We start from the raw sequence: 72,089 nt of genomic DNA, 5'->3' as shown, positions 1-72,089 counted from the left end.
TACAAGTCCATATAATTATGTTTAAAAAAATTTAAAATTATAATAATATTCTTTTTAAAATAATTTTTTTTTCTTTTTAACCCATTCATTAATAGCACTACACATGCAGTTCCTCTTTCAAGATTGTAAATAAAATTTCTCTTAAATTAAACTAGAAACCTTAAGTAGAAAGCATCTCAATGACAAAAAGAATGACGTTGGACGTCCAACACAACACTTTCTCGACAAGCAAATGGGGAGTGGAAGCATTTATGAGTACTGGAAGGAGATAGCTAGAGTAGAGGTGGCTGATGCTCTTTTATCTCTCTCTCTTTCATAGCATTTGTAGTAGTGTAGGAAAAAGGTATGGGAAGGCAAAATGGCCTAGCATTAGATCTTTTTCCAGCAATATAATACTTCAAACATTGAAAAATATTTTGCCTTCCCAACCCATTATCTTAACTCCATAAAAATAGTAAGAAATCTCCGTCTAAAATAATCAATAAAACTCTTTATATAAAATAATAAATAAAGCTCTCCGCATAAAATGATAAATAAATATCTTATAAATTAATAGCCTCAAATAAATAGTAATATCAAACTCACTAAAGTTCGAGTTTTTGAAAAAATATCTCAATCCTAAAATCTTTAAAAATGGAATACTAGAATGATCCTGGGCCTATGAGTAATGGGCCCATATCTCGAATGTGTTATTCTAAGGATGGGTTTAGATGTTAAAGTGAGTTGAGTTGAGTTAAATTGAGATGATAAAATATTATTAGAATATTATTATTTATTATTATTATTATTATTTTAGAATTTGAAAAAGTTAAATTATTTATTATATTTTATGTTGAGATTTGAAAAAATTGTAATGATGAGTTGAGATGAGCTCAACTTCCAAACGAAGCCTAAATATGCTTGTCTAGCATTCACGTCTAGTCCATTAACAAGTACCTCAATTATAAGCATAAGAACATCAATTAAACTTCTAGATCAAGCCTCAAAATCTCATGACATTCTCTAATTATGCTGACCTAATCATTATTCCTATAATACGTATGTCTAAGGTATACTCGTACTTAAATAAATCTTCTTCTACTTGTAGATTTAGATACATGAATTTTTCTAAAATCCTTTATTTCCACTAATCGTCACTTAATACTAAACCCCATATGTAAATTTATGTCATAATTTTGAACTTAATACATTCCTAATTTCCTCAAATAGAAACTCCATAAAACGCATTACACTCCCTGACAAGTGACATGTTTATACTCAGAAATTCCATGAAATGCATTCCTCATAACTTCAAACTTAATACGAAGCCCCTTCTACTTTTCCTTCCCGCTTTTATATACTCAACCCATTACACCGTTTGTTTTACAAGAGTATTAAATGCATCGTTTTAAATTGTTTATGAATAATAATGAATATTTACGTTAAGATATTTTATTAAATTTTGAGAAATGAGAAAGAAAAAGTTGAATAAAAATATTTTAAAATTAAAATGGTGTTTGAATATATTTTTTTTAATATAATTTTTACGCACTTCATCTTATCTCATCTTAACGTCAAAATATCATTTAAACACAAATATTTTTAATTTTCAAATTTTCAAATTTTTAAAATTTTAACTTTTATCTAATCATTATAATTTTTCTTAAACTTCTAAACAAAATACAATATTCGAATATCAAAACAAAAGTAATATTAAAAATTATATTCTAACCTTCTTTTAACTTTATAATTTTTAGTCAACTTTTTTTCTTTCATTTTCCAAAACCCCATCAACTATCTAATTCAAATTATTTCATTAGTATTCATAAATTATCTCATTACTATTTATAAATTTCTTATCTCATCTCATCTATATAATCAAGTAAGGTTTCATTCTTTCTTTGTTTCTACTACATCATTCTCGAATTCCATACTTTACTTGCCTTCCTCGTGCCTCCCTTAATAGTAGGGGTGTAACCGGTCCAGTCCGGTCCAGTTTTAGATAAAATCTAGGACTGAACCAGTATGTACCGGTTTTATATTTTTCAAAACCGATTACGCACCGGTTACCCTCCTAAACCGGTACTTCCGGTTTTACCGGTTTCCGGTCCAGTCCAGTCCGATTTTCCAGTTTTTTAAAAATATAAATTTCACAATTTGTCATTAAAAATTTGTTTATAAAAAAAAAAAAAATTGATTTAAAAAAATTGTTTTATACTTTTATTAATATATTAGACTATATAATAGTATTAATATTAGACTATTGGTATAGTTATAAGTTATATATTAGTATTAATTATAAACTTTTAGTGATTTAGTATTAACATTTTATGTAATAATTTATAAATTATAATAAGAAATTATTTCATATATGAATATATATGTTATACATAAAATTTCACATAAAAATTTATAATTATACATTATATATAAAACTTATATATATATTAATATTTAATATATAAAAAATATTTTGTATAAAACTTATATATAAAAATATTATTTTTTATTTTTTTTAATCAACTGGTCCGGTTTGGTTCGGTCCGGTCCAAAAAATCCCGGAACCGGACCCGGACCAGAACCGGCAGATTTTTACGTTTTAAAAACCGGTTTCGGACCGGACCGATTCAAAATCGGTAAAACTGGTCCGGTTCGGTCTGGTCTGGTCCGGTCCGGTTTTTCAGTTTTTCGATTTGAGTTTACACCCCTACTTAATAGTCGAATGAATCATTGCTTGGGACTTGGATGAAACACAAAAGAGACTACAGTGAGGGTAAGCAGAATGGAGTGAGATGTCGCCCCGATTTGAATTAGAAACTCATTTCAACTCAATCTCATTTCATCATTATAATTTTTTTAAATTTCTACACAAAATATAATAAACAATTCAACTTTTTTCAAATATTAAAACAATAATAATATTAAAAAATAATAATATTTTATTCAACTCATTTAAAATTATCTCAATTCATCTCTGAATCTAAACAGGGCCGAAGAGGAAGAGGGGTTTAGATGAATTTGCTACAGTGAAGATGTAAATATGTTGAACCATTCTTACATAGACTAGTGTAGCGAAGAACTAAAATATTTTGGACATGGCCAATGTGATGTAGGCTACTTCTTGCTCAAATTAGCCATTCATGCCAAAGCCTTAATACGGACTAAAACCGAACTGAAGTAGGCATGCCATTTATTTTTTGAATTTTAGAAACGGTAGTTTAACAAATGAAATATTTTTTTATTAGTTACTATTTATTATTTCACACCTCACATCTTATAAAAAATATCTTCACATTTTATAAAAAATAAAATAAATTATAAATATAAATGTGAAAATAAATAATAACTGGTGAATATAATTTTCTTTAACAAATATGTAACGGTAGAGTTAGTTAGCTGTTTCCTTCTTTTAGTATTATTTTCTCTTTATTCGTGATAAGATTTTTCTCAAACATCTCTTTCCTTTATACGCGCTACATAGAACCTCATCTCCATACTTTCTCTCTCTCTACGCTATTCTCAATGAGAATTTCTCATTATCTCTAATTTAAAAGTTACTAAAAACTTGAAAAATAAGTTATTGTAAGATGAGGTTATATATCACTATTTTCAATTGGATAAGAATAATAAAAAAATTAAAAAAATATTATTTTATTAGGAGATGCTCTTTTATCTCCACCCAATTAGGCCTGAATATAGCGAATAAGGTCCAAACAGGAGGCCCGACAAATTAGAGGGTTGCGGGCTCACCATACGTCATACGCTTGATACCTTGAGATCACATTGTCTAATGAGATTAATATGGTAACTATCGTCAATAAAAAATATCTATTCCTAAGAAAAGAACGAGATATTTGCGATATTCTTAAAAAATATCTATTCTTAAAAAATATCAAATTGCCAGAAATTTGATAATAGAGTTTTTGAGACTCAGGGAAATGATTGAACTATCCTTATCAACAATAATCTACATCTATATAAAGGGCCAATGTTAGTAGTCTAAGGTAAATTTTTGATCCCTCATTGCAAGGCAATACATATAGATCTCTAACTTAAGCATCAGAGGTGTTCCAGATATACCAAACCACCATATTTTCTTGTCATAGGTTGGCGATCGAGATTAGTTGGTGGCAAAACACATCTTAAACATTATTATTATAGATAGATAAATAAGTCAAGATAAATTAAATTTTATGTAAGAATAGCAAGAAAAAGCAAAGAGAGTAGAGTAAAATGGATGAAAGGGTGCTACTGCATTCAATTGATTCAAAAAACTTTACACAGTGTTGCTGCTTTATACTAAAAATAGACCAACAAACCTAACAAACTAAAGAATCTTTACAGCATTGTACCAGCTCTGTACAGCTAAGAATAGCTACTTCTAAAATTACAAAATGATACATTACAACTCAGCTGGAAGAAGTATCATCTAGTAATTTAACTACAGATTTACTATAAGAGACAAGTCTATTTGATGAAGGGTGTGGCTGCATATTAGAGTCATCCATGTTGCCACGAGCAGCTGCATCCACATCTGAAGGCTTGAGTGTACTGATGCCATGCTGCTCTAATACCCTTCCACAAGATGGAGAATAGATGTTGACTATTCCCATCTTGGACAGATGTGAGTAAAGGAGATAAGATGGAAGGGATTTAGTGAAGATGTCAGCAAGCTGTGACTGTGTGTTAACATGAGCAGTGTGAATGCTGCCTTCTTGTATTTTATCTAGTATAAGATGACAATCCACTTCAATGTGTTTTGTCCTTTCATGAAAATTTGGGTTAGCTGCTATATGTAAGGCAGCTTGGTTGTCACAAAACAGTCTGCAACTTGTGGATGAGAGATGGAAAGATCAGTGAGCAATTGTTGAAGCCAAGTGAACTTCGTACAAATAGATGTCATTGCACGATATTCTGCTTCAGCAGAGGACTTTGAGACAACTGTTTGTTTCTTTGATCTCCGAGAAATAGGTGACTGACCCAAGAAAATGCAAAAACTAGTGACTAACTTTCGTGTGTATGGGCACGAAGCCCAATCTGAATCACAATATCCTCTAAGATGGATTGAAGAAGTGGAGGATAGGAGTATTCCTTGGCCAAGTGCATTTTTAAGGTATCTTAATTGTAACGCCCCGTCCCCGAGGGTTCGAAAAGTTAACTCATATTACCTGATAATCAACTCCAACATTACTAATACTCTTCCAAAAGCTTCAAATCAAATGTAAACATTTCAAATTTAATTAACCACACATACTCGAATATAAAATTCTCAATACAGTAATCCCAAAAATTACCAACTTCTCTACATGTCATTTCAACTCATATTTCAACAATATAATTATCAAAAATCACCAATACTCATCGAAAAATTTCTATTCTTAATCCACTATTTTTAAGTCATCTCATTCAATTCTTCATAGTCCTGATCCTCAGTTGAAATATCTAAAAATTATCTGAAAATATTGGAGATAAGATGGGGTGATTTATCAATAACTTAGTAAGCAGAGAACATATACTAGTATGCAAACATGAGTATTTACAGATTTCAGAATGCAGAACAAAACACTTTATTTTTAGAATGCAGAGTCAGAACATATTATCAAAAATATCAGAACGAAAGTTCGAAAATATTCTTATTCAAAATCTTTTAGCATTGCATAACTGACCATCATATCACATCAGAGTCCATGTTTAACCCCCGTGGTAGGATTGTGCAAACCCCTGTAGCTAATAGAGCAGAAACAGAAAGTGAATCTTCCTCTTATTTATTCTCGAAGCCCTGAGTATGCACACAGGAAAGATCACCAGAAAAATCACTTTGTTTTCAAAGTGGGTGCACCAGAAACAGAACAGTTGGTGCCAACCCAAACAGAGGCCACAATTTTACACCCGTGCTAAGGTCAGAATAGAAACAAAATGTCATGCCAGAAGTTTCAGAAATCACATTTTATCATAGCAGAATACAAAACATTTTCAGAACAGAACAGAATCAGATCACAAAAATATAATTTATGCACAAAATTTTATATTCGCTCTCTTTTGCACAGTTCGGAAGTAAAATGTTAAAATAAGCTCATGTCTACACTAGTCATGACAAAAAAAATATTTCCTTCTTATTCAGAATTTCATGAGTAATGCTGAACAATAACTGAGGTCGTTTCCAAAATTTCCTTTCATAACAAAACATGCACATTTTCAAAATCTATTTTATTTTTATGCAAAGTCTAGCATAGGAACCCCGCTTACCTGGACGACTTAGCTTTTCAGAATTTTCCTAAAAATTGTCGAGTCGACTATAAATCGTCACCTATAAAATAATCACGCAATTTTCGTAAGTTTTCAATCATTCACAGATTTTGATATTTAAGTCTAAGTTTCTAAAATAACCTATTTTAATTCCAAAAAACTTAAAACCCTCATAATCCAAAAATATATCATCACTTCCTAAAATCATAAATATCCACCATAACCAACGTCAAACTCAAAATACTAATATTTAAATCCGAAACAGCCAACAAATCTCATAGCATAAACCAATCACACAAACAACTCCATCAACCAATCCAACTGACCCTCTTACTCCTCGGACTCAATCCGGCACAACCAACCAATTCACAGTAAATATGACTTAGCACAAAAATACATTTAAATCTCAAAAGTTCTTTAGGAAAATACTTACAATGTTATAATATAATTTTTGAAAGCTCACGAAGGTGCTAGAAGTGGCGGCACAACAACGGAATAGTGCAAACTGCACTGTGGTCTTGGGTCTCAAAAATCCACTTTTGAACGGGGACAAACCAAGATCTGAGATTGATAGGGAAGGGCTTAGGGATGTCGGTGAAGCTAGTGGTGGTGGTGGTTGGTTGTGGGTGGCGGCGTAGAGGGAGGTTTAAGGCCAAAATGTTCAAAACGGAAATGTTGATGGTGGGGCTTCACCGGTGGCAGATCGAGGTTGAGGATGGGTGAATTAGGTTGCTAGGAGGTCGATGATGATGTCGCCAGCCAGTGGGAAAGGGAAGGAGAGGGGCGGTGTCGGTCACGGTGGCTCGCGACTGTGGGCTGGGTGGAGAACAATGCACGGACGCGGGGAGAGAAGGAGACCGCGTAGGAGAGAAGAGAGAGAGAGAGGAGAAAAGAAATAGGGAGAAAAAGAAAAGAGGAAGAAAAGAAAAGAGGAAAAGAAAAAAAAAGTGAGGGAAAGAAATGAGGTCTAATTCTCATAACTTGGGTTACAAAATTAATCCAACGAGAATTATTTCAAAACAACAGTTTAAATAAAATTAATTTAAACACAGTGACTAAGTAAAATAAAATAATTAAATTCAACAACACAATAATTTTAAAACCCACAAACAACTAATTTAAATTAAGAAAAATTTAAATGCAAAACAATAATTAATCCTAATAAAGCATAACAAAATAATTTTCACAACTTAAAAAAAATCATAAAATAAACCAACAAGAAATCTAATAAATTTTAAAACTAGAGAACTGATATTTAAATTAATTAAAATAATCATTCAGTTAAAATACACTAAAATACGGGATATCACATTAATTCCTTGTGGGCTATAGCATGATGAGATGTAGAAGGATGGTCCATGAATTGACTTAGTACTTGGACATGATAGCTAATGTCTGGTCTGGTTAAGGTTAGGTAAAGTAAACGGCCAATGAGTTGTCTATAAGAAGTGGGGTCAGCTAGAGGTGTCCCAGAAGACTTGCTTAATTTATAGTTTTGGTCCATTGGAAGCTTGAGAGGTTTAGAAGCTAATTGTCCTGATTCAGCAAGAATATCTAAAGTATATTTCCTTTGCCAAAGGTGAATACCAGTGGGGGATCAAGCAATCTCAATGCCAAGGAAATATCTTAAGGATTCAAGATCTTTAATTCTGAAGTTGGCATTCAAAAAGGTTTTGAGGACTGAAATTGAGTCAAGTGAATTATTAGCAACTACCATGTCATCAACATAGACTAGTAGTACTGTAAAACTTGTATCAGTGATATGAGTAAACAAACTGTAATCAGACTTGAATTGGGTGAAACCAAATTTAATCAAAGAAGTAGAGAACTTATCATACCATTGGCGTGAAGCCTGTTTGAGTCCATAAAGGTTTCTGAGTAGCTTATAGAGCTGTCTAGGTTAACCTTTGGTGTAGCCAGGTGGTGTTTGCATGTATATCTCTTCATTGAGTTCACCATTGAGGAAAGCATTGTTAACATCAAACTGTTGCAAGTGCCACCCTTTGATTGTAGCTAAGGCAAGTATGGTTCTGACAGTGACAATTTTCACTACAGGTGAGAAAGTTTCATGATAGTCCACCCCTTCCTGCTGGATGAAATCTTTAGCAACTAACCTTGTTTTCTTTATCTCAATAGTACCATTAGAATGGTACTCAGTTTTATAAACATATTTGCATGCAATGGGAGTTTTGCCAAGGGGTAAGTCAGTATGGATCCATGTATGGTTAAGCTCTAAAGCTTCAATTTCAGTGTCTATTGCCTTACATTAATCAGGGTCCTTGGCAGCTTGTTTGTAAGTGAGTAGATCATGATGTGAGGAAATGGTAGCAGAAAATAAAGAGAATGTAGGTGATAAATTGGCATAAGAAAGTGATGAAGAAATGGGGAAAGGAATACCTGAAGAAGCTGACGCCATGCTCACTGATTGAGTGGATGAGATGAAGGCTGCTTGCTGGCAATGGAAGTCTTTGAGATATTGAGGAGCTCTTTTGGTTCGAGTAGATCTCTTAAGAGAAGGTGGAGATGAAGGATATGTGATGGATGAGTGGGAGATTTTGATGAGTGGTTAGTTAGAGTAGAAGGGGTAGATGATGGAGATGATGTTTCTAAAGGGATTGGCAAGGGAGTGATAATTGGGTGTGAAGGAGAAGAAATAGGGGAAGGTGGAATTGGATGAAATGAAGCAAAAGGTAACAAGTTGGGAGATGATGGGATATTAGATTGATGATGGAATGGGAAAATATTTTCATGAAAGGTAACATCCCGAGAGATAAAAACTGATTTGGTGTTTAGATCAAGTAGCTTGTACCCTTTTACCCCAAAAGGATAACCAAGAAAGATGCAATGTCTACCTCGAGGGTCAAATTTTTGTCTGTGTTGAGATGTTGTAGAGGCAAAATAGAGATATCCTAAAATTCTCATGTGAGAATATGTGGGTGGTTTGTTAAAGAGAAGCTCAAAAGGTGTTTTATTAGAAAGCAAGGGGCTAGGAACTCGATTAATGATGTAAGCTGCAGTGAGGATGCAGTCATTCCAGTATAAATTTGGAAGATTAGATTGGAATTTGAGAGCTCTAGCTATGTTCAAAAGATGTTGATGCTTCCTTTCTGCAATGTCATTTTGTTGTGGAGTTTTCACACAAGTTCTATGGTTAATGATTCCGTTTTTATTGAAGAATTCTGTCATTTGAAACTCAAGGCCATCGCCACTTCTAAGGGTTTGCACTTTGGTATGAAATTGAGTTTCAACCAGGTTACAAAAAGCTTCAATGCATGAGCTGGTATTAGATTTGGCCTTTAGTAAATAGATCCAATTACTCCTAGAGTAATCATCTACAATGGTCAAAAAATATTTTGTTCCATCATATGTTGTTACTGAGTTGGGTCCCCAAATATCACAGTGAATGAGTTGAAAAATTGTGTTGCTTTTATGTAAGCTAATTGGAAATGACAGTTTATGGTGCTTTGCAAGTGGACATACGAGACATGGATTGGTATGGGTAATAGTGGAAACATGATTCTGAATAAGAGGATCTTTGATTACATTGAGTCTAGAAATAGGTGTATGGCCCATTCTACAATGCCAGCGATAAGAAACTAGATCAACATCTTTGAAAGTAGCTGAAATAGAAATATTTTTATGTAATGAAGTAGAAAAATGATCTAAGAGGGCTGTTGGGGACATTGGTTCAGCAAGCAAATGGTAAAGACCATTATTCATTTCACCCATGTCAATTGTGGTCCATGACAAAAGGTCCAGTATGAAAAAAAATTGTAAAAGAAAAATAAAACAGTAAGAGAGTGAGTTGATTAACTGTTTGGCAGAAATCAAGTTAAAATGGAAAGAGGGAACACACGAGACATTATTTAATGTTAATGTGGTGCTGATATGAACATTGCTAATGTGAGTGACAGGTGCAGTGTGATTATTTGGGAGTTTAACAACAAAAGAGACTTGAGATGTGATAGAGGAAAAAAGGGAGGTGCTGCAGACCATGTGGTCTTTAGTACCAGTGTCAATGATCCAAGGCAAGTGTGTGTTAGTGTGATGTGTGGAAATGAATGACGTGAAGCAAGAAGTGATACCATTCATGGTGGAGGAATGAGTACAATCTGCTTGGACATTATTGACTGAGTGACTAGCAATGGAAACCTCTTTTGTCTGCAATAGAGATAACAATTCTGGTATTGGTCCTTACTGAAAGTGAAGTTGTCATCTGGTGAATCTTTGGACTCAAGTGAAATCATATTGGCAGAAGAGATGACATGTTGCTTAGCCTTGCCATGTAGTTTGAGCCCAGGTGGATAGCCATGTAATTTATAGCATTTGTCTGCTATGTGACCTATCATATGACAGTGAGTACAGATGGGGGCCTTGAAGCATGTATCCAGAACATGCCCTTGAATTTTACAATGGCTGCAAAAGAGTCTGTCACGTTTTGGTTGTTGGGATGATTTGAAAATTGGTTTATATAAAGAATATGGCTGTTTGATAGCAAGAGCCAACAAGGCAGGTGAAGGAAGGCCAGACAATATGAGGTATTGCATTTCTTGCTGCTGGATCATGGAGATGATTTTATTTATGGGAGGTAAAGGATCTAAAAGCATTATTTGGTCACGGGTAACAAGGAATGAATCATTCAAACTCATGAGGAATTGAATGACACAATCTCTTTGGTTTATGTCAAGTAGGACAACAAGTTTTCTACAGGTGTAATCAGGCATAGGATCATATGTGATAAGTTCATCCCACAGTGTTTTAAGTTTGCTAAAATAAACACTAACATAATCATTATCTTGTTGCAAACCTGATAAAGCCCTTTTTAGCTGAAAAGTTATGTGACCATTTTGTTGGGTGAACCTGTCTTTGAGTTCATTCCAGATTTGTGCAGCATTATCTACCAAGGCAATACTAGATTTAAGATAAGGGTTGATTGAGTTGTGAAGCCAAGACACAACTAAGTCATTGCATCATTCTCATGTATCATAAAGGGGGCCAATGGTCTTTTTTGGTTTTAACAAGGTTCCATTGATGAAACCAAGCTTGTTCTTGGCACGAAGAGCTCGGGACATAGCTCTTGACCAGGTAGTATAATTCTCAATGGTGAGAAGGTCAGGGACTGAGGGGATTGAAGGGTTATCGCTATGGTCGAGTTTGTAGGGATTGGTAATGTTGGTGAAATCTAAAAAAGGGGATTTGTTTTGATCAGGAGCCATTCAAAGAATATCCTTACTCTCAATGGCTCTGTGAAACCATGTAAGAATAGCAAAAATAAGCAAAGAGAGTAGAGGAAAATGGATGAAAGGGTGCTACTGCATTCGATTCAAAAAAACTTTACACAGTGTTTCTGCTTTATACTAAAAATAGACCAACAAACCTAACAAACTAAAGAATCTTTATAGTATTGTACCAGCTCTATACAGCTAAGAATAACTACTTCTAAAATTACAAAATGATACATTACAACTCAGCTAGAAGAAGAACCATCTAGTAATTTAACTACAGATTTATTACCAGAGGCAAGTCTGAAGAGCGTGGCTACATATAACAGTTATCCATATTACCATGAGCAGCTGTATCCACACCTGAAGGCTTGAGTGTACTGATGCCATGCTGCTCTAATATTTTAAGTAGAATAGGTAAAAGGTAAAAAGTTCAAAGCAAAATAAACGAGTGTTGGACGTGCGAAACGGTGAATTTAAAAAAAAATAAAGAACAGTTTGAAAATGGTCAAAACGGTCTTTGTCCCCGAGACACGAAAAGAAACGACATCGTTCTTCGATTTGTTCTTGCACGAGAAATCGAATATATAGATAATACATATCCAGTCACACGCGCACCCTCCGTCTTCGCCATAATCGATCCCGGAGCTTTTCCCCGCGGAGATCGGAGAAAATCACCGAAAGCGTCTCTGTTGAAATGGGTCTGGGGTTCGTCGTTGGCGTCTTTGGAGTCCTGATTCTCGCTCATGCTGCTTATTCGACCATCCAATGTAAACATCTCAAGATATATGCATATATACACGCAAAAGCATACCTACCTGCTTAATAGTAATTTTTATGCATTTAAATTCTATGAAAGTAAAAGGTTAGTTTTCTGGGTGTTGGATTTCATGTTTTGCTATTTTTCTGATAGATTTGATTGTGGTTGCAGATAGGGGTTTGTTGAAGATTACGGAGGAAGAGTTTTCAGGACCTCCGATGAACGTGAGTATTGTTGACTTTTCTCTTATCATTTAAGTAGGTGGTCCTGATAAACCCTAATTTTATTACTTCGTGTCTACCGATTAGGAATCTCCTAATTGTCCCAGAGCAACTTGAAAGAGATTCTTTAACCCTTTTTTTGTTTTGGGCGGAGTTTTTGTGTTTTTACGAATCTGGGAGGTTTCTTTGGAGTGCAGGTGGTTGCTGAGCTGCTTCTTGGGCTAGTGTTCTGTATGTGGGCGGGGCTAACCGTGCCAGGGAAGTTTCTATCCATACTTCCGGATTCCGAAGAAAATAGGTATTGCTGTCTTTCTTTTTTTCGTTATTTTTTCTGTTTGGTAGATTTGCACTTGGAGATGGAGATTTGTACTTGGAGAGAGTACTTTTTGTTTGGTTAGGAAGAGATAGAAAGTCAAAGCAACACCATATAGCCACCACAATGGGGCTAAAACCTACACCTCAATTTATGTCTGTGGACGTCGTTCTTCTATTGGTTGTTGAACGTAGAACCTAATATCTATATCCAAGCAAACCTGATTACAATCAGGAAGTGATTGTTTCCTTCGAATTTCCGTATAAGTTTGAGCTCATTGGTTAATTTTACTTTGATCTTATTACAACGAAGTACACTAGCATCCAAAATATGGTCCAATTGGAAACATTACTGTCATTAACTTTAACACTCCACATCTATGGGAGGTTGGTGAGTTCCACTTGATGAATAGTATCTCATTGCTTGGAAGGGAGAAGTTCATAGTATCTTATATTATAGGAGATAACTGATACTAAATATATATATATATTTTTTTTGATAAGTAAGATAAGTATTATTAACAAAAAGGCAACAACTGCCAGTTACAAAAATGTATGCCCTATTTACAAAGGCATGTTAGAAACTAGGAAATCATGAAGTTCCATGCCATTAAAGTCCACAGCAATGGCCCAAGTACAAAGAGTCCTAAAAAAGAAAATTTTTAGTTCTTCCATCGATCTCTCATTGTCTTCAAACGTCCTCTCATTTCGCTCTTGCCATAGGCACCACATGATACAAAAAAGAATCATCTTCCAAATCTCTTTGATTTGATGCACACCTCGAATAAATGTCCAACACGCCAATATATCCACCACGGATTCCGGCATAACCCAAGCAAGATCCATCCTTTGAAATACCTCATTCCAGAGCGCCCTAGCTACCTCACAATGCAAGAGTAAATGATTTACCGCCTCACCTCCTCCTTTACACATACAACACCAGTCTACGATAATTATCCTCTTCTTTCTCAGATTATCTGTAGTAAGAATCTTGCCTAATGCCGCTGTCCACACAAAGAAAGAAGCTTTTGGAGGGGCCTTGTGTCGCCAGAGCCTTTTCCAGGGAAATTGTGCCCCTGGCGCTTGTGTAAAGACCTTATAATAGGACCGAACAGTGAAAACCCCTTTTCCTGCAGGAATCCACTAGAGGCTATCCTCATGCTGGGTATTAGGATTAAAAGAGTATAGATAACTATAAAATTCTGCAAAAATCTCCATCTCTCAATCCTGTGCCGCCCGGTTGAAATTAATATTCCAGTGGATACTCCTTTCTGAAATTCCCATGACCTCCGCCACTGTAGCTTCTTTGGCACTTGCTATCTGGAAAAGAATAGGAAACAACTCTTTTAGGGCACTGTTACCACACCATGTATCCTTCCAAAATCTGATCCTGGCACCTGACCCCACCTGAAATCTCGTGTGTCGATAAAAAACCTCCCACCCTTTTCTAATATACTTCCACAGCCCCCTTCCATGTGTCCCTCTAACTTCTCTAGTACACCAACCTTCCCCTAAACCACCATATTTATTTTCTATCACAATTCTCCATAGGGCTTCTGGCTCCTTGGTATATCTCCACAACCATTTACCAAGTAACGCCCGATTAAACAGTCGCATATTTCTGATACCCAAACCACCATTGGAGATAGGATGGCATACCTTCTCCCATTTGACCAGATGAAATTTAAACTCGTCTCCCATTCCACCCCACAGAAAATCTCTCTGTAACTTCTCAAGACTCCTCGCCACACTTGCCGGAATAGGGAATAAAGATAAGAAATAAGTAGGTAGATTAGAAAGTGTGCTTTTAATCAAAGTAATCCGACCCCCTTTTGTCAAGTACATTCTCTTCCACCCTGCCAGTTTCCTTTTTATTTTTTCAATTACTGTGTCCCAAATCGAGCTTGCCCTCGGAGCTATACCCAAAGGTAATCCCAGGTAAGTCATAGGAAGAGACTTTATCTTACAACCCAACGTGTCAGCCAACTCCCTAATATTCTGAACCTCTCCAATCGGTACCATCTCAGATTTATCATAGTTCACTTTTAGACCAGACACTGCTTCAAAACACAGTAGACACGCCTTTACAACCCGCACCTGGTCCCGATCAGCTTCGCACATAATAAGCGTATCATCTGCAAACAACAAGTGAGAAATGGTAGTAATGTCCCTGGTTGGAGAACCAATTTGGAAACCCCTAACAAAACCATTAGCTGACAAGGCCGAAATCATCCTGCTTAGAGCCTCCATCACAATCACAAAAAGTAAAGGAGATAACGGATCCCCTTGCCTCAGCCCACGAGAACTCTGAAAGAAACCCTCAGGGCTGCCATTGATCAAAACAGAAAACCGTACTGTAGAGATACACCACCTAATCCATGACCTCCACCTTTCACCAAAACCACATCTACTCAAAAGATGTAAGAGGAAATTCCAATTAACATGGTCATACGCCTTTTCCATATCCAACTTGCACATAATACCTGAGTTTCCCTCCTTCATTCTGCTATCCAAACATTCATTGGCAATTAGAACCGCATCGAGGATTTGTCTTCCTTTAACAAAGGCATTTTGAGGCTTAGTCACAACTTTTCCTAGAACCTCACTTAAGCGATTTGCAAGCACTTTTGAGATAATCTTGTACACTCCATTCACTAAGCTGATAGGTCGAAAATCCGAGATCTCAATAGCCCCGGCCTTTTTAGGAATCAATGCAAGAAACGTGGAATTAAGACTTTTCTCAAATTTTCCAAACGAGAACAACTCCTGAAACACCTTCATAAGATCTTCTTTAATCACCTCCCAGCATTCTTGGAAGAAACCCATAGAGAAACCATCCGGTCCGGAAGCCTTGTCTTTTACCATTTTTCTTACTACATTAAGAACCTCTTCCTCATCAAAAGCCCTCTCCATCCTGACCACATCCCCTGGTTCAATAATGTTAAACACCAACCCATCAAGAGTAGGTCTCCACCCCTCCTGTTCAGTAAGTATCTTTTCAAAAAAATCAACCACATGTTCTTTGATAACCTCTTCTTCTCTACGCTTCACCCCTTCAATTTTCAACACCTCAATGTTATTGTTTCTTCTGTGCGAGTTTGCAATACTATGAAAATACCTCGTGCTCCGATCCCCTTCCTGTAACCATAATGCTCTTGACTTTTGGCGCCAAGACATTTCCTCCTGCAATATTATCCTCTCAAGATCTAAGCCCAACAAAGTTTTCTGTGCTTGTTCTTCTTCAGTAAGAGGCCTCCCCTCCTGTAGTCTTTCTAACTCCTGTATTTCCATCCACTTGGTGTTTTTGTTCTCCTCCACATTACCGAAAGACTGTTTATTCCATATTCTTAGATCTCTTTTTAAAACTTTCAGCTTATTTGCTAAAATAAAGCTGGGTGTACCCTCAAACTGATAAGAAATCCACCATTGTTTGACCCTCTCCACAAAACCTTCTGATTTCAACCACATATTCTCAAACTTAAAATACCGTCTATTACTCTGAATACCTCCACAATCCAGTAAGATAGGCCAATGATCCGAGGTTAACCGGCCCAACCGCTTTTGCCATACGTCCGGATACTGGCTTTCCCACTCTGGTGAAATCAGGAACCGATCCAAACGAGTCCATGGATTATTATTAGACCATGTAGCAAGGCCCCCTGCTAGTGGCAGATCTATCAGGTTTAGGTCAAAGATGCACTCTGAGAACTCCAAATTTGCTGGCCTCAATCTTCTATTTCCAAAACTTTCACTTTGGAATCGAGCAACGTTAAAATCACCCCCAATACACCAAGGGAGTTCCCACCAGCAATGAACCCCAGCAAGCTCTTCCCACAATAATCTTCTATCCACGTCTAAATTGGGCCCATAAACCCCTGCAAAAGCCCACAAGAAACCATCCGCCACACTTCTAAAAGAGCACGCTACCATATAATTCTCTATATAGTCCTCTACTTTCTCCACCACCCGCCTATCCCATAACAATATTACTCCTCCCGATGCTCCTGAAGAAGCCAAATACACCCAATCTACATAATTATTACTCCATATACTCCTCACAATCCTCCTATTGATTAACTTCAGCTTTGTTTCTTGTAAACAAACGATGTCCGCTTTCCACTCACGAAGTAAGTGTCGAATTCGAGTACGCTTTTCTACCTCATTAAGACCGCGGACATTCCAAGACACAATTTTTGGCTTCATTTATGAACAAACGTCCCCTTCCCTTTTACCCTACTCCTACTAGGACTACCCTCCGAATTCATCGACCACAACAACCTTTTGAGCTCCCTATTTTGCTTCAAGTCCCCATTTTTTTTTCTGCTGATTCCTAGCTTCCATAGCAGTTAACAATGCTATGAACTGCTCTTCATACCCCTCGCAACTAATCCCCACAAAATGTTGAATCTCTTTCACCTTATGTAATACCCAGTCTGAAGCTTGATTTGGAAAACAATAGTTCAATGGGATAGGATTGCTACTCTGGAAATTCTGAAAATCCTCCCCCACAGAAAAATCCTCTAAACCCAACTGATCACACGCCTTAGAGAGGGCTAAATCATCCTCCACCGAGTGCATGAAATCCTCGGACTCCTCATCCCCAACCTCCGACTCGGAAACCTCTAAGGGTCTGACAGATAGCTTCGTCGGAACCACCCCCGTGCCTTCCAAAGAAGTCGGTAAAGTCTGGGTCGCATACTCCCGGATTTCGAGCTCCTTTTGTGCACAGAACACCTGTGACGCCTCGTCAGCGGCCTCGTCGGCGATCTCTACAGCTGTCGTCGGCAGTTTCTGTGCTACCTCTGCCATCGGAAGGCTTTCCGGCACGAAAACTGGGCTGGGTGTCGCGCCGCTGAGATTCACGCGTTTCTGGGCAAGATCTTCACACTCGGATCCTTGCCCGCCCGTTTGTAACTCGGGCTGACCCGGCTGGGAGGGCCCAGCCCCTTCAGAAACCGAGCCTCGCTGGTTGGGCCGAGTCTGCCCATTTATTTTCCTCCAAACGGCCCGCCCCTTAAGTTTATTCTGGTGGGCTTGATTCCGGGTTTTATTAGGCCCAGCCCCTTCACCCATATCTCCAACCCGCCCCACTTTTCTGCTTAAATCTTCCACGTCTTCTGCTTTCTTTATCCCCTCGACAAAGGACACGATATCAGCCATATCTCTCTGCAAATACCGTAGCTGGCCTTGCATCTCTATCAGTAGCCTTCGCACTTCCCACGCCTCCTGACACGCCGCGGATCTCCTGCCATGGGTATGATTCGGGATTGCGTCTCGGCTCCACTCCCTTTGTCTCCTGTCAGAGTTTGTCCCTCCATTTTCCTGTTTCCTCCTAGCTATCGGCAACGACGAAGATAAGGCCTCCTTATACGTCCGTGACTGAACTGCCTTCTTCCCGTTGTTCACCTGAGCTCCTCCATTGACATGGACTTCTCTACCACTTTCAACCAAAGCCTCCCTCATTTTCCTCCAACCCCACCCCTTATTTCCTTCTGGAAAGCACAAAACATTTCTCCTCCCCCCCTGGTTATATTCAGACACTTCAAGATATCTTCCTCTAAAATTTGCGCATCGTTGGGCAATAAGACTGCAGTAGCCATCTCTAGTTGCTGAATACACCTCCTTCTTCCCCTCTCTTAAACTTTCCTCTAACACCTTCCTCAGCCAATGTAATGATGCTATTCCCAGGATCACTGAATGATCCATCTTCCAGTTTCTCTCGGTAACTCTCACTGATCCACCACTCCCTTTTGACAGAATAAATCTTTTGGATTCAATAACCACTTCTATGGGATAACCCATATTGAAATGACGCAGTTAACACCACAAGATTTATTTCACCATTAACAGAGAACTATCGACGAAAGAAATTTTCAAACGTGCATGAGAAAAACAGAGGATGGCGAAAAAGTGTACGGAGAGAAAAATGAGAAGAAACCAAAAAAATATATCAAAGTGGACTCAACAAAAAGCAACATAAACTACAGGCGATAACCGATTTAGAACCAAGTCTATCAACTTTTCGAACTCTGCAAAACCATTTAGTGTTTTAAAAACCCCACACATAAACTCGTGCAGCATTCTCACTCTTATTTGGAGCTCTGTTTCTTCCCACCAAAAGCAAGTTTCTGTGCTCCAAATATGGAGCAGTCAGTTGCTATCTGTTTTTTGTTTGCTTAGACATAGAAGTGGCAGTTTTAAAGACATCCCCTTCAACCAGTGAGCAATGAAGTTGTTCTTTGTATCAATACTTGGTTTTACTACACATTTCAGGATTTTGTTCAAGCATTAGGTTCTGTTTTGTTTTACTGAGATATAACTTCCATTCTAGAAAAGCGTCAATCCGCCATAAACAAAATGATAATGTGACTATGTAATGATAATAGAACTTGGGACATAGAGTGGTGCCACCAAGTTTTTATGCATTTGAAATTAAAAAAAAAAAATTGAAAAAATCTGGGAAGAAAAAATGGGTCTCTGGTAATTTATGCATTCACCCCATGGTAATGTATGGCAACACATAGCGATGTTGCAATGTGCATGGGCTTGGCTTCTGTCTATCTAATTTAAACTTGAAATGGCCCTTTGTATCAAGATCTTTCATAATTCTTAAGATTTGAATAATTATTCTATACTAAATGATTTAAAATTTATCATCTATTATATAAGCTAAATGTAATTTCAATAAAACAAAATTGAAAGGCTCTTTTAGCAGACAAATCTGCATATAACTTTGGTTTGAGAAAAGGCAGCTTATAATTTATAAAATGGAATGAAAAAAGAAGAAAAATTAAAGAATTTTCCTTTGTTGAAAATCTCAGTTTCCCACAATTTTGTTTTATTTCTTTAGTAGCTATGAAAATTTTTTGTTGAAAGTGGGATTGATATTATTTGTTCTTCGTTTCATTGGAATCTTGGTTGGTTAGTCTATGGTATGATTTTATTGTGGGGATTAAAAGTCATTTAGTTATTTTTTACATTCTGTTTTTTAGTTTGTTTTGACTGTTGATCACCATTTTTTCTTAGAAAGTTAAAGCACATGGAACGAACACTAGAAGAACTTTAAAGCTTCTTTTTCAATGCATTGTTCCTTTGGGTAATAACTATAGATTTTATTGGGCTCAATTTCCATGATTTCCTTGTGTCTATTTCTTGATCTTAACTTGGCGTTTTCTATTTTATACATCCTATGTACTTGGGTTTCACGGATTCTTCCATTAGCATTAATAAAATATCTTTTACCTTCCACATCTTTCCTTTGCTGAAAAGCTGAGTTCTTGTACTCTTCTAGCCCTATAATTCTATGTTTCAACATATAGAAAGAATAAGTAATATGTCATGTTCACCAAGTAAGGAATTTCGAAATTTAGAGATAATACTTGATGAAACTTTCCTTGGATTTACCGATCAAAAAAAAAAAAAAAACTTTCCTTGGATTCAACCTAGAGGTTGCACGAAGAGTTGCAGTTTGTGCAACCTCTAGGGGTTTGTTAGGACTTGGAAAAGGTGTTGTAGGAGTGTAAAATAAGCAGAAAACTCAGGGTTAGCACGCCTATTTAGTTGCTGGATGATAGATAGTAACTTTCACTCTAAAATTGAAGAAGAAAACTCACATAACTCTCCAAATTGGAGGCCATCAGATAGGATTTCTGCTGAGGGAAGAGAAGATCTACGATTTTATTATTTATTTAGAGGTTTAGGGCCTAAAAGGGGCAGCACCTAGGGGGAGTTTACGCCAAGTTGAAATAATGAGGTTTAGAGGGTCCTTTTTAAATTTTTCTTGTTTTAGATGTCGGGGAACCTCTCCAAGGCAGGGCCTTTTGGATTCACCCTTGCAGAGTAAACTCTGGTCCCGTGCACCGCACCCTCTTTTTAAACAATTACCTATAAGAAAAAGGTCCTTTATAAACAAAAATTGATATAAATACTAAAAAGTTAGGGTTTTCTTGGGATGTGTAATCGCTGACGAAAATAGTGCTTTTAGGGTTTTTAGGAAGCTTCCTTTGTCATGGTTTCAAGCAACTTCCTAGGGTTAGTAGCAAATATGGCTACCTTGATTTAGGAGTAGCAAATATGGCTACCTTGATTAGGAATCTAAAACCCTGAAATTTCTAGATTAGTGCTTTTCCCAGTTTTGGTAAGTTTCCTTTTCCTATACTACACCTAATTAGACAAGCTTCATCCACTTGCCTTTTATAATAAATCAGCTCCTAAATCAACTAATTATGAACCTTAAGACTATCAGACAGATGCTGTAATTAAGGAAATTGAGGCATATTTTGAGATTACTCAACCAAAACTATAAACTCATATTTTAAAAGCTTAGTTGCTCGGGTATGACAAGTCCATTCTCAACGAATTGAGATCCTGAAATCAAGGGACCGAGCACCGAACCGGACAGATAAAAAACAGGTCGGTTTGGATGGTTCTATTTGGTTTTGTCGATATTTTGGTATTTATCAAGAGTCCTACCGGATGTGGTTTGGGCTTTCCTTGGTTAGTTACCTTGAATATAGGTTTGGCAAGTGAGATGAGACACAAAATTCTATTCTCATCTTATCTCATCATTACAACTTTTTCAAATTTTCACACAAAATATAATAAAGAATTCAACGTTTTCAAATTCCAATTTAACTTTTTCAAATCCCAAAACAATAATAATATTAAAAAATAATATTTTAAACTTTCATCTAAAACCAAAAATTTTCATCTCATTATCCAAACCGTGCACTTGCCGAGGCTGAGCTTTTGCTCGGGCCGCACGTTTAGAAATTATTTAGAAATGCAAGTTTCTTATTTTTGTTATTTCTGAATGACAAAAGTAATATTGGTTATAGTTCAAAAACTAAAAGAAAAGCTGAAAGAAAAATGTTGGCAAATAGTTCTATATATGTTTGAATATTCATATATTCAATGCATCACTTCTAGTGAGATCTTCTACCTTCATAAGAGAGCAATTACTTCCCACCTGGATGCCTGAAGCCTCTTTTGTGGCATTACATTTTAGATTCTTATGTGTACGGCTGGAAGGGAATGCTAGGGGATTAAATTTTCTTCTAATTCCTAGAATATATGTGTAAAACTTATGCTTGATTTTAGTTTAGATTGTTTGCTCTACATCTTGTCTTTCATTTTATACTGTAGATTTCCCAATGGAAATATATATTTATAGGAATTTTTTAGCTAGTTTAGTTGACTTGGTAAGATTGATGTCAACAATAATGCTATATCTTGCATGTATACAGAGCTAACTTAGTTCATCAATGGTTGCAACTTATGAAAATCAAATGTTTTAGATCTTCTTTTAGTGTATTAGAGATTGTTGTGCTAGCTCCCTAGTAGTAGAAAGTGTAATATCTTATCGTATTTGCATGACATACAATTTATTCAAGAAGATAAATAAATAAATCATGAATATTTTTCCTTCTTGTTTTTATTTGTGTGATTATAGTATTTTTGCTCTATTAATTTAGTAAATCCTCATCTAAGACGAATTGTATATTCAGATACTTGAGTTCAATTCCATATTAGGAATTCCTCACCTGTGGGTAGCCCAAGTGGTAAAGGCGAACTTGTGTGCATGTTGAGCCCATGTCACAGGTTTGATTCCCCCTGGGATCAAACTGGGATTTAAGTGGTAGGCCATGGCGGTGGGTTGCTATGCTAGTCTCCCCGGGGGTTTAGGTTCCATGGGTGAGTTCTAAGGGCTATGCTGTGGGGTGGTTCCCTCGTCATAAAAAAAAAAAAAATTCCATATTAGGAATTCCCCTGAATTACTTGATTGATACATGGTTTTGATGGGTGGGTCGTGTATTTGGGTTATACTCTTCATGCGTAGTTCTGAAGCATCTTGCCTTGGTGAGCTATGATGTCATAAAAAACATAAATTTGCATCCGGGAGACCCATTTTATTCTTCACACATGATATCAGTTCACATGCAATTGAGTAGGCTGGTAGTAACAAAAGGGACCCATTAGCCCTTGTATCTGCTTTAGGGGGGGGACTTGCTACTTTGGAAACTTATTATAGGGTATTCTATTTGGGTAGAGATATCCTAGAAGGTTTACTTACATCTAACTCTAGGTTGAGTTCACTTTTAACTTGTAAGAAAAAGGACCAATTGACCTTGCATCGCATGATTTGAGGTAAACTTGCTACTTTGGAAACAATAGGGCTGTAATCAAGCCGAGCCAACCCAGTCTTTAGATTGCCAAGCTCGGCTTGACTCAAAAAACTCGAGCTCGAGCTCGAGCCTGAGCTTGAGATTTTTATCTAATCTTTGTTTGAGCTCGGCTCGGTAAGCTAAGCTCCTAGCTCGAGCTCGAGCTCGACTCGGCTTAGTTTAAGTAGTAGTTTTTAAATATGATTTAATAATTAAAAATTAGAGAAATTGTAAAAGTTCTAAATTTAATGAAATTTTTATAACTAACAAATAGATCTTCTATTGAGTTTGAAAATTGCAAAAATTTATAAATAATTAATATGTAACTAGTTGATATTTACCCATAATAACCATATATTATATGTCTACATAAATTATTAGTACCATAGACATAATATAATATTATATATCAACATTTCATATATGATTTCTACATACTAATATATAAAATTATTAAATCTTACTAACTATTTTATAAATTATAAAATAAAGCAATGAGGTTCAAATTCCCTTAGGTGCAAACAATCTCTAGACGCCATTGGATTGGAGGATTTTTCCCTTGAATTATTCTAGGTGCACTTGCGGGAAACTCTTTGCCGAGGGCCTATGCACCCTTGGGATTAGTTGGGATGCTGTTTCCAAACACATGGTGCCAATAAATAAAATAAACCTATGAAGTAAATTCAAGATATAGATGCAAGTGACTATGCATAAGTAATTAGGTTACACACTATATATTTAATTATAAAATATGTGATGCTTATATTAATAAATAACATATATACATATTTATCGATGTGTGGACGAGTTTTAATTGAATCGAGCTAATGAGCCTTAGCTGAGTCGAGCATAATGAGTAGGCCTTAACGAGCCTTAGCCGAGTTGAGTAGAGTAAAGTTTAGTCAAGTATCTAATCAAGTGGGTATCTGCTTTCACGGGCGAACTTTTACTTTTCTCACGAGTCAAGTTCGATTCGAGTTTAACCGAGCAAGCTATCGAACGGACTGGTTTATTTACAGCCTTAGGAAACAATATTATAGGGTATGCTACTTGGACATAGATATCCTAGAAGGTTTACATCTAAATCTAGGTTGACTACACTTTTTCTGCATTCTCTCTCAAAAATTGTGATGTGCATCCTTTTTACTTTTCCCCTTTTTATATTTTATATTCTCTAAAGTGAGACATTACTCATACCGGAGAATAATGAGAGCTAAGCATTCTGCATTTGCATGAAGGGCTAAGATTTTACACGAAAGTTCTAGCTATCATTTATAATATTGAAAATTGCATTTTTTTTTTTTTTTTGCAAAAGTTGCTTCTGTAGAATTTCTCAGTTGCCATTGGCACGTTGTATTACTTTCAGAGTCAGAATCTTAAATGATTGCTGCTTTGCCTTCCTTAGCAATATTGGTTGTCAGATTTTATTTAGATTATTGACATCAGGAATTGTATATTTGGATGCAGGATTGTTTCTTTACCAGCCAATCTAGACTTCATGAGTTTCAACCATCGAGGCAAAGTATTTCCTAAGGAATTGGATGTGAAGCTGAAACTTTGAATCCTTCCTATCAAGTAAAAGGGGTACCCCTTGATATTTCTTGAGGAGAGAGGAAATAAACAGAAGTGGCATTTGCCATACAAGTATTTTGTTTGCCCCCATGTTTTGGTTGTTTCTTAAGATTTCACTGTATCAATTTACTTTCGCAATCTATTACGGAACTACTTGTCGCTTTTGACAACCTAGGTCTTGTCATTCAAAGCTGGAAATATCTTTGTAATCTCGTTGGATTTTGTCGGTGGTTGCATCACATGAAGGTTAAAGGCTGCGTGTGGAAAATGAAATTGAATGAATGACAGTGAGGGACAAATAGACAGTTCAAATGGTATTATTTCGTGCATGTTTTTCATGGAAAGTTTTTTAAGCACTCTGAGAAAGTGAAAAATGTACGCGTTCACTGAATTTTCTAGGTCTACGGTCATTTAAATCAACCAGACTGAACCCAAGAAAAAGAGTTTCAGGTTTGGCCCACATGTTCATCAGCAGTTTAGGTGAAGAGAAATGGTTTGTACAAATTTTAAATTGGCAAATTTTATACGAATCTTTATAAAAAGTAGACTCTATTTAAAAAAGTGTTTTTGCAAACCTATACAAAATAGCGGAAAATAATTGACAAGACGTTTGAAGTTGGTGGCAACGTTCTGAAATTCTAAAGTCTATTTATTTATTTTTCCCTCATACTCCCAGAGTCCCAGCAATGTTCCAGCCAAGCATTATGCACTCTGCTTGGTGATCAAATCATTATTATTTCAAGTAAGGTTTCTTAAAATTGCTGCCTTGCAAAGCAAACGTTACAGAAATTGTAGAAACTGCATGTGTTAAAACGGGTACCCTACGACCATCGACCACAAATCTATAATCAAAACTCCCCTTGAATTTTTTGATTCGTTGGTTTTAGAAATAAAGGACCTGAAAACAAGTCTATCCAACCAACCTCTAAATGCATACAACAACTATATAACGGTCAACATTTCCAACTTCAATTGATCAAATACTGAAGGCTTTCTGTATTTAAATTAATTTCGCACATTAACCTCATTAGCTCATTCTTCTTTCTAATCAAAAGGGTAATGGAACTTAATTTTTTCTCTAAAATGTTTTCAAGGGCAGAAAAAATACCCTTAAATATGACTTGCATTGACACTGAAATAGTCTGTAGAGTTCCAATTAATTGCATGGAAAAAGAAAACGGAGTTTGCAATCCCAGAAGAATAGAATCCATCCCTACCAATTCAAACATTACAACTCAGTGTGTCAGTACAAATATAAAATGGCGGAAGAAGAAAAAGAAAAGACTTCAGTTTCAAAGAATCAAAGCAGATGTTAGGCTAACAAGGAAACATACATTGACATGCCCCTAAAAAATGTTAAAGTGGACCATGAGGAACTAACACAAGATTCTGAAAATATCCATAGCAGAACGAGTATGCCCTCAATTTGGGAGCATCCATAGCCCACTGCCAATGCCGATTTCTAAACTAACTAGTTTACAACTGATTGAGTTCCAGCGGGTATTCTGTAGACTGTCTAAGAATTAATTCAGCTCTCCTCTTCTTGTCATCCCTCTCCTCATCCCGTGCAACCCAAGAGGCTGCTCTCCCAACACCCTTGTTCTGAAGGCTCAAATCCAATGATTCACCTAGAAACTTCTTGCCAGTTCTAAACTTTAACTGAACAGCAGGCCTCACATTAGGAAGAACATTTTTCCCATCTTCCCCATCATCAGAAAACCCACCTTTGACCGCTTCAATGGCAGGAGCAAATGCCTCTAGTACGGAGACATGGATATTCTCCACCATTTCATCCGAAGTCTTACTCGGTGAAACCACCAGAGAAACATCTTTCTCCCCTGGTTGTAGAGGCAGTCCAAGGAATGGGTTATTTTGAGCCCCATCCGATTCCTTTGCATCACTACGCGAGGTTGAAGTTCCCTCCGAACCACTGGACAACAACCTTTGCTGCAAACTCAACAAGGACCTCTCTGCTTTTCTGCGTTGTCGTGCTTGCTCAATCTTATCTGTGCGAGGATCTGTTGCCCTCTCATTCCATACAGGTGTATGGATATACGTATGTGGATCAGGCAAAGCTGGCAACCATGGCGGTATATGATTGCCAGGTGGCGTTTCACCCATTTGTACAAAGCTTGGAATCAGTTTCCGATGCTTAATCACCGGAAACTGAGGCACTGGCTGCGCAAATGGAATCTCCTCTGCCCCACCCACATACTCAACAATCCCCCTCACTGTTCCCGAACCAGCAAGACAATTTTTTACCTCCGACCCACCCAGAAAGCCTTGTGAAGCTTCCAAATCCTCCAACCCTCTAATGATATCGAACACATTACACTCTGTCCGACCAGATGAGTTAGCATAGACACTCGCCGTCTTTCCTAGGTCACGAAGGTATCGAATTGCAATGTCAGCGAGAGCCTCCAAAGCAGAGTCTTTGAAGCCCTGAAACCCCACGCTCTCGCATACCTGTGCAACTGCAACCTTTGACACCGCTCGCCCAAAGTCATTGGCTCCGGGTCTACTTGATGTATCGTAATCTAGTTGTTCATTACCTTTCGTACCATTTCTACCTCCATGGCTCATATTCAAAACCTCATATCATTTAGGGTTTTCTCGACCCCGCATCACTCACCCCATAAATTCCCACTAGCCATAAAATTACCCAGCATTTAGCTATATAAAAAAATCATCCAAAACCAAAGCACCTGATCCCGGTTCTTGTTGCCAAGAAAACCGAGAAAAATGACAAGAAAACCCTAGAGCGATAGCAACCGATTCGAAGCTGAGATACTGAACAATGAAAATGACAAGAAAACAGACACAGTTAATCCTTGGGGAGTCTTACCAGTAATTTCGAGAATTGGAAATGAAACGCTGCTTCAATCGACCAAAATTCAGACCCATAAAAACAAAAAGAAGAAGAAAGATTTGCAGGGACCCAAATTAGCTAGGGTTTAGAACAGTGATAAAGGGTTTAAGAGAGAAGTATTGAGAGGGAATATTAGGGATTCAAATTAAATGGTGGGAGAGTTGGGATAAACCCTGGGAATTGTAAGACCCAAGGGATCGAAGGAAGAAGGGGAAAGGGAATAAAGAGGTTTGCTCATCGGGGCTTTGGTGAGTTCGATGAAGGAAGTCTGTGTTTATTTTTATAGACCTTAGTCAAGCTGCCTTTTTCAACCAATTACAAGCCCAGACATCTTGACGCGCCTTCGAAGGTGTGCGATAAGGCGATGCTCGCTTGCATTATTCCCTACTCACAATTTTCAGCTTTTCTTGCATCGTGAATTTAACAACTTGCATGGATCATTTTAGGAAAAACTTATTATCAAGTTTGTGAATAGAATATATTTAATAAAATATTTATATTACGTAATTTAATTTTAAAGATAAATTTTAAAATTTAAATTTGATAAATTAAAGCTTATAATTTAAATAATACAGATAATGTGCTCTATACACTGACTTGTGAATAAAATAACTCTTTATTTTATTACAGTAATTAAAAATTATGAATTCACATGTATCTATAGTTTTTTGAAGAGTAGAAAGTATTTAGGTTTAAAAATTGTACAAAATCTAGATTTAATAAAGGATTGGCAAAAATCTTAGCAAAATCATAGTTAATGAGGTTACCTTTAAATATATAAATAATGGACTAGCTATTTTTTTTTTATTTTATGCGATTATGTTTTTATTTTATTTTTTGACGATTTGCTTCTCTCAATATAAATAGAATACCTTCTCTCTAACTCTCATTCACTTTAACAAAAGTTTATCTTTCCTTCATTTGTTGATTTCTCCTTGGAAAATCATCCATAATTCTGTTTTCTCTCTATTAGTAATTTTTTGAACTAAATAGCATTTTATATAACCCTTCTTCTTGTAATGAATTAGAAATAATTGTAGCTTTCATTGATGAAGATGAATGACTAGCTATAAAAGAAGATCAATCAAACCTCTTCTAATATTATTTCAAGGAACTACCAACTTGTCCTCCCAAAGTATTTTTTAGAGAAGATTGAGAGTATGTTTGGGTTCTGAGCTTATATCAGTCTATTTCAAACCATTAATGAGATTCGTTACTTTTTCAACTTTCTATAAAAAGTTAAATTATATTTAAACTTATTTCATACATTTAAATATATCTCAATGGACTCACAAAATTTACTAAAAAAACTTAATTTACTACTATTCACATATTAACTCAGATCATCTGAGATCACCTCAGCAATCAAATGCAGCCTTAAACGAGTTATAATTTATTTTTTAATGCTAAATCTAAGGTAGAAGCTCGCAATGATTACTTTTATAAGCAAGAAATGATAGTGGAATGTTTGTGTTATCTTTCCATTTTGAGAGATGTTGAGAACTACTATTTTGGAATTTGAGTCATCACACGATCTTTGGATATGACATACGGTTTTAGTAAATTAAGTCTTATAATTTCTTTAACATATTAGATTGATCTTTTGTATATAGTGAGACCAATGGAAGGCATGTTCCTCCAATCAATTATTCAATTAGCAATAAATGACTATACAATGGGATATCATCTTGTTGAGTGTGTCTATCCTTCTTGGATTGTGACGATCCAATTCAATATTTCTAAAGTTGGAATATGGATAATTTTATTGGTTTAAATTAAGTTTGATGGGCTATGTTGGATATACACACAATATATAATTTATCGAGGATGACTAAGGAGATGTCTGGAAATTGTTTTGGTCACATCCCATCTCATTTCCTTTCCAAACATCACTTAAACACAACCATTTTCAAAGTAATCATTACAACATTTTCAAACTCTCAAACAAAACACAATTCAATTTTTTCAAATCCCAAAATAAAGATAATATTAAAAAAATTTATTCTAATAATATTTTAACTTTATAATATTTTTTTAATCAACTTTTTCTCTCTCATTTCTCAAAACTCCATAAACCCTAAGAATTGTTTATTATATGAGTTGATAGTGAGTTTAGTTGAGATGAGATGAGACAAGAGCTAAAAATTGAATAAAATATTATTATAATATAGTTTTTTAATATTATTTTTATTTTAAAATTTGAAAAAATTGAATTGTTTATTCTATTTTTTTTGAAAGTTTAGAAAATTTGTAATAATTAGATAAGATGAGATAAAATGAGTTGAGATCAACTCATTATCCAAATAAGGTCTAACTCAAATTATCTCACTACTATTCACAAACCATCTTACTACTATTCATAAAATTCTCATCTCATTGCATTCTTCAAGCATTCCCTAAGAAGATTATTTAGGTTCATAGGTCCAAAATTATATTTTAGGCCCTTCTACGGTTTAGTGGATAATTTTAGGTGGCATTAATGTGCCAACATTTTTAAAAGCCCAAATTTATATTTCTTGGGTAATTTTGAAGAGGCCACGTGCCCAAAATTTATTATCATGATTATGAAATATTTAATGGGCTCAATAATTAAGGTAAAATCCATTTAATATTTTTGGACCAAGTGGGCATATTTTTAATTGGCATTAGGCCAAGAGCTGATTTAAAAGACTAAAAATATTTATTGGACAAGTTGGACTCATTTTGAAATTTAAGATTGGTGAAACCGTAGTGAAATTACTACGGTGAGATTTCAATGAAGTCTCATTAAGTTAAAATCCATAATAGCAATGGTGATTAAACGATCGTGATTAATACGAATGCATATGTTTTATGTAAATTAAAATTGAAACCACATATATCCTAAGTAACCGAGGAACAAAACCTCCAAGTAAAATAGTATAGCCATGAACTATAAAAATCCTTACCAAGCATCCAGTGCCCAAATACACAATAGACATCTCGTAACATATGATTTCCCGAACCCCAAGTCCAAATCAACACGTGGAATCTCTCCACCACATCAACACGGAGAATCTCTTAACTCGAGTCAACACATGGAATCTTTCCACCAAAATCAACACATGGAATCACTCTACCACATCAACACAAGGAATCTCTCAACCGAGCCAACACATGGAGTCATTCCACCAAATCAATATGGGGAATCACACTTCCACATCAACACAAGGAATCACTCAATCATATCAACATGGAGAATCTCTTTACTTGAGACAACATGTGGAGTCACTCCACCAATCGCCCATTTTGGTTTATTAACGCATGTCACTATGGCTCCCCACCATGGTTCCTGCACATGCCTTGGGTCCCTTCACCACCTCGTGGATAATGACCACGTGAATGACTTTATAATAAGCGATGTCCAATTTTGCATTTAGCGCATATGTGGCCAAGCATCCTTTAGTCCCCGTCAATAGAGAGGCAACAACATCGACTTAAGAGTGTTACCCTCTTATCCGATCCTGTTGTCGCCTGGTGACAACTCATGAGACGTTATTCAATTCTCAAGGGCTCTCGAGTAACTAGAGAAGCTCTATCGAGATGATGTCCATCCCCACTTGGAGCTCGTGATACACATGCACCCATAACTCCTCTTGAAACCATTAATTCCGGCTGTTCTTTATTTGAGTGTTGAGAAATTTTGTATAGACATTCAATTATTGTTTTGAATATGAGAAAAATGAGTTCATTTCCATTTAAATATATACATGATAGATGAAGAGAGGATATCAAGTATAGCAAATATACTCTTATTAAGAGTAATTATGATGATTTGAGTGATAGCCCTACTAGCCAAATATATGAGAACATATACAAGAACTTTGCTGACTTAGCATCGATGACATCAACTTGTGTGGTGTATTTTGTGGACACAACGAAGAACTTTGACATGTTAAAGGAGACGTACCGAGTTTTGAACTGTGCACCTAGTCCACTTTCACAACACCCAACAGTCGTGTCATCCAATTGTAATGAAGTTGTACATGGCTGTGAAGTATTGTTGGGATAAAGTGGTAAAGTGACCACCCCTTGTGGTTAGAGGCAAAGGGAGCTTGCCATCAAAGGGGAAGATACATTATAAAATGGGTTAAGAAAATGCAAGAAAAAAGCAAGACATGAAATGGCTAGAACGAGAAGCAAATAAGGAAAACTAAAGTCATATTAAATTAAAGTTCATAGTAAAGAAAGAAAGCATTTTTATTTTTATTTTATTAAAGTTATTTTATTTTGTAGCCAACCCTAGTAACTCAAATTGAAGTGAATGTGATTGACTATCCTATATCTATGATGGCCATAGAAGTAGCCATTTTTTTAGGAGTGTTATAGACCAACAAAAAAAAAAAAAAAAGTAAATTCACAAATCGGCGTGTCTTTATGTGATATATTAGATTTACTTTATAATAAAAATAACTTTACAATCTGACGTATTACATCAAATCACGTCAGTTTGAAAGTTTACTTTTGCATAACTCATTTGTGGCCAAAGTATTTTTTTGTGGCTAATATTATCATAGTTTTAGTTATAACTTTTTTTTTTTCTATGACAATTTATAGTTTCCATTATGACAATTTCTTTTGTCACTTGTTGATTGTAGTTTCCATTATGACAATTTGTAGTTTCAACCATGATAATAATGTTTGTCCATAACTAAGAGAGGCAGTGACACCATTGAGATATTGTGGTTTTAGTTCTTGTGGATGTAATATGTGATAGTAAAATATTTTTATGTAATGGTTGTGCATGTAATGAAACTTGAGGGGATGAGGTCTATGGAATGCAACTTTTGTTAGAGGATGGAATTTATTTAATGCAAGTTTTGTAATGTAACTTTTGTTAGATGATGGGTCTATGTGATGCAACTTTTGAAAGCCCTACGATTGGTGTTTTTTCTATTCTTTGCCACCGAGTTAACTATCTAAAAAGCTGATTTTTTTCTTCCATTTGCCAAACACATACTACATAGTTTTATCTATCTTGTGATTGGGGGAATATGCATTGATACAATTTTCCTCAGCATGTCAATGAGTGCGATGAGAGTGAGATGATAGTGTGGTGTATAAAATGTGCCACATTAGCATTTCTTTATCATTTATTGGTGATAAATGTACCACATCTTACTTAGTGAAATAAAAGTGAGATGATAGTATGGTGTATAACATTATTTGCCTTAATAAGTTAGCAAAGAGCATGCACAAGATTCATTTTTTAAAATTTTGAATTCTCTTAAATAAAAGTCCCTCATTTAGGAAAATCCAAATATGGGGAAGACAGTTTTTATTAATAATCATTACATATTACTTTTTTTTTTTGTCATCAATATAAATTAAGTGGGGGTAAAACCGTGTCGTTTGTTTCCCTAGAAATGAAAGTATATATACGCAAATAAATAATCTTTCACAGTAGCCACTGTTTGGTTGCATCTATTGCATACATGACGTGTAGACCGGACTGGGTTCACTAACAACACTGAGTCCCGATACCCTCACTCCCCTCGTTGGCCATTTCCAAGAGCCCTGAGTCTCAATCCCAAGAGCTAAAAGCGCCCCCCCCCCACCCCAACCACGACCTCAGCCCTCGTCACCACAAGTTTGGCCCACCACGAGCTCAGCCATACCCACCACGAGCCCAGCCCACTACGAGCTCAGCCCTCGCCACCACGACCTTAGCCCTTCTAAGCGGATCAGGCTCGAAGCCTTCGGTCCCATCTTAGTCCACCGACGCCAAGCCACCCTCAGTCCACCGAAGCCCTCAAATATGTGGGAGGTTTAGCATACATGTTTTTCTGTTTACTCCATCTTTGTATCATCACTTAGTAGATTTAGCATACAGGTTTCTTTCTTCTTCTTCTTCTTCTTCTTTTTTTTTTTTACAAGTAAATAGATTAATGTCTTTATCATGATCACTTAGTAGATTTTCATGCATAAATTTAATTTGCACTTAAAAATTGGTTGAATAATTAGCCTATATTACTTCTGGGACAGTTGCCTTTAGGATTTAAGATTCAACGATTTGGTAGAACCATTATTTATATGCATTTTGTGATGATGTCGAACCTCACCAATGAGTAGGATCGTTAGAAGCATTATTTAAGTGCATTGAAGGTAACTAGAAAAGAAAATCTTGAACTGATCCACGTAGCTAATCATAGAATAAACATGTATGCATACTTATAATTTACCTTGTTGTTGCACCTGTGACACTTGCTTCAGTTTGGAAGCAATGGGAAAATGCAGCATACTTCAATGGTAACAAGGCTTCGAAGACGTGGGGTGATGTACTACAGCGTGAGTATGATGTTCAGAAAGGGGAAGATAAAGTGAGAGAGATAGCAAAGAATCTAAAAAAGGAAAAATGAAAATTGTTGTGTTTGTATTGGGTTGTGACATTTGTAATAGTGTTTGCTTAGTTCGGATAAATTCCATGTAAAAAATACGTTGTATGAATTAGATGGGTAGCTCATGAATGGAAACAACTTGTAAATTGTATGGATTAGATGGGTAGCTCATGAATGGAAACAACTAGTAAATTGTGTGGTGCAGATGGATAGCTCATGGATTAACACCATGTTATTATGAAAACCATGTAAATTTTTGTTGCTAAATCAACTTGTGTAAGGGTTCTTATGCGTTGTTTCTGTTTTTTCCCTTGTTATCTCGCTATTGTTGGAATATGGTCTTACAAAGTAAATTAGGCCACCAGAGACTGCAAAAGATATGCCAAAAATGCGTTTAAGCAAATATTCATGTTTTTGGCCTGAGTCAAAGAATTTCTCCAAGAAATTCTCCAAGATAGGCAAGAACGAATAGGAAGCCAGATAGAGCGTTGTTTACGTGGGCGGGCTGCATGGCAGCTAGCGCTGTTGAGGCAAATCGACGCCCCTACGTTGATCTTGTCTCCACGGTCCCGCAACCCATTCCCGAAATGAATGTGTCTCATCGTGGGCCAAAATATGTGGATGGAGAAATCTGTTTTCAGTTTTCTAAGGAGGAGATTGCAAGATCCGCTGAACCGTTCCGTTTTTCCATTGTTCTAAAGTTTCTAAAACAGAGGCCTTCTTTGGATTCGATACGGTCTTTCATCAATAATCGTTGGGGTTTATCATGCATGCCGATTGTCTCGGCTATGAGGAGACCACGGAATGTCTTCATCCGAATGACTAATGAATTAGATTTCTTAAAAGCGCTTTCTCGTGAAATCTGTGATGTGAATGGCATTCAATACATGGCTTTTCATTGGAAGCCAGATTTTAATGAAGATGAAGAACCTTCGCTGGTTCCAGTTTGGATTGTGTTGCCAGGGCTCCCTCCGAATTTTTATCATGAATCTTTTCTAAAGATCTTCACTGCTCCATTTGGCCGATTAATTAGAAGGGATAATCCGACGAAATGTGCAACGCGTACGGATGGAGCACGTTTATGTTTGGAAATGGATGCTGCGAAAGAACCGATCACTCATTTCTGGATTGGGCTACCAGGGCAAGGAAGGAAACAAGAAGTGATTTATGAGATGCTCCCAGCGTTTTGCTCTAAGTGTAAGTTGCAAGGGCATAATATCAGTACTTGTAGATTAAAGATTCAGAAGAATGGGGAAAAAATTTGGATTCGTAAGATTCAAAAGTTATGAATAATGGAAAAGATGGGCAAGATGCAAAAGAGAGTGAAAAAGATATAGAACAAGCAGTGAAGTTGGTTCCAGTAAATATAGAAGGTTCTTTGTGTGAAACTTTGAATATACAAGCAGAGAAATCTGAGGTAAATGAGCTTATTCCTGATATAGATCGGGTGCAAGAAGTACAGGATGGTTCAAATCAAGATTCAGAAAAGACTAGTGGTCATGAGTCTGCGCAGGAACAAAATTATCATGTGGAAGAAGTGGATGCTGATATCACTCAGGGTTCTATGGATAATGCGGAAAAGGCTGGAAAGACTGGTACTATTCTAGATTCAGAGATAAGGGGGATTAATGCAGTTGAACAGAGTGAGAGGAAAATTTCAGGGGAGATGGTTTATCACGTGGAAGCAGTTGAAAATGATATAAATATGGAAGCTACAGATTTTGTTAATATTGATGGAGAGGGAGTAATGAATATGGGTGATTCTTTCTCTGAACCGGAGCTGGAATTAAATGTGGAAAATTATTCAAAGAATAAGGATTATGCTACAGAAAATGAGGGTGGGGAGAGGAAAAAGAAAGGTGTTCAAAAAACTTTTGAAAAAGTCCGTAGTTCAACTCGAGTGGTAGCTCGTTCTAATAAATCCTAATGATTAGTCCGATCTTAGCTTGGAATATTCGCGGTCTTGGAACTTCTCGAAATAGATTAAAGAAATTGGTTAAGAAAATGAATCCGAAAGTTGTAGTGTTAATGGAACCTTTTGCAGCTGTGGAAAAATTGCCTGAGTTGCTTAATTTGTTACATATGGATAAGTTTATTACAAATGAGGGGGAGGCTGGTAAAATTTGGGTGTTGTGGCAGGATGATGTCTCTGTCCAAATTGTATTATGCAAAGAGCAGTTCATTCTTCTTAGATTGGAGGAAGGTATGTCTAATATTTTGTGTGGTTTTGTTTATGCGAAATGCAATATGGTGAAGAGAAGAGAACTCTGGGAACAATTGAATGACCAGGTAGTTGGTTCTGAACCTTGTATTATTATGGGAGACTTTAATATAATTAGAGATGACTCAGAACGTCGGGGTGGTAGACCTCGTCCGAGAGCAGCAATGGAAGATTTTAATTCTTGGATTGATCATTGTGGCTTGATTGAAATGAGGTCTTTGGGTAGGAGGTTTTCTTGGTGTAATGGTCAGAGAGGTCTTTCGCGTAGTTGGGGGAAATTAGATCGTTGTTTTATTAATGCTAGTTGTCTGAGTAATTTCCCTAATGCAGTTTGTAGTTATCTTGCGAGATCCACATCTGATCATTCTCCAATGTTTTTGGAAATGAAGAAAGATCCTTTTGCTTATGGCCCTCCTCCTTTTCGGTTTCAGCAAATGTGGATAGCACATCCAGATTTTAGTCCTTTTGTGGAACACGTCTGGCAGGAAGAGGTGGTTGGTACGGGTCTTTTGAGATTGGCTCTAAAACTGAAAAAGTTAAGGGGTGCATTGAGAGTGTGGAATAAACAGCTTTTTGGAAGAACTGAATTTCATTTACAGGAGACTCAAGCTCAAATTGATTCTTTGGAGTCGGCTCTTCAGCAAGTTTGGGATCCAATTACTGAACAGGAGCTTTTGGTGAAAAATGCAGACTTGGCAAATTGGAGGAGTAGGGAAGAGACTAGACTGGCTCAAATGGCGAAACTTAAATGGAATGTGGAAGGTGATCAAAATTCTAAATTTTTCCATGCTTATTTGACTTATAAAAGGAAGAAGAGAGTTATGGAGATGAGACTTCAAGATGACACTGTTTTGAAGTCACCTGAGGAGGTGCATTTAGGAGCAGTCAATTATTTTTCAGCTTTTCTGCAGAAGGAGTCTTTTGTAAATGTTCCAGATTTAACTCACATTATTTCGCCGGTCATAACAGCGGAGGAAAGTGCATTATTATGTGATATTCCTTCCATTGATGAAGTTAAAAAGGCTTTAGATTCTATTCCCTCTAATAGTGCTCCGGGTCCGGATGGTTTTGGAGCAGGCTTCTTTAAAAGTGCTTGGGATATTATTAAGATAGATAGCATGTCTGCTGTAGAAGAATTTTTTAGAGGAGGAAAATGGCCAAGATTTTATACTTCTTCTTATGTGGTTTTGATACCAAAAATGGATATACCATCTGGGTTTGATAAATTTCGACCCATAAGTCTGTGTTCGGTTTTTTACAAAATTTGTTCAAAGATAATTGTAAATCGTTTGACTTCTCTGCTTCCAAAAATGATATCTCTAGAGCAAGGTGCTTTTATCCCGGGCAGAAGTATCTTTGAAAACATTAGTCTTACTCAAGAAATGGTGCATTCGATCAATAAAAAGATTCATGGTGGAAATGTGATGTTAAAACTGGATATGGCTAAAGCTTATGATCGGGTTGATTGGGATTTTCTTATGGGAGTGCTTCTTGCTTTTGGATTCTCTAATTCTTTTTGTAGTTTGATTAGAGAATGTATTTCCACGCCTTGGTATTCCATTCTAATGAATGGTACTACGAAGGGTTTTTTCAAGGGAGGTCGAGGGCTGAGACAAGGGGACCCGTTGTCCCCTTATTTGTTCATTATTTTGCAGGAAATTCTTTCTCGACTTATAAAACAAAGTGTGGAAGAAAAGATGTTTGGTCAGTTTTCTCAAGCTCGTGGTACTAGATTGATATCACATCTAATGTATGTAGATGATGTGGTTATTTTTACTAATGGGGGTCGTTCTTCTATCCGAAATATTTTAAGAGTTCTGGACACTTATGAGAGTTGGACAGGTCAATTGATCAACAAAGAAAAAACTGCCATATTTTTTTCTAATAAAATTTCCATAGCAAGGAAAAGGAATCTCAAAAGATTGACTGGTTTTTCGGAAGGAAAATTCCCCTTTAAATATTTGGGGATTCCCATTGTCTCCGGCAAACTCAAGATTGCGGATTTGGAGGAACTAGTGAGAAAAGTTCAGACCAAAATAAGTGGGTGGAAAATGAGACTTTTATCTGTGGGAGGAAGGGTAATCTTGCTAAGACATGTACTAGCTAGCATGGCTGTGCATTTTCTGGCGGTTTTAAGAGTTCCAAAACAGATTATTCATACTTTAAATAGGCTTATGAGTTCTTTCTTTTGGGGAGAAAGGAATGGAAAGAATAAGAGAAAATGGGTGGCTTGGAGGAATATATGTAGGCCTATTGCAGAAGGTGGTTTGGGATTTCGGTCATTAGAAGAAATGCGAAAAGCTCTTCATTTAAGATTTGCTTGGAAGCTTATGCATGAAGACTCTCTTTGGGCAAATTTTTTTCGGAATAAGTATATAGGTAATAAACCTTTTATGTTACTTGGTTCTCCAAAGGGTACAAGATTTTGGTGTATGATTGCTAAAAATATTCCTATTATTTTGAATTATACTAAATGGAAAATTAAAGATGGAAATGTTTTCTTTTGGTATGATAAGTGGTTGGCGCAAGAGCCATTTGCTGAAATCTTGCCTGTGGTTGAGCAACCTCTTCTTAAAATTAAAGATTTAAAGCTTGATCATGGGTGGGATGTGGAGTTTTTAGAGAGGTTGGTGGGCATGGAACTTGCTGAACATGTCATTAATGTGTTGGAAAGGAGTAAAGTGGGTGAAGATATCCTGATATGGACTAAAACTGAAAGTGGGAATTTTACTACAAGGTCTGCTTGGGAAGGTATTCGTGTGAGAAGTCCTATTCTAGAGGGACATAAATGGATATGGAATAACATTCTACCTAAGAAGTTTTCTGTTTTTATGTGGAAGGCGTGGAATGGAGCTCTAGCTGTTGATGATAATATTAGGAGGATTGGTATTCCACTAGCATCGAAATGTAATTGTTGTAAGAATGGGCAGTATGAAGATATAAATCATGTTTTATTTGAAGGGGAGGTTGCAGCTGGGATTTGGAAGAAGTGTGGAGCTCTGTTTGGGATTCGGGTTGGAAGATTATGGCGTGAAACATGTATTAACTGGTTTCGGAAAGCCTCAAATTCATCTCAAATTGGTGTTATACTTGGTTTATTGCCTACTATAATTTCGTGGAGATTATGGGGAAGAAGATGTTCTGCTCGAATGGAGAATAAATTGGAAACAAGTAAGGTGATTTGGCTTTCTATCAAGCACTGGGTAGGCGTTCTTGGTCAAGGAATGATTAGGTTTAAAAAATTTAATCAGCATGATGCTTACATTCTTGGGTGTCTAAATGTTAATCCTATCCCTATTCAACATCATCCAATTCATCTCATTACTTGGTCTAAACCACTACTTGGTAGAGTCAAGTTAAATACGGACGGGAGCTGCCTGGGTAACCCAGGTATTTCAGGTGCGGGAGGGGTTATTCGAGATATGCAGGGGTCTGTTTTATTGGCTTTTTCAATGAATTTGGGATATGGTGATAGTACCAAAGCAGAACTACGGGCTTTACTGGAAGGGATAAAACGTTGTAAAGAATTAAATTTGTCTGCTCTGGATATTGAAGTGGATTCACAGGTGGTTCTGTCGTCGCTGAAGAAAAACAGGTGCGGAATCTGGTATTTGGAGGACTTCTGGGAGGAGTTGTAGGAGCTGATTAAAAATATGGATTACAAAGTTTCTCATATTTTTAGGGAAGGGAATGCTGTTGCTGATTGGCTTGCTCGGTGGGGGGCAAGAGTGGGTGATGCGGAATGGAGGAATACGTCGGATGCTCCTGCTATGCTGCGGGGTTTAATTAGGATGGACAAATGGGGCATTGCGTCCATTCGGTGCAAATCGCATGAGGTTAGGTGTTAATCCTCTAGGGGATGCTGTGTGTATTGAAGACCTCTTTTTTGTGTAGTGTCTATTTGGGAAGGGGGTTGCAGAACTCTCCAACTCGTCATATGAGCGACGAGTACTTTGTTGTTGGGTAGTATTTATTTTTGTGTTATTCATTAGGCCTTGTTAGATGGTTTTTCTTGGTTGTTTGGTTAATTGTTTTGTAATTATTGGTTGGTCTTGAGTGTTTTTTTTTTTTTTTGGTTATTGTAACCACGGTTTTCCTCCTCCACAAGTGAGGGATCATTAATAAATTCGGGCAGGGGTCACTCTTGGACATGTGATTCCTTCTCTTAAATAAAAAAAAATATTCATGTTTTCCAGTTGACACAGAGCATTCATTTGTTCAACTTGCCATTGATTACTTTACTTACTCTTCGGCCATCTTGTATAACAGAGATGATAGTCCAATAATATTTGGGACTATTCAATGCTACGTGAAAGATGCAAAAGCAAGATTGTTGCTCGCATCAAAGGCTGCAGACAAAATGAGTGTTCCCATGGTTTCAAATTGGTGAGAGGAATGCTGAATCTTACAACAAAAGTAAATTTTCATTGTTTGTACTGTAATGACCATAAAGTGAATGTTGAATCTTACAACAAAGATACACCTCTACTATCCATTACAAAGTACAAACCAACTCCACCAGTTTTCTGATACTGAAAACCATTTAAAAAAAGGAAAAAAAAAAAAACTTACTCTTGATAACATATAGAGATAACTTACGGACTAATTATATAATAAGGAAGGTGAGCAAAATTCCTAAACCCAAAAGACTCAACACTCTCTAGAGAGGTTGCTGCATGGTCACAACCAAGGGGCTAGTGACATTGTGCTTCCCATAAGACCATACAATAGAGCCAATCCGCATTCTAGAGCTATAGGGGAGAGCTTAACTATCCATTGTTTGCACCCACATCCTTATGGCAACCAGGGGAGAGCCAGTCATAATCTTATGGCAACCATTCGTCCTTCCTTGCCTGTCATGCATTTTTAAGCAGGAGAAGAAAACCAATCATTTGTATACTCTATGTTAATTGCATTAATTAAACCTAAAACAATTGAACTAGAAGTAGCATACATACGGTTACTATTTAAAACTGCACAAGCTAGAAATCAAATAAATGAGCTCTTTTTCTTAGACCCGCATTAACCCATTAGATATTGTTATTACATATAAGTCATGTCCAAGCTACTAGAGAGAATTCCACTTTGTAAGTATATAATAAAACACTATATTATTGCTACTTGGAAGTGTTCCAGCTAAATGTAGAAAAGAAAAACTCACGATTCTTAGGTAGTCATCAACAAAACTTTTAGGATAATCCTGAGTGGCTCCAAAGTCAATAAGATTGATTACTTTTGTTGCCTCGTTGAACAAGAAATTACTCCAATTAGGATCAGTTTGCACTTGATCGAAGACAAAAACACACCATAGTTAGGGGGAAAATCGGCATAAGTGTCAACAAACAATAGCAAACTCATCATGAAGTAACAACCATACCATCCATACAAATCCATGCATGTCAAGTAAAGCAAATGCTTTCACTCATGATACCCTCTCAGAAACTGAGTCAGAAATAATAAAAAACTTTCATTCTAGGGAGAGTTACCTATTATCAAAAACTATAAAAAACTTTTAGATTTGGTACACTATTATGATGTAGTGCATGTTGATGACCCAAAGTCTCATACGTGTTGAGGCATGAAGATAGTTTACAAACACGACAAATGTTGGCACTTAGATTGGTCGACGTTTCTTGAATATGAGTAGAGTCAATAGCTTGGTGTCTTATGATTACATCTATCAATATTGTTGGGTTTATTCAAACTTGGAGAGTTTCTCAAGTAATCATAGGCTGGAAACAACAGATCCTCTCTCGTATTCATACTTCTATATATATTAGATTATTATTTTTCTATGCTTTTGTTCATCCTTAAAAGAGTACTTGAAATAGGCATCCAACAAAAGAAAGAAACAACTATGACATGGAGAATCCCCAGCCTGCAATGACTTTTGTTAATGAGCACCCCCATGTTTCTTTTGTTTGAGATTTTTGGAGAGTTTTGAAAACAACAAATGAGTTGTGTAGGGGCTCAATGAGTAACATAGCTTTTTCACATGAACAACTCGTATAAATTATAATACATGCTTGTTGTTTATGCGAAAGAGCCAGTGTGAATTTCATGAAATAAACGTTTGAATGTATGATAACAATTTTTTCTAAATTTTTTTTTTAGATAATCTTATCTATAAGTTAGTCGTGTGCTTAACTTACCCTTTTATTAACAACGGTTCATTAAAATCCTTATCAATGGAACCATTTCCTTAAGCTTCAAGCATTTTGATCATGTTTGAACGAATTTACATAGCAATATTGATATTCTTTAAAACTGATTTCCATTCGTGGATTAGGTAGTGATCTATTCCTAGGCATTTTTTAGCCTTCAAGTACATTCCAACTGTCTCCTATCTGCAAAATCATTTCATGATCTTCCATATGCCTTGATGAGGTGCAACATGCACCAGATCTAAAAGTAGGTGTTTCTACATGCACAAGCAAGCCAAAAATAAAAACATAAAGCAAAGGTAAATACTACTAAAATGGAATCAAATACCAAGCCTGTTAACGAAACGAGCACACAAAAAAGAGAGCAGTTAAGGACCCTAATTTTCAGGAAATTTATCCATGCCCTAAGCATACCCATCTCAAAAAACACAAAAATCACATTTGATGTACACATGAAGAATATAGCATATATGAACGGGAAAATGGTAGTACAATATTTACCTAGCAAACCATTTGGCAAAACAGAGCACTCGGTCCTGTCGCTGGTTTGGTCCGTTCAATCAACTCGCGGGGAGCAGCGGTGCTGGGCAGACGTACGAGCGTCACAAGTTGGCCCTTAACAGAGAGATACCGTCTCGAGGTGGCGCTGGCAAGAGGAAGCTGACGGATGCAGGTTCGTGGCGAGGAAGGAGGGTTCGCGAGGATTGAAATCTTGTTTGCTCCTTTCAATGAGCTCGTGGGACAGGTGGAGGCGCTGGGCAGACAGAGGAGCGCCGCTCGGTGGCACTGACGAGAGAGATGACGTCGCCGGGAGGTGTTGGGTTATGGAAGCAGACGCGGATTGCCATGGAGTAGGGTTTTCGCATGATTAATTCGAATGGGATAAAATGCATACATATTTTCAAAAAAAAAAAAAAAAGCTACAAGCATCTACGTAATGTGTGCATTATTTGCACCGCTACAGTAGATGCTATATAGAAGAGCTCTTATGCAAATACTATGTGCACTGCCAAAAAAGTGATAAGAGCACTGTTTTGGATTTCGTACCGTACCGGCCGGTACGGTCGATATTTAAACGGCCGATACAGGTACCATACCTGTTTCGTACCGGTCCAAATACTGGCCATATCGGCTTCAATTTCGGGCTGCCTTTATTTATCTTTTTTTCAAACTACAAGCTTATTTTTTAACCCCCAATTCAGACTAGACTATTTATAATTTATATATATATATATTTTTATATAATTTATTTATATATAGACTATTATTTTAGAATATAATTTATATATATAATTTATTTATATATTGACTATCTCAAAAGTTATCTCGAAATGTTATCTCGAAACGGTATTAATATCGAAATATTTTATTTTAATATCTTGACCGATATGACGACCAATACGATATTCAAAAATTTGGATAAGAGTGGTTGTCGAAAAATATAAAAGAAAGTGATAAGAGTGTGGCGACAAATAGGGCGGACAGAACTATAGGGCATTAGGATAAGGAAGGAACTCGAAAAGTCTCACAGGCGGAACGAAAATGGAGAAGTACTTCGGCAACGCGTACCGAGGTGACCCCGGCGTCCCACACGCCGACCCAGACCGATTCGTTAACATTTGGATCGGCTCCGCTGCCTTCTCAGTTCTCACCTGGTTCGATCCTTATATGTGGCATCTCTCTACTCAATTCAAGTACTCCCTTAACTCTCTCTCTCTCTCTCTCTCTCTCTCTCTCTCGTTCTTAAAGATAATTTAGGGTTTTAAGTCTCTGCATTCACAATCTCTTTTCCTTCGTTCTAGTTTAGGGCTTATGTTATAAACCTCACTCTTGAAAACTAGCTCAGGTTTTGTGGATGTCATTGAAGGAGGTAAAATTCCAGCAATAGCAATAGCTTCATTCTATTAGGGGAGTGAAGTTAGCTTTTTTAGCTGTTATAACATTAGGAATTATTCTACTGTGTATTTATCAGTTTTAACGAGACCAATGGAGAATCTGTAACCGTAGGACCACAATTAATGAGAAAAATTATACTCATAATCCCTACACCACACACTTACTTTTGTTTTTTCCCCTTAGCAAGTGAGTGGTGTAGGGATGATGAGTAGAAGAACTCAATTAATAATGCTGTCAAACTTATTTATGTAATCTCTCAATGATTTGATGGTTCCGTTTGACCTGATAGATTCGTCTCAAAGATAGAATAGGTGAGATGCTCCTGAGTGATTAATTTTTCATAATGTGTATTGGGGTGAAAATTTTGGCAGCCTTTTGTGTGTGGTTGTGTCCTCATGGTTATGTTGCTAGCTTGACTCTAGACCTTGCATGATATGCTGTAACGTATATGGGGGCGCTAGCACTCAAAGCTGCTCTAGGGGACAATAGCGACGGTTCATTCTTGACTATGTTATTCTCACCACCTCAGGTGTGTTGGTTAAAAAGGAAAGGGTGACTGCCTATTCTCTGTGAAATTCCGTTTGATCCCATTGGGTGTGCATTTTTTTGGCAGAAGAGTTTTATGGCTTGATTTTTGGGCAAATTTTTTCCTGTTATTTGAAAGACATAACTCATGTAGCTGATGACAATTATAAGTTCAGTATACATGGATTTCTGTGTTCTATTTGACAGGTATTATGCCATAGATATCCTCCCAACCTTTCATACCTTATATATGTTCACTGTATTGTGTTTCTACAATCTTGACTGAGCTAGCTTGTGGCTACTTAAGCTAACAGGCCCGTATACAACTGAAATATTCATTTTGATAGCATTAATTGTGTAACTTATTGACCTTAGAACCCCAAATAACCCGGCTTTACATTGTAAACTCTTGTGATGGTTATCTTGTTTCAACTGGATAAATCTTTTTGATATCCTCTTACGTATCAAGAGGGCTATTGAAGTCAATTCCTCCACTGTCCAATTTAAACTGGAGAAATGGAGTCATCCTCCCTACCCCCTCCTATCTCTTATGTAATTTTCCGAACAACTTTCCAACAAGCTATGCCATTCCGCATATCAAATAAGCTTCAGCATTTTTTTTTTTTTTTTGAGTATCTTGGATCTTGAAAGTTCTCATATTAAGGCCTCGTTTGTTTTCAGAAAACATCTCATTTCATCTAATCATTACAACTTTCCCAACTTTCAATACAAAATAAAATAAACAATTCAACTTTTTCAAATCCTAAAACAAAAAATAATATTAAAAAATATATTCTAACAATACTTTTTTCAATTTTTTAACTTTAATCTTAACTCATCTCATCTCATCTGCGAAAACAAACGAGGCCTAGATGTTATTTTTATCCTTGTCTTTAATCTTGAGCATGAAAAAATTGGCCTGAATTTTTTGTTGTCCCTCCTTTTCCTCTATAACCTTATTATTTCAAACTATCTCGAAAGAGGAGGAATTCTGTTATTTTTGCACAAGCCACCGGATCCCTGAATGGCTTTGCTTGTGTTGTAAGAACACTGCATTTTGAATTTTCAATTTTAAGGCACTTATTAGAAGAAAAAAGGGGAGAGAGAACTTTTTACATTTGAGTTATGCATTCTTAATAGCCTAGATTGTCTTACTGTATCACACGATTTAGTCTTTATTGCATATAAAAAAGTAATTTTGGCATAAACTTAACAGCATGTTTGGACATTGAGAATTTTTAGAATTCTTAAAACTTCTTGTAATTTCATTTCCAAGCATCACTCAAATCCAAAACATTTTTCAATTTCAAATTTTCAACATTTTCATCTAATCATTACGTAATCATTATTCAAACACAAAAATCAACACAACTTTTACAAACTTCAAAACAAAACATAAAAATCAATACAACTTTTACAAACTTCAAAACAAAAATAATATTAAAAAATAATATTCAAACAATTTTTTAACTTTATAATATTTTTATTCAATCTTTTCTTTCTCCTTTCCCAAAACCCAATAAAACATATTCACTCAAACCATTTCACTACTATTTACAAAATTCTGAGATACTCCAATTGTCCAAACATGCCCTTAGTGTTCTAATTTATTGTATAAAGATGGGCTTTGCTGTTGTAGCCCCTTCCACAATCCCTCCATCTGTCTCTCCATCAGATATGAATTTTTTTTGAGGCTCATTAATGTGCATATTTAAAAGCATATCTACGTTTGTCACACCCAAAACCTAGGGTTTCCTTTTTAGATCTTTGGTTTCCTTTTTATTAAGCTCTTCTTCATGTCAGAAAAATATTATTTATACATGTAGGGTGCTATTTTTTTTTATTTGCTTGCTGTTTCAAAAGAAAGAAATCAGTTCTTAAAAAGGAATTGTGGTCTACATTGAGATAAGGAGAAATACAAAGAATAGGAGTCCTTTTAGGATAAAAACCAGATCTTTGTAGGAAACGAAAACAGATCTGGTTAAGGATAAATAGGAGACCAGACATGATCTGCCATGTTCTTCAGTCTGAGTCCGATTCTTTTTTTTTTTGGTGCTACTACGGTTTTTTTTACAAACTAATACTGCTTTTGGAGCCACAAGAGAACCCTAGTTGCCGATAATCCTAGGGCTAGCAGCAGCGATATCCCACATGAAATTCTTTTATAAAGACTCACTCCCTTGCCACCTACTAAAGAAAAAAAATACACATCTACGTCAGTATGCTGGTCTCATGACACAAATTCTAGAGCCTAGGTACCACCCCTAAGCTGCCTCAAGCCATGAAAGGAGGATCAGCAATTGCATGAGCTCTAGCTTCACCCAATCAAACCATAGCAGCCTCAAAATACCACAGCCACCTTCTACTGACCCCCAAATTTAAACACTGGCCAGAAACCTAGAAAACAAAAGTGATACTTTTAGAGTTGCCGCACAATTGAGGTAAGGATTTCTGGCAATGTTTCCTTCAAGTGTTCTCCAAAAAAAAAATCTGAATACCTTTCAAAATTCTATCCAGGTTTGGAACCCCTAGTTGCAAGCCCTAAGTTCTAATCATTTGCTCCTCTTGCTGCCACCACTTATTGGTAAGAGAATGCTAGGGTTTTGTACCAAGTATCAACGGAACAATTATTAAATTGCTCCAGCCATGATTCAGCTTGATATTTTATTCTCTCCACCATTTAAACACTTCAACAGCCCTTACCGAGCCCCAAAACAGTTTCTAGAGGCTGCAGATCCCTGGAAACCTCCAGATTAAATCAATGGCTGGAGCAATTTAAAAGTTGGGTGAAGCCTCAACCAAATCTAAGATAGGTTTTCTTCAAGATTCTAGGTAATATCCGTATCCTATTTAATCAAGCTTTGTCAGGAAAGTGGTTATGGCATTATGCTTTGGAAAGTGGAGTATTTGGAGTGTGGTGGTAGATGTGAAATATGGGTGTGCATGAGATGGGTGGTGTTCTCTTGCAATTAATGGCTCATGTGGTTTTAGTCCCAGGAAAAACATTCTGAGGGGTTGGGCGAGGAGGTTTTCTTGCCTTAATAGTTTTGAGGTGGGGATGGTTCTAGGATAAAGTTATGGACATATTTGTGGTGCCATGATAAGGCTCTGAAGGTATTTTTTCGTAGCTTTTTAATACAAGCTCAGTTTGAAGAAACATTAGTGGTGGATTGTTTACAAGTCCAACAGTACTTAGCTGGGGTTTTAGAGTTTATTCAAGGGGAACATGTTGATAGGCTTTGTTGGAATTCGTCTTAGCAGGGGAATTTGATGTTAGATCATTCTATAGAGCATTATCTCCTTAGTGTAGATTATCTTTCCCTTGGAAGAAAATTTAGAGGAATGACTATTGAGATCGGCATTCTTTGGTTGTACAGCTCTAGGGAAGATCCTAACTTTTGACAATATTAGAAAGATTCACATTATAGTGGTGGATTGATATTGTATGTGTAAGAGAAGTGGGAGGAGATGAATTGTGAGATACCTGGTGCTTTGTGGAATGCTATTGTTGGGTTGTTCAGGCTTGATTGGGTCATGATATTGAGGTCCTAAGACTAAGAGCACACTCATTAGATTAGTCAAAGTTAAATGACATTTTTTATGAATGTAAGAGAAATTTAACTTTTGATTATTCTATTCACATAAATCTCCACATTGGAATAACTATTTTTTCATTATATAACAATAAAATAATATAAGATAAATTTGGTTTTGGTTATTCACATCAAATCTCCACATTAGATTATACATTTATTCATTATATAGTAATGAATAACTAATAATTTCAAAAATATTTAATTTTTTTAATTATTAATTTATTTAATTTTATCATATTTTACTATTCTACCTATTATATATTAATTAATAATCATATTCTTATTAAATTAATATATCACTAACTCAAATTAATATACCAATTATGATAAAATATGTGATAGAAAGAAAGGAAGAGAGAAATAATCAATAAAATATGTATTTGATGTATGTACAGTAACATTCAAATTTGAAAAAACTTTTGAAAGTTACTGTAGATATTTGGAATTTAGCTAATCCATTGTGAGCATATTTTGCTCTCTAATAGCTAAATGAATTTAACTTTTAGCTAATCCAATGAGAGTGTTCTAAAGCTTACTTTTGAGGACCCCAAAACCACTTGGGCCACAGAGTGACCATGGGTACTAAAGCAGGCCTTGAAGGACTTCATTCTAGGGATGCAAGACCACACAAACTTCAAATGAGTCTGTACTGGAATTTATAGATTTAGGTCTTGTTTGGGAAATGAGATGAGATAAAAAATTTGTGAATAATAATGAAATGGTTTGTCAATAGTAGTAAAATGGTTCGAGTTAAGATATTTTATTGGAGTTGGACAATGAGAGAAAATTTTGAATACAAATATTATAAAGTTGAAATATTGTTAGAATGTAATTTTTCAATATTATTTTTGTTTTGGAATATGAAAAAGTTGAATTGGTTTTTTTGTTTTGTTTGGAAGTTTGAGAAAGTTGTAATGATTAGGTAATGATTAAATGAAAAAGTTGAAGATTTAAAATTGAAAAGTGTTTTTGTTTGAGTGATGTTTGGGAATGAGATGAGATGAGATGAGATGGGATGAGATGGGTTCCCAAACGAGGCTTAGTGTCCTATATACGCCTTTCTAGAACTGAATTAACGGGAGTGGTGACGCAAGCGCTTAGGTTTAAAACAGTGACTTGCAAAACTTATTTGAAGACTCCATAGGAAAGGTAGCAGTCGACAAAGGTTTGTGTTGGCTTACCAAAGAGTTTAAAAATAAGTTATATTGCATACTAAATGTTAAGCAAGTAAATCATGTGTGATTATGTGATCATCCATGAAAAGAGTTTTCTTTATAAGACAAAATTAAGCGAGGATCCAGATCTGTCCTAAGTATAAAAATGTGTAGAAAAGGTTCAAACATTGGAAATGTGTATGCAAGGTAATAATGACCGTGGGTGTGTTTCCGTAGGTTGCTGAGTGTTGACGTATTTGCTGAGTTAAGGAAGCTAGGTAGGTAGTACGATGATGTTATATGCTATTTTATTAGCCTGTCAGCTTCTTTTTATGCATCTTTTATGATATGTTGTAAACTTAAGTCTGCAAGTGCTTTATTTTGTGATTCTTTTGCAATATGATATGATATGAGAATGCGTATGTAATAGAAGTTATGAGAAAATAAAGTAAGATAATGAATGGATGTATTGTTTTGTAAATATTTTCTTTTGGCCATATGATGATGCAATGGTACCAGAGAAAATATGTGGATGTGCAAGTCCGTACTAACGGATGTCAAGAAGTTGTGATCCACTGGGATATTTTCATCCTACTAGTGGCTTCCCTTGTGGCCACAGGCAGTGGGGCTAGTGCTCAACCTAGGCACACAAGGGTTAACTTGTGTGGACTACAATGAGTTTAAGATTGACAATTATTTTGTGTATGTAATGTTATATGTGGTTTTTTACTTGTAAAAAAATTTGTTATATGTGGTTTTAAAGATGATTTTAAAAGATAAAACTGCTTGAAAAAGTTCTACTCTGTGATATTCAGCTGTTTTGACAGCTTCATCAAATTCTGTGTTTGTGTTTTTTCTCCTTTATTTATCGTATTTTTTCTTCTTGTTCTAACATTGTGAGCTATTTTGATTTGCAGTTGGCATGACAGAGCAATGCTGTTTGAGCAGTACCACTGGAAAAAGGCCATGGAGAAGAATCAACCTTATAAATTCAAGGTACATTTTCTGACTTTTCTAAATCTGGGATTCCAAGAAATCTTTAGGCGAAGACCGTCGGGCAATTTATTTTTTAATACATTTTATGTGACCAAGTGTGTTCTCTTGAAACTTTCATGGTTGCAGTGGAACCAATACATGGACAAGGACCTTCGTGATGCGTATTATCATAACTGGCCTCTTTACTTTCGTTAGGCTTTTCTGTTACATGTGTTTGTTGCTCTGATGCAATAAACTTTTAGAACAATGAGGACTATGTATCCTGGATCACCCCACCCTTCTCTTCTCCTGGATTTGATGACTTTTAAACTAATATGTTTCTTGTTTTTGGAGCTTACTTTGATGCCATTAGTTTTTGGGGTTATCGAAAAATAGGTTAAAATATACGTTATTTACAATGCAGATGGTGGCTGAACAGTTTCATCCTCTTTTCTTACATCTACTTGATAAATTCATAAAGAGTGCGGCCTACACCTCTTAAAAGTGCATATTTTTATTATTTATAAGAGAAATTTTATTTACAGTCCTGAATGGAGGACTACGATTGATGAATGTGGATAAAAAGAAAAAAATTATCATTTTTAAAAATATATTATTGTAATTTTAATTTTTTTTTTAAACATAACTGTAAGGGTTTGCATGAGCAGTCTTCATTTGGAGACTGTATATAGATTAACTCTATTTACAATAATGGGGATTGAGTAATTACGTCACCCAAAGCTAAAGACTGTTAGGAATTAGTTTGGTGGGTCAGTTGGAACGAAACCTATTAGATGCACACTACATATTCCTTGAGTGGAGACGTGGAACATTGGATATGTAGCACAGAAATGTTCTCTATTCTAAATTTTGTCATTTTTACTCTCTATTTTTATTTAAATGGTTGACCGATTGAGCCATTTATAATAAGTTGTACCGATTATAAATGGCTAATGGGTAAGAATAGTGTAGCATTGTTCTCGTATGATTATCTAACGGGTCTAGTTTCCACTGGAGCTGGATGTGTGCATCCAAGCCGGTCCTGTGGTGGTATGAACAGGACAATAATATGCATCTAATGAGTACGAACTGGTCCTTCTACATTTGCTGCTATTATTACGGAGTTGAGCTCCTGTTGGTGATAATTGCAATTTGTAAGGCATGAGAGTGATCTTCTGAACAATTTTATAGGGACCAAAAGAACGAGCCGCCAACTTAACATTCTCTCTTAATGCAATTGAGCTTGAACCTGGCGTTATTGGTCTAGTTTTAATAGTATGGGTAATGTTATATACAGTTTTAGAATGTACAGTTTTTATCTACTATTTTTTAGAAAAAAGTCGGGACTCTAGATTTATTTACTTTTTTCAAAGGAGACATCACACCTTAAAACTGTAAATATCATTTAAAGCAATGTGAGATTTCATATACCACCTTAGGAGTATAAGGAGTTCGGTCTTGATTGAAAAAACCGACCGGACTGAATGATCTTGTCCGATTTGGCCCAAATCAAAGTTGAGATCGGTCGGTCTCAGTCTCACAAATTCTGGACCAAAGAAATTCGGTTTGGTCTCAGCATCTATAAATTTTAGATTGGACCGGATCGGACCGAATCCCTATATATATTTAGAATATTTTTAATAATTTAATATATTATTTTTATATAGTAATTATATAAGTTAATGATATAATTTTCATATAATTATTATCATTGAACATATAAAATATAAAATAATATATATTATCTATTAATAATAGATTATAAATCATGTGATAATTTGTCATTATATGTAAATAGTTAATACATTATACATTCATATATACTCTACTATTTACACTTAATTAAAGTAATTAGATATTTTTTCTTAAATACCTAAGTTACAAGGAAGTATGAATAATTTTTGTACAATGAAATTATTTAATATTCATTAACCATATATAAAATGCATGACATTATTAATAATTATGCATACTAAAGAGTAAAGTCTAAGTAAGTATGTAGTAACTATCAACTTCATAAATATAATTATAGTAAAATATTTTTTTTAATGAGTTAGTTACATAATCCACATTAATAAATTACTTAATTTTAATTTTTGTAAATTAAATAAATTTTTTTAAAAAAAATATTAAACAAAATAACAAAATAATTAGGTTGGACTGAACGGACTGACCGGATTGGACCGATAGCTACAACTCCAGTCTGGTCCCTCTGGGTGTTTGGTTTGGTCCAATCTGGTCCAAAAAATGATTGATCAAAAATTTTGGTTCATCACCCCTCAGAATGGACCGGATCGATTTACAGCACTACACTACTTACCTTATTCTCTTATCATATGAGGTATCTTTAAAAAATAAACTACCCCATGTAGTTTATCATATCATATTGCATTTCTTCTTATCTAATCTTAATATCCAAACATAATTCAGATACAAATACTTTTCAATTTTTAATTTTTTTTTATCTAATCATTACAACTTTTTTAAACTTTTAAACAAAACACAAAACATAATTCAATTTTTTCAAATTTCAAAACAAAGATTATATTAAAAAATTATAATCTAATAATATTTTAATTTTATAATATTATTTAACTTTTTCTCTCTCATTTCTCAAAATTTCATAAAATATTTTAACTCAGATCATTTCACTATTATTTACAATTATCTCATTACTATTAACAGATTTCTCATCTCATCTCATATGTTTAACCAAACGAGTCCTTAATATAGAGTTTAAATTTTGAATGTGCAACCAAAAAGATAAAAAATGACATAATGATGAAGTTTTATCTAAAATTTTGTTTAACCAATATTAAGGTTGCGTTTAAATATTGAGATGAGTTGAGTTGTGAATGGTAGTATTTTGTGGGTCTCATTGAGATAAGTTTAACTTTTAAAAAATGTTGTACTTAAGAAAAATTTACAAAAAACTTAATTCTCCACATGTCAGTTATTTATATGTTGAAATTCATGAAATTTGAATTACAAAAAAATTAACAAAATGATTTTTGTAAGTAAAAATGTAAGTACATGTAGCACTACTCTTAATTTTTTTAAGTTGATGTGGACTTAACTTTTTAGGTTAAGATGTATGAAATATGTGAGATGAGTTTAACTTTTTAAGAAAAATTAAAAACGAATGAGTTTCACCAATAATTAATTTGATATGAGTTTACAAACCAAACGTAACCTAATACTCTTGTCTAGGGGTGTAATCGGTCCAGTTCGGTTTGAACATAATTTAGAATTGAACCGGTATGTACCGGTTTTGCATTTTTAAAAACCTATTACGCACCGGTTACCTCTTAAACTGGTACATCCGGTTTTACTAGTTTCGGTCTCATCTAGTCTGGTTTTTCAGTTTTAATAAAATGTAAATTTGTAAAAAAAATCTCTTAATAAAAAAAAAACTGCTTTTAAAAAAAGGTGTCTTATACTTTTATTCCAAAATCTGTCACTACTACAAAAATCTGCTTACTATAAAAAATCTGTTTTACTAAAAAAACTTTGATTTACTAAAATCTGTTTTACTAAAAACTGTTTTACAAAAATTTGCTTTACTAAAAAAAAATATGCTTCAAGCCTATAAATAAAACTACTACAAAAACTGAAAAAAGATCTGCAATAAAAAGAAAAATCTATTATGGAATAAAATAAGTCCAAAAGTCTAACAAATTACAAGTCCAAATACCGGAAGTCTGAATTACAAGTTCAAAAGTCCAACAAATTACAAGTCCAAATTACAAATCCAAATTAAAAGTCCAAATTAAAAGTCCAAATTACAAGAACATCCAATAAAAAACGTTACAACTAGAACCAATAACTATGCACCAAGTCACCAACTCCAATAGTCCATTCAACAAACCTTGCAATTGTATGAAAATAAATCAAGCAGTTAATTTCAATAAAAAGTTAGTAATTACATTAAATAAAAAAAAAACTTAAGGAAAGATGTTATACAAGTTGACCTACCTTAAGTTTAATTATTTCCAACCAAAGAAGTAGATCTTGAAGAACTTCCTAGGTTTTCCATGAGCTCTATATAAAAGGGAAAAAAAATAATAAGTATAATAATTAAAACAAATTACTAATATGATATACACTTTAGAGATAGTTTAAAAAAATGTGAATGATGCTACATACCTGTATCAAATTTCTCAAACTCCTCAACATCATCCATTAAAGTGCGAATGTTAATCGGGGTAGAAGAACAAAGTCAATTTTGTGTACAAATAAGGGCTTATACCATAAGTGGAGATAGGCTACTATGGAAAGGATCAAGTACTCGACCTCCTGTGCTAAAAACCGACTCAGAGGCCATTATAGATATCAGAACTGCAAGAACATCCCACGCAACTCTTGAAAGTACGTGGTACCTAATGGAGTTAACCTTCCACCAAGTCAACAAGTCAAATTTCGCATTATCTTCTTCACATTCTTCAGATGAATACCTCTCTGTCCACTTTACTTTCCAAAAAGTTCTCCGACTCCAAACACTTCTTAATTTGTGCACGGATAAATGATCTGAAATCACCTTGACCTACCCTAGCAGTTAGGGGTGCTACCCGCCCCCTGCCCCAGCATGGGTAGGGGCGGGATACTCCGTCCGTTCACCGGGGTGCCATCCGTCCACCCCCCCCTACTGGGCCCTAAGTGGCCTTCATCCCAACTTATTTTAGGGTGAGTCGAAACCCTAAAATAATTTAAGGGTTTCAATCCTTGAAACCCCTAAATTATTTTAGGGTATTTCGAAAAAAATGAAAAAATAAACCAATCACATTCACCGAGAGATAAGAGATTCACACACGAATACACTATACACATTGTTCATCAACCATTCAAACCAGTGAACCACATGCACAATCAAGTCTTCACAGCACACAATTTATAAAATCTCATCCTCTATCTTCGATTAAATCCCATTCTTCCTCCAATCTCCATTCCATAAAAGAAATTTCATAAAAAAAATTAGTAGATTTAGGGTTTCTTACATTTGACGAAGGAGATGAAGACGGAGTCACGAAAGGCTGCAACAATGGCTACGGTGACGATGAGCAACGGAGCGAGACATAGAGACAAAGAGAGAGAGACTGAGAGAAAGAGAGAGATTCTGGGTGAATGAGTGGGCGGGTGATCTCGCGCGGGGGGAAGGGGGATTCTAAACAAAACATGAAACGACGCCGTTTTGCCATTGACGAAATGGCGTCATTTTGTTATAGGTATAAAAAAAAATCCAGGCATAAAACAACATTATTTTTTTTTATATAAATACTTATATATATATTTATATATATTTATGATACGGGGCGGGGCGAGGCAACTATCCCGCCCCCGCCTGGGGGGTTAGATGCGGGCGGGGCCACCCGCCCCCCACATATGACGGACGGGGTGCTCCTCCCCGTTGAAAGGGGGCGGAGCGGAAGCAGGGCAGGCCCCGTTGCCCACCCCTACTAGCAGTTGAACTTGTAGTACTAGCCCCTTCCTTGCTTGATTGGCTCATAGTTTGATCTTGTGTCCCAACATCACTTTCGTCATTTTCACAATAACTATCGTATAAACGAGTCAAGGCATCTTTAACCTGATCCACCAACTAATAATTTTCGAACCATTATCCTCATATATTCTTTCAAAAATAAATGCTAGATAACGCATTTTATATCGATGATCAAGAATCAATCCAATATACAATAAAAGATTCATTTTTTTCAAGATTTTCACAATACTTCTTACATTTAGATTTCATACTAAATGTCATTGTCCTCAAATTATGAGGTCCTTCCATACACTCCAAATTAATTGTAGCTTCAATTGTCACTAGCTCAAATATAAAATAGTTGCAAGTGACATAATTATCCCCTGAGAAACGCAAGGTTGCATCGTAAAAAAGTTTTAGAAATTTTACAAACAACCTACTCTTATCACAATCATCCATGGTTGGAGGCCCTAACTTGGATGCCCCTCCTTTACCCAATTCACTAACACCATCATCATTCTCACTATCATCATCTCCAACGCTCTTAACATATCCCGAATCTTTATCCTCTAGCTGTTGAAATGTTTTTTGAAACTTTCCAACCTTATCCAACATCATATAAGTGGATTTTCAATGAGTTGCAACATCTAAGCAAACAATACTTTTACAGGTAATATCATCACTATCGCAACATTGCTTAAATGTGTTTCACTTTTGTGAAGATGATTTCACATACTTCACAGCCCCTCTAATTCATGCAAATGATTGATCATATTCTTTCAACTCATCCGAACAATCAAGTTCAAGATATGAGCACAACATCTCATATGCAAGAACTCATGTTCCAAAATCGTATCATTTTTATTCATTGTCTTTATTTTGATATACGAAACTGTCTCATTATTTGAGCTTGCATTATCGAGTGAGTTTGTATAATATTTTGGTCTCCCCTATTCAAGTAAACACATTTTGATTTTTTTTATCTATTGTCTCACCCTTATGGTTTTTCATCTTACAAAAGCTGATAATTCTTTTGTGCATTTTTCAATTTTCATTAATAAATGTGCGGTGAGACACATATAGTTAAAATTTTGCACATAGTCCATGTATTCGTCGTGGTTAGACAAATGTGCTGCCCCTTAAGAGCACTTTTCAACTTGTCTTTCTCTCTCAAATAAAGTTTAAAAATATATTTTACAACCGTTACACGTGATGGAATCCCATTCCATCTAGGTTGCACAACAAACATAAATTTCTTAAACCCCTCCCCTTCCACATGTCTAAAAGGAAGCTTATCAACAACCAACATTTTTGCTAAGGTTTCTCTATAAGCCTCAACACTAAAAGCAATAGGTATAAGCCCCCTACTGCTTGATCTAGATTGGAAACTTAATACATATTGGTTTCTGTCCACTTTCCTAAGTGGAGACTTCTTACATGTTTTTTCTAAGTGCCCCAACATTGATTTTGTGCCATCTATATTAGGATCACAAGCATGAGTCGTTCCACAAAAGTTACATATAGTCTTAGGTCTTGATTTATTCTCAGTTTTAATCTTTGTAAAATAATCCCAAACTACAAATCTTTTCCTACCACTCCTAGGACCAATAGATGGCTTACTTACATTAGATTTGGGAGAAAGTGGATCATTAGTCGCTGTTGATTCCATGGTCATTTCCATTGAAGGTTGAACATCGCCAGGTGTTTTTGTTTCATTTGAAGAATCCATCTGTAGTAACAAAAATAAAATTAATAAAAGCAGCTATAACTATATAATAACTAAACCAATGGGAGTAAGTTTTATCAAATGAAAATCTTAATTGGTCTTAGGCCTCAACCCAATTTAAACAAAGGATATAACTACAGTCTGCAATAATGTTTGATGCACTGAAATCATAGGCTACTGAATACTTATACTTCGATCGAAACCTAACCAGGACCTCAAATTATTTCAATAATAATAATAAAAAAATCAATCCAAGACCTCAATCCAACCCAATGGTTTCCCATATATAGGCTACTGATATGTCGATCAAAACATTAAGAACCGAGCACTACATTTTAGGCTAGCATGTGCATTAAGCCAATCTATATTGATCTCTAGAGAAAGATATGCAGAAAATATAATTTGCACCAATAATTAGGCCAAACAATTAGAAAAATGATTAGGCCAAACAATCAGAAAAGATCAAGCATGCCCTAGTCATTTGGGAAAAAGATTCAGGCCAAACAATTAGAAAAATATTATATCCAAATTCATTTGGGAAAAAGATTAAAAATAAAGAAGCATAAAGATGACATGTGATGCAATTGGTAATAAATCCTCTTCAACAATCGAACATTACTCGATCATTTGGAATATAAGTTCTTAGAGGCACACTGACTCAAGAGGGGGGCAGTGCAGTGTTGAGAACTTGAGAGAGGGGCCGATGGTGAGATGTTTGACGACCGTGAGGGGAGGTGCAGAGACTCAGAGAGTGAGGTAGAGAGACAGAGACGAGAGGGCAGAGACAGAGAGGCAGAAAGAGAGGCAGAGAGAACTTAGGAGAGGAGCGCCGTTTGTTCTTGTTTTAGGGTTTATTTGAATTTCATATAAACTGGAGACTTGGTCCTTGGAGAGGAAACGAAGACGTTTCTTGTTGGTTTGGTTAATTCTTTTAATGAATAAATATAGATAGAAGCCACTATTGGGAGCATCCATTTTGCACACATGATGTGGCATCATCTAGACCACACATCTCTCAAAGTGAGTGTTGAGAATAATAAACTAGAAGCAGCCACGCAGTGAGTGCAAAGTGTGCACTGCTATAGTGGTTTCTCTCTAGCATTACTCTTTTTTAATTGATCATTAAAAAGATTTTTCTTATGGTTTGGGAAATTGTTAATTATAATTTATTTATATTTGTAATACATTTAATACATAGTTATAGACTATAATGATTTAGTTATAGTGATTAGTATACTGTATAACTATATAATAATATTAATATTAGACTACCATTATAGCTATATATTAGCATTAGTTATATATTATTATAGCTATATAATATATTAGACTCTATAATAGTATTAATATTAGACTATTAATATAGCTATATATTAGTATTAGTTATACTAATTTAGTATAACTATATTAGTATAACTATAGTCGATATTAAGCTATTAGTGTTAGTATATATATTAGTATTAGTTATAACTATATAATATATTAGACTATATAATATGATTAATATTAAGCTATTAGCATAGCTATATATTAGTATTAATTTATAGTGATTTAGACTATATATTAGTATTTGTCAATTGTTATAGTGAGTTTAATTTATTATAATTATATTATTGATGGTATTATAGTGATAATATTAGTATATTAATTTAGTATTAATATTATTATATCATTATTTTATATGTGATTATTTTGTATAATGACTTATATACTAATTTATATATAGACTGAAAGTATATTACTACTGGTAATATAGTATTAGACTATAGTATTATTATAAATATTATTATTAATTATAGTGATTAGAATAACTATATATTAGTATTTGTTAATTGTTATAGTGAGTTTAATTTATTATAACTATATTATTGATAGACTATAGTGATAGTAGTAGTATTGTAAAATGTTATTAATAACTTAATATATATTTTATGTTTAAAGCATATGATTAATTAAATTTTAATGTTTAAGATTAAATTTTTATTTTATAAATTATAAAAATATTATCTTATATATAATTATAATTTATATTATTATATATATATTTTTTGATAATCTTAAATATAAAAATTATATATAATATAAAAAATGTTTAAAAAATAATTGAAAACATATATTAAATAAAACTGGTCCAGAGTCAAAATCGGATCGGTTCTAACCGGTTTTCAATTCTTTTTAAAAATCGGTTTCAAACCGAACCGGTTCAAACCAGGCTGATTTGACCGGTTCGGACCGGCTTTTCGAAATTTTTTTACAAGCCACGAGTCTTGCCGAGGAATTGGAAGCGTGCGTTACCTGTCGCCATGGATAGACTACAGATGAGGTGGAAGATTGTCAGCCACAGCCGTTAGTCTGTTAAAAAATTTGAAAAGAAAGACATTAGCAAATGACGTGGATTATTGTGAGCTGTCGGATAACTTCGTAAGCATAGCGCATTTTGGTGGAGAGCAAGCACACGCTGATACCAAATCAGCTATCAGTATTCTGTCTCTAGCAAGTGTAATGGCGTCTCTCCGTCTTCCTACTGCCTCGCGTCCTGCGTTTAGAGTCCCCATCACGGCAGCATCGGCTCCTCTGTCTCTACCAGCCTTCGCGACTCAAAACTCGGTCAAATTCACCAAGTGGGTTCGGTCTAAGTCTTTCAATCTCGTGCTCTCAGGGGCTCTGACGGTCGGTCTCTCTCTCGCAGGTGAATTTTTCTTTTCGCGTTCTTTCTATTTTGTGCCTATCTTTTGAAGGTACCATATTTGGGGATATTTTCTTTCAGCAAACGTCATGTTTTTCTGCTTTAAAAGATAAGCATACCTTGTTGCAACTGGGTTTCTACATTGTATGTCATTTTAGTCTCAATTGGCAGGTTGGCAAAGCCTTGGATTAGAAATTACCCAATGCTAGCTGCACATTTTAGTTAGTTCTGTTTTCCATTTTCACCTGGTGGGAGGCCAAGACTTGTTATCTGAGACTTGTTATATGACTATAGTATCAAACCCCAAAAAAATTTTCATCTACATTTGACTCATCACTCAATATTCAATTTCTTGTACAAAAATATTCTTTTTATGGTATGATACAGATTTATTGTTAGCATTATGAGATGTGAATAGGAAACAGTGGAAAATTTATTGAGGGACTATAGGTGACATGGTCAAGTCCCTCATTTAATGGCTAGATATTGGCTCTAATACCATTTGTAATGACCTGAGGAAAAGGTCCAAGCCACATCTGGGCTTTACTTCAAAAGAACTAGTTAATACTACAATTGGAGTCCTTTAGAATCATTATAAACTGCAATAACTTTTCCGTCCCATAGGATCATTAAAAACTGCACGAAATTCTTCCTCAAGCAATAGGGAATTCAATTGTTAATTCCACCAGAGTTAATTCCAGTTGCAAGTGTGAGACTTGAGCTGTAACACGTACAATTGAATGGCTTGCTGAGAACATCAAGGACTTAAGCTGAGGTTATTGTAATATTCTCATGGTTTATAATGGTTCTAATGGGCTCTAGTTGTATCATTGACTAGTCCTTTTGGAGTATAAATCTATATGCGACTTGGGCTTTGCTTGAGTCGTTACAAAGGAAGACGAAACAACGTTGCAATTCTATACTCTTCTAGGAAACTCAAACAGTCCTGACCCTCAAGATAGGAGAAATAAAATGTTTGGACAAAGATGAAAAATTGCAGTTGACAAGAAACCAAACTTATCTTTGTAGGAATTGGAGTTGCAGAGGCAAAGATTGGGGTCAACAAGCCCGAATTGCTTCCTAAAGAGTTTAGTCCAGTCATTGATGTAGCTGGGTTCCTGTCTGATGGCCAGGTCTGGTTTCTTTCTTCTTGGTCTTTGATTCAGTCTTTACTATAGCCTTCTGTAAAAGTTTTTGCTAATTCAGTTCATTCATTCTCTTTCTGTACCCTCATTTTTTCCGGTTTGGTTTTTTTAAAATAAATATATTAATCTTATTTCCAAGATAAACACATGAATTCCTACATAGATAAGCAATTGTTTGGTTTATAAATTTGTCTACGAGTGGTGCCTTTTTGAGTGATTGGATCATGTGAAGGCAATATATGATAAATTGCTGATTCCTTGTGGTCAGTGAGCAGGAGAAAAGACTTGCTCAAGAGATAGATGATATTGAAAAGGATACTGGGTTCAAGTTGAGAGTTCTGGCCCAGAATTACCCTGAAACACCAGGTATGCTTAATGTTTCTAATTTTTGGTGCTCAAATGGTTTACTTCAGTCATATATTTGTTGATTTTTAATGTTTCTTTCTATTTAATCAATGGCTTTGTTTCTATTTAAATTTGGAAACATTTTTTCTGGTGAAAACTCAAAATATAAAAGAGCTAATCATGACCAAACATTCTTGTAGGGCTGGCGATTAAAGATTTTTGGCAAGTGGATGATAGAACTATTGTCTTTGTTGCTGACCCTACTTTTGGTAAAGGATTCAAAGTCACTATCTTCTTCTGAATACCTCTACCATAGATTTTTCATGTTTATGGGTCAATTTGACCAGGCAATATATTGAACTTCAATGTTGGGGCATCTATTGACCTGGACATTCCTCGTAGCTTTTGGAGCAGATTGGCAGGGAAATACGGAAATATTTTTTACTGGAAAGAGAAGGTAGATTGTGGGTTATTGCCTGGATCGCTATATTTTCTTAGGGTTGATTACTTTTGTTCTTCATGGCTGAGTTTAATTTTGTTTGGGTTATTTGAGGTGTTATTAAAATAGAAATTAATGTTTCCCTCTGCCTAACACAGGGGGAAGATGCATCAATTGAAGCAGCTGTAATGGCAATATCTAATTGCTTGAAAGAACCTGTAGGCCCAAATAATTGCTCAGAGGTAAAATAGTACCACAATGGATACTAAAAGATAGTTCTCTCATTTCTACTCAGCTACAATTTTGAAAGTATGAGAGTGCGTTCATGATTTCGACAGCTAGGTGTCAATACTAAGTAATATTACATAAAAGGTGGCAAAATTGTGAGTGCTCGTTTCCTCTGTCCTATTGAAACTACAGTCAGTATATGATGTATTTATAGAGTCATGTGATGCAGTTCCGAAGAGGGCCACAGATTGAGCAGTATCCTGGTTTTTTAAGATAATCACACTACTAGTTCTAGACTTCGAATGTGTACTTTCATCAACATTCTGAAAGGAGAATAAGACCTCGGCTCCAAAGTTTGTCTGGAAGGAGGCTAGGGACAAAATTACAGGCTTCAACTTTAGGCACATCTTAGATTTATGCCAGCATACATTTGTAGCAAACTCCACCAAACAGAATATGTGGTGCTGGTAGGTTGTAACAAAAGGGTTTGTCAATTTTTTAAAGTACTACTCTGTTGTTTAATCCGCAAGATGTCTAAAATATTTAAGCTTTCAAATACTACAGAACTGTATGGTATTTCACATTTATTATTATTCTGCATAAACTAGAAATTTAATTTTCTTGACGTCTTCCAACGAGCTTTAATAACGTCGATTTATAACTCTTCTGCCACGAAATCTTAGTTTATGTTTTTATTCATATGCAGAATTCAAAGTTTTTTGTTATTGTTACTATGGACAGATTGGAGTAATATGAAACTAAAAGTTTTCTATCTATAGATTTGTGTAAAACTATGTTCCACCTCTTTGAATCAGTAATTTCCCAATTCGTTTCGGTCTTTCAAAACACAGGGCACATGCATATATCTCCCCCATCTACATGCTCTGCAGAAAATAACCTGCTGTATATCATAAGATTCCATTATGACATTCTGTTTACCTGTTGCACTGAGTGATCTTCACATGATTAGCATCCCAAAAACCATGCCATTCTTTTTTGTCTCAAATATCTGAACAATTGTGTAGTCAATCATAGGCTAAAGTTGAACAATTGCTTCTTGTACTGTTTTAAGTGTGAACATTCATTGATGCAATGTATTGGTGAAGTACAAATATAGTACGGCATTCTGTTATTGTATATTTTTGTTCTAGTTGTCTGACAGTTAGGTAACAGCTAGTTGCATGAGGAGTCCTATTTTAGGTTCGTTTTCTTGCAAAAGCAAGAAGATAGAAAGGCAGGAGCCATTGCCATTGAAAGCGGATTTACTAGCAATAGTATATGTATAATGGCTTGATTCAGGAAAGGTTTGGATAGTAAGTTAGTTGAGTTGAGTTGAGATAAAAGTTGAATAAAATATTATTAGATTATTATTTTTTAATATTATTATTATTTAGATTTGAAAAAGTTAAATTGTTTATTATATTTTGTGTGAAAATTTAGAAAAGTTGTAATAATTCGATGAGATAAGTTGAGATCTACTTTGAATCCAAATGAGCCTTTGAGCATTTCAGTTCATCTTGTATGGCAAGAAGCATCATGCTCAAGTCTAAGGCCTTGTTTGGCACCCAAGTATATTTTGTCAATTTTTTTTTCAACATTTTTAACTTTTATTGTAACTTCATTCTCAAACATACATTAAACCTAAAAAATTTTATATTTCTACTTTTCATCCAATCATTTTCCAAACACCAAAATCAATACAAACTTAAAAACAAAAATACTCAAAAAATATTATGTTCAAACAACTTCTCAACTCTATTTATCCATTCTCACAAGCTGCAATACAAACATTATTTTCAAAAATATTTATTCAAAATTTTATCTCCATTCCAAACATCCCCTAAACAGTAAATTTAAAAAATTCTCAAAATTCTGAAATGTTATAAAAATTCTCAATAAATCATATATGTGTGGTTTATTGCCTTTTAGAGAGTAATCCTCTAGGAATTGGGATTACTCTCTAAAACAGGAATTGGGACTACTGCAGGCTTACTAGAGCAATCCTCTAGTAATCCTCTAGTAAGCCTGCAGTAGGTGGTTTTAAAGTGAATTGGGATGCAGCTGTGCAATCAAGGCTAGGAAGGATTGGCATTGGCGTCCTAATCAGAGATCATCAAGGGCTGGTGATAGGTGCACTTCGTGCTAACAGACCTTTGAGAGGCAATGCTTTTGATGCTGAAGCATATGGGCTTGTTCTGGCTTGTGTTTTTTTGTAAGGAAATTGGAATAAGGCAATTCGGTTTGGAGGGAGATTCAAAACAGGTCGTGGACCAAGTGATCCAAGGCTGTCCTAACTGGAGCTTAGGTGGTTGCCTCATATCAGATGCCAAAGCTGCTCTAATCCCAGCTGCCGATTGATCCATCTCTCATGTGTACCGGGAGGCTAACATGGCAGCTCACAAGCTTGCCCAAGTGGCCCTTGAATGCACTGAAGATCTTTATGACATTGAAACATGCCCCTCTTGTATTCTTCAGGTGGTTACTGAGGAAATGAGGCATTGATCATGTATTTTCCACTTGTAATACTGCTTCATCTTGTATGTGGTTGGTTTGATTAATGAGATCAGTTTATTATCAAAAAAAAAAAAAAAGAGAGTAATCCTCTAGAACTAGCAGTTACAAATGTGAATGCAACATGAGGGTCAAAATTATGAACCCTATTAGGACCCCACCAAGAGTGGCCCCGAGGATTTATATTGAGAAGTACAAAATGTATTTTTTTTATGCTTTTTTTAAAGTATTTTTTAAATCCCTTTAAATAATTAAAAAAATGAGAAAAAAATTTACAAACTCATTTAAAAACGAGAAAACATATTTGCAATCATGAATTGTGCAATTGTTGCGTAATCATTTTAAAAAAAGTGAATAAAACATGATATCTACATAAAAAAAATTTAATTTTTTAATAGTAGATTTTACTCTTTTTAAAAATAATTACGCGATATTTACGTATTTTATAATTATATGTAAAATTACTCTTTAAAAACACCTCTTAACAATTAAGTAAAAATAAAAGAAAAGGAAATCGGTAGCTTTTGTTGGAATGCATCCACGGTTGATGCATCATTTCCCCAAAAGTATATAGTCAATCATTGTGAAACTATGGCCAAATCACTTATCGACATGAATTTCGTAAAGATATTTTTGTTTTGTCTCTCGACACATGGTTGTATAGTTTGTTTTTTTTTCTCTGTTTTTTTTTTAAATTTCCGGTAGCCACATGTAAAATAGTGACCCCATCCCAAGTTTATTAATATACCCTCACTTATGGCGAAAGAATACTGTGGTCACAAGTTAGGTATCTGAGAGATTACAAATAAGACCAGAAAAATCCTGCCAAATACAAACCACCAAAACCAAAACAAGGAAATACAAACCAACAAAACCAAAACAAGGAAACCAGAGTAAACACATTCATTTATGAAAGTAAAGAATTCCTATCTTCTCAACATGTATAATTCCTTTTAGACGTCCCGGTAAGCAAAGATGCCCTTCATAAATATTGTTCTTTCCCATTTCTCCTTCTCTAGCCAGAAAATCAGCCGCACCATTACCTTCCCTATATTGATGGACCACCACAAAATTCACTCCCTCAAGCTCCACCTTTACATCGAACCAGTAATCCCAAAGATACCATAAGGAACATCTTCCTTTCCAGAACCAGTCTACCACCATACTAGAATCACTATCGATAATAACATTAAAAAAGTGGAATTGTTTACACAGATGAATGCCCTCCAAAATAGCCTTTAGTTTGGCCTAGTTGTTCGTTCCATTTCCAAAGTGAGCTAAAAAAGCTGATTTAACCACACCGTTATTATCACGGATAACTCCACCACCACTCGAGTTGCCCGAATTTTCACGACATCTCCCATCACAATTGAGTTTCACCCAACCCGCAGGGGGTCTAGACCAAGTTATTATTTTTACAGCTTTCTCCCCACTACTTGGACGTTCAACCTAGAATTCTTCTAGGATTTTAATGTCCTGGTTGGATAATTTCTGGACAGAGCTCAGGTTACCAACCAATGACTTTACCCAATACCGAACATCTCTCCAAATTTTTCCTGCATTTTCTTGTACGCCTTCCATTTTAGCCATGCAACTTCTTCTCCATAAATACCAAGTGATTAAGCAAGGGATTAAACCAACTAACATACCTTTGATGAAGGATTTTTTTGCATAATAAAACCAGATCATAACTCTGGTTTTCCAAGGCCAATGTTTCATAAACGACATTCCCATCACAACACTTGCCTGTGACCACATAGCTGAGGCCATATCTCCTGAAGATAGAACGTGATCCGTTGTTTCGGTGGCTTTCTGTGCGCAACAATCATAGGATGAAGCCATATAAATACCTTTGCTCTGCACTCTGTCATCCACGGCTAAACAGTTAGACCAAACTTTCCACAGACAAACAGAGATTCATTTTGCCAACACACTATGCCAAAACCATTCATGATACAAAGTGTTCGAACATTTGGTTCTCACCACCTCCCACGCCGATCCGGTAGAGAAACTACCATTAGGAGTAGGTTTCCAAACGAAAATGTCTCTTCTGTTTTTTCCAGCCACCACATTATGTAAAATCTCCTCTGTTATTTCGGCACCAACTAATTCCATTAACCGATCAACGTTCCATGAATCATTAAGCCAACAATCCTTAATACACAATTTAGAGTTCAACACAGCCTCCACTCTTATTGATAATGTGCTTGAAGCAAGCCATTTGTCAAACCAGAATGAAGCATTTCCACCTCTCACCAGTACCTTAACATTCTCCATTACTTCCGGAAGACATAAAATAACTGACTTCCAAAACTGGGAGTCAGTAGGTCTCTCAACGTAAGCCGAAAAATGCGCATTTCTGAAGTATTTTGCCTGGAAAAACTCAGTCCATAAATTATAAGCAGTTAATAACCGGTAAGCAAATTTCATATGAAGCGATTTCTGTACATCTTTGAGCTCTCTCCTCATTCCCATCTGAGCTCTTCCCGCTCCATTCCATCATCCTCCTCTCGTGAGGCCCCTGCGAGTTCATCATGTCAGCCCTCCGCCGGGGTCTCCCTTTAGTGAGTTCGGTACTTCTTCTCAGTCGGCTCCGTCGGGCCCTCCTCCCTGTGCTTACCACAACCCATTTTGCCCGGCGCCTTCGGGGCCTATCCAAGATACCTTTGGCGTCACATCTTCCCCATCTTTGGCGAGATCTTCCCATCGAGACTGGCTTAGCTCTTCTCGTCAGGTCCCGTCCACCAATGGTGCTCACCCTTTGCTCCTACAGCCAGTGGTCCCGCCGTCGACAGTTACTTTTGGTGTCCATGAGGATGAGGAGGAAGACATCGCCATCACGTTCCTCAAAACCTTCACTAATCTAGCTCCCTTGCCCAGGTGGAGGCTGCTTGTGCGGTATCGACTTCTAGGGGACAGACCCCTCCTCTTCCTTCAGTGTCTGCAGTCCCTACTCCCCCGAGCCCTCTCTTCAGGCCCTAGAGCATAACAATGATCAGGTATCTATCCCTTCACTCCTGATTGGGCTCTCTCCTAAGCCTAACGTTGGCTCATACTTGGTCTCGGGTGATCCATCTCAGTGCCTTGTGGACTCCCAAGCCGAGGAAACTTCTCCAACCAGGGTCGATGTCATTACCATGGAGGATAGTTCTTCCTCGATGTCCTCCACGACTAAGGAGGATTTGGGCCTAAAGTCAAGTGACGCGCCAGGCGGGCCAGTGGTTGCCCGGGGTGATGCACCTGCTCGGGGTGAGGCGGAGGTGGGGGGATTCGGCCAGACGTGCTTCTTCATGCCGAAGAGACAAGGGCAGACTCGTGGGTAGAGCTTCCTCGGGTTGCTTTGACCCTAGCGGGTGGGTGCAACACCATCTTTCAATTCTAGGGAAGTTAGGGTGTAGGCAATGGGACCGGGCTTTGAGAAGGCTCGGGCCGACTGAGTCGAGAAGAAGGGTTGAAAGCTCAGACCCCTTTTTGCTAAGGTATGTCCCCTTCGGCACTTAGATTACTTTCTTGGTTGCTCCTTCCTTATAGCTCTACTCTTGGATCTTAGGTCGTCGACCAGCTCATGGAGATGATCACCGACGACCGGGAGGCTCTCGACGAGGAGCATAGAGAGCACAACGAGCGCTGAACATCCTTATGCACTTGGAGATGAAGAAGGTTAATCGGGACCTCCACGATCTGTCCGTGGAGTGCGACTCGTTGGTAGAAGACAATGACATTCTGCGCTAGTTGATTCGTGGCCATTGCAGGGAGATCGAGTCAAAAGATCGAGAGCTAGAATGCGCCAAGTAGGCTTACCGACCTCTACTAGGGGTTTGAATGCCTCATTTTTGGAAAGGGCCATGCCACGGATGAAATCGTTAGGCTGGAGTGCAAACTGGAGTCCATCCAAGAGGAGCTGCGAGTATCTAATGATGATGGAGAAGATCTTGGCTGCTCGGTGGTTTTGAGATCAGGCCCGCTTCTTGGAGTCTTCTCATGGGGTGGATTGCCAGCACGCTGAAGCCGTTGAGTCTCAGCTCTGCCTACCTCCTGCCCTTCGGGACGAGGCCTAGGGCTATGGCTACAGAGAAGGTCTCGAGCACCTGTGAGACCACCTGAGGGAGAACCCCGCAATCGACCTCAGTAGACTCAAGCTCTCTTCGCTCTGACTAGATCACCGGGCTTTTCGAGATTCCCCTTCACCGTCTTAATTTTGTTACTTTACTTTGTTTTGCACCTTTCATGCTCAATCAGGCTATATATATTTATATATATTTTGTGATTCTGCTGTGATCATGTTTTCTTTACTGTTGCCTTATTCTTTTACTCTTACGTTCATTGCTATTCGTTTCTCCCTTGCAGGAAGGTCGGCAAGTCAAGGGACTTATGTCCCCGACTGGCTGTGGACGAGGTAGAGCTTTGTAGGCTCTGGCCATTAGCCAATGCATCGTGGCAAATCAAGGGACTCTGCTTGTAATGCGAAGATCGGCAAGTCAAGGGACTTGTGCCCGACTGGCTGTTGGTGGGGTAAAGCTCGAGGTGCTCTGGCCCTTAGCCAATGCATCGCGGCCAATCCAGAGACTGGGCTTCTAGCACGAAGGTCAAGGGACTTGTGTCTGACTGACTATTGGTAGGGTAGAGTTTGGGAGGCTCTGACCCTTAGCCAATGCATCGTGGCCAATCTAGAGACTAGTCTCATAGCACGGAGGTCGGCAAGTCAAGAGACTTGTGTTCTGACTGGCTGTTGGTGGGGCAGAGCTCGGGGAGCTATGGCCCTTAGCCAATGCACATGGCCAATCCAGAGACTGAGCTTGTAGTACGAAGGTTGGATAAGTCAAGGGACTTGTGTCCGATTGGCTGTTGGAAGGGTAGAGTTCGGGAGGCTTTAGCCCTTAGCCAATGCATCGTGGCCAATCCAAACACTGGGCTTGTATGCTTGAGGCTTTCAGAGTGTTTTTTCATAAGTGTTTTTTCATTGATAAGTTGTTGGTTACATCATCGGGCGACATTGTGGCCCTCAAACAAAGTACTTTCTCAAATACTCAACATTCCAAGGTTGGGGAAATTCGCAGCCTTTCCTGGTCCTTCAGACGATAAGAGCCGAGCCTTCCTCTTGCCGTTACCACAAATGGCCCTTCCCATCGGGGTTTGAACTTTCCTTCTTCCTAAGTGATGACACTTGTTTGCTCTAGGACAATGTCTCTTATCTTGAATGCCTGGAGTCGGACTCATTTGTTGAAGCATCGTTTGACCTTTGGCTTGTTGCTCGTTGTTCGACTCGCTGCCTCTTCTCGTCTTTTTCTTCCAAGAGGTCTGGGTTCTCTTTTAATCCTTCGTCATTGTGATCTGGGTTGAAGTGCTGAATCCGATACGTTGACATTCCCACCTCTACTGGGATAATAGCTTTGGTCCCGCAGATAAGCATGAAGGGTGTTTCTCTCATGGGGGTCTTGATGGACGTTCAGTAGGCCCATAGCACAACTGGAAGTTCTTCGGCTGATCTCCCAGCTTCTTCTTCATAAATAACAATGTTTTATTGGTGGTCTCTGCTTGTCCATTTGCTTGTGGGTGCCTCGAAGATGAGTACTTGACTTTGATCATTAGTTTCACACACCATTCTCAATAATGGGAGCAAACGAACTGTTTGTCGTTATCCGATATGAAGCTTTGAGGGATGCCAAACTGACAGACTACGAATTTCCAAAGGAATCTCCTAATGGCTAGGCCGTGATCGTCGCCAGTGCCTTTGTTTCTACCCATTTCATGAAGTAGTCGACTGCCACCACTACAAACTTCACTCATTTGCCCCCGAGAATTGGGCCGATAAGGTCGAGCCCCCATTGTACGAAGGGCCAGAGGGAGACAATGGAGGTCAGTTCTTCTGTGGACAGTGGGGGACTAGCGCATGTTCTTGGCACGTAGAGCATTTCTTCATGAAGTCCTTTGCAACCTAGAGGGAGTTGGGCCAATAGTACCCCTCGAGGCAGCTAGGGCTCTTCCACCAGAGTATTTTCATAGACTCATTCATGTATCTCGACCACCACATATTGGGCTTCTTCGAGTGAGATGCATCTCAGGAGGGACTCGGAGAAACCTCTCCTATACATAACTTCTTCCACCAATGTGAAGCGTGCCACTCTGTTTCTGATCTTCCGCACTTCCTCCCAATCATTCAGGACCTTGCCCCCCTTGAGGAACTTTATGATGTCGACGGCCCACTCTGGCTATGAGAGACATGGACACGTTGATCCCGATAGCTGGTGTGTCAACTGCTTGAGCTACGGTATGATCCGAAAAAGAGGCCTCTTCCTGACCTGAGGCGGCCTTTGCCAAACGGTCTACCTTGTTGTTTTCTCCCCTCACAATTTGCTAGAAGTGAAAGTACTTGAAGAGGTGGCGTGCCTTTCCTACCTGCTGGAGGTACTTTTTCAGTTTTTCTCCTTTAGTGGAAAATTACATTGTTACCTAGCAGCCTACTACCAGCGAGTCGGCCCTCATCTCGCCCTCAATAGCTCCAAATGACCTGGCTACCATCATTTCTGCCAATAGCGCCTCGTACTCAACCTTATTATTGGTAGTTTTGAAACCGAGTTGATTTCGTAGTTATGCTCCTCCCCGAACTTTGTGACTATGTACATGCCTACTCCACTTGCCTTGGGGTGCGATGGGTATTTCTTCAGGGAAGTCTGAGAACTCAGCTATGAAGTCTGATAGCACTTGCCCCTTTATTGTTGTACTGGGAAGGTACTCGATGTCGAATTCGCTCAACTCAGTTGCCCAATTCGTCATCCGACTGGACACATCAGGCTTCTGCATTATTTTTCTGAGGGGGACATCCGTGAGTACTTTCATCTGGTGGGCTTGAAAATATGGCCTCAGCCATCTTTCAGCAATGACTAACGTGAACGCTAGCATCTCTATTCGGGGGTACCTAGCCTCCGTTCCTTGAAAAGTACAACTAGTGTAATAGACGGGTCATTGATCTACTCCCTCACTGTGGACTAGGACAGCAGACACGACATTCGGGGTCACTGCTAGGTATACAATCAAGTCTTCCCCCGGCTCGGTCTAGTTGAGAAGTTGCGAGTGGGCCAAATACTCTTTTAGTTTGCCGAAGGCTCGGCAACACTTGTCATCCCACTCCCGTGCCTTTCTGAGGACCTTGAAAAAGGGAAGGCAGCGGTCAGTCGACCTTGCAATGAAGCAGCTTAGGGCAGCCACTCTCCCTGCCAACCTCTAAACCTCGTTGATCTTCTGTGGCAGCGGCATGTCCACTATCACCTTGACCTTTTCAGGGTTGGCCTCAATTCCCCATTC

General features: G+C 36.6%; 5 protein-coding genes and 1 long non-coding RNA gene across 8 annotated transcripts; 4 read left to right on the top strand and 2 right to left on the bottom strand.

The window, feature by feature from the left end:
- Positions 1-12,047: 12,047 nt before the first annotated feature.
- On the top strand, positions 12,048-24,813 carry LOC108990910 (membrane magnesium transporter). The gene is made up of 4 exons (XM_018965027.2): positions 12,048-12,217; positions 12,379-12,431; positions 12,626-12,726; positions 24,371-24,813. Exons 1-4 carry the CDS (start codon positions 12,145-12,147, stop codon positions 24,462-24,464), a joined length of 321 nt encoding a protein of 106 aa, XP_018820572.1. The 5' UTR covers positions 12,048-12,144; the 3' UTR covers positions 24,465-24,813.
- Positions 24,814-25,613: 800 nt separating this feature from the next.
- LOC108990909 (transcription initiation factor TFIID subunit 8) lies at positions 25,614-27,615 on the bottom strand. The gene has a single exon (XM_035688906.1). The coding sequence runs from the start codon at positions 27,056-27,058 to the stop codon at positions 25,952-25,954; it is 1,107 nt and encodes a 368-aa protein (XP_035544799.1). The 5' UTR covers positions 27,059-27,615; the 3' UTR covers positions 25,614-25,951.
- Positions 25,614-27,693, bottom strand: LOC118348061. Its single transcript, XR_004801197.1, has 2 exons — positions 27,321-27,693; positions 25,614-25,688 (listed from the first exon to the last, which is right to left on the bottom strand). It is a non-coding gene; the product is annotated as an uncharacterized LOC118348061 (long non-coding RNA).
- Positions 27,694-34,209: 6,516 nt separating this feature from the next.
- On the top strand, positions 34,210-35,627 carry LOC118348022. Its single transcript, XM_035688747.1, has 2 exons — positions 34,210-34,897; positions 35,002-35,627. Exons 1-2 carry the CDS (start codon positions 34,210-34,212, stop codon positions 35,625-35,627), a joined length of 1,314 nt encoding a protein of 437 aa, XP_035544640.1.
- Positions 35,628-43,544: 7,917 nt separating this feature from the next.
- On the top strand, positions 43,545-50,678 carry LOC108990914. The gene is made up of 3 exons (XM_018965036.2): positions 43,545-43,779; positions 50,174-50,252; positions 50,379-50,678. The coding sequence occupies exons 1-3, from the start codon at positions 43,628-43,630 to the stop codon at positions 50,445-50,447; spliced, it is 300 nt and encodes a 99-aa protein (XP_018820581.1). The 5' UTR covers positions 43,545-43,627; the 3' UTR covers positions 50,448-50,678.
- Positions 50,679-59,847: 9,169 nt separating this feature from the next.
- LOC108990913 (thylakoid lumenal 15.0 kDa protein 2, chloroplastic) lies at positions 59,848-64,867 on the top strand. 3 transcript variants are annotated; one of them, XM_035688993.1, is made up of 7 exons: positions 59,848-60,122; positions 61,149-61,252; positions 61,540-61,630; positions 61,810-61,878; positions 61,957-62,066; positions 62,207-62,290; positions 64,494-64,867. In XM_035688993.1, exons 1-7 carry the CDS (start codon positions 59,936-59,938, stop codon positions 64,632-64,634), a joined length of 786 nt encoding a protein of 261 aa, XP_035544886.1. In that variant the 5' UTR covers positions 59,848-59,935; the 3' UTR covers positions 64,635-64,867. The 3 variants fall into 3 exon arrangements, with proteins under 3 accessions (XP_035544886.1, XP_035544887.1, XP_018820580.1); XM_035688994.1 differs by lacking the exon at positions 64,494-64,867 and adding an exon at positions 63,477-63,602; XM_018965035.2 differs by lacking the exon at positions 64,494-64,867 and adding an exon at positions 62,506-62,906.
- Positions 64,868-72,089: the final 7,222 nt, after the last annotated feature.

Source organism: Juglans regia, chromosome 3 (assembly GCF_001411555.2).
Source record: "Juglans regia cultivar Chandler chromosome 3, Walnut 2.0, whole genome shotgun sequence".
Classification (NCBI taxonomy): Eukaryota; Viridiplantae; Streptophyta; class Magnoliopsida; order Fagales; family Juglandaceae; genus Juglans; species Juglans regia.
The sequence above is the reverse complement of the archived record's forward strand: the minus strand, read 5'-3'. Positions and strand labels throughout refer to the sequence as shown.

Excerpts from the sequence above, each read along its gene's own strand:
- LOC108990910 (XM_018965027.2), top strand. The coding sequence starts at position 12,145 with ATGGGTCTGGGGTTCGTCGTTGGCGTCTTTGGAGTCCTGATTCTCGCT. Across the intron at positions 12,218-12,378 it reads TGCTTATTCGACCATCCAAT|ATAGGGGTTTGTTGAAGATT; the intron begins GTAAACATCTCA and ends TTGTGGTTGCAG. Across the intron at positions 12,432-12,625 it reads TTTCAGGACCTCCGATGAAC|GTGGTTGCTGAGCTGCTTCT; the intron begins GTGAGTATTGTT and ends TTTGGAGTGCAG.
- LOC108990914 (XM_018965036.2), top strand. The coding sequence starts at position 43,628 with ATGGAGAAGTACTTCGGCAACGCGTACCGAGGTGACCCCGGCGTCCCA. Across the intron at positions 43,780-50,173 it reads CATCTCTCTACTCAATTCAA|TTGGCATGACAGAGCAATGC; the intron begins GTACTCCCTTAA and ends TTTGATTTGCAG. Across the intron at positions 50,253-50,378 it reads ATCAACCTTATAAATTCAAG|TGGAACCAATACATGGACAA; the intron begins GTACATTTTCTG and ends TCATGGTTGCAG.
- LOC118348022 (XM_035688747.1), top strand. The coding sequence starts at position 34,210 with ATGGCAGCTAGCGCTGTTGAGGCAAATCGACGCCCCTACGTTGATCTT. Across the intron at positions 34,898-35,001 it reads CCCAGCGTTTTGCTCTAAGT|ATGGGCAAGATGCAAAAGAG; the intron begins GTAAGTTGCAAG and ends ATAATGGAAAAG.
- LOC108990909 (XM_035688906.1), bottom strand. The coding sequence starts at position 27,058 with ATGAGCCATGGAGGTAGAAATGGTACGAAAGGTAATGAACAACTAGAT.
- LOC108990913 (XM_035688993.1), top strand. The coding sequence starts at position 59,936 with ATGGCGTCTCTCCGTCTTCCTACTGCCTCGCGTCCTGCGTTTAGAGTC. Across the intron at positions 60,123-61,148 it reads GGTCGGTCTCTCTCTCGCAG|GAATTGGAGTTGCAGAGGCA; the intron begins GTGAATTTTTCT and ends TTATCTTTGTAG. Across the intron at positions 61,253-61,539 it reads GGTTCCTGTCTGATGGCCAG|GAGAAAAGACTTGCTCAAGA; the intron begins GTCTGGTTTCTT and ends GTCAGTGAGCAG.